Genomic DNA, 51,987 nt, shown 5'->3' with positions numbered 1-51,987 from the left:
TCAGATGATGAGCCTCTGGACTCAGTTATTGCACTGTCGCTGGAGCTGCACAGGCAAGCTGGGGAGCATCAGGAAGGGATGTCTGCTGCACTCCTCAGATTGCAAGGCACGATGGAGGAGTCTCCGTCTTCAGTCTGAGTTGATAGCGCCGACATTGCCAACGCATCGAGGTCAACACTGGCAGGGTGGCAGCCACCATGGAGACCTTGGTCCAGGATATCACTCCTGCCCTGCTGCACGGGCTGAACTCCATCACTGATACCATTGTTGGCCTCCAACAGTGTGTACGTGAGAGGGGTGCTGGGCAGCTCGTTCTCACTCCAGCCACCCCTGCTCCACATGGTGTCAGCCTGGGGCCCTCGGGCACCCAGAGGGAGGAGGATCAGCAGGTGCACACGCCGAGCCCACCCACCCAGGGGTCTCTGGGAGTGTCCGACCCAACGACCGCCTGTTCCTGTGACCTCCGTAGGTCCAGTTCCACAGGCCGAGGAGGGAGTCACTGCCACACAGCAGGACCCCGAAAGCAGGCCGAGGCCCTCCAAGTCTCAGCCCTCCAGAGGATTCCCGCCAAGGTCATCACAGACAGGGCTTCACAGTCAGCAGGCTGTCTCCACCTCCACTGTGGATGTCTGGGGAGCACCAAGACGTAGTGGCAGGATTAGGAAGGTTAAGGCGAATTAGTTACACAGCCTGGATACGGGTGTTAGTCACTTGTGCATAATGTTCACTATTGTCAATAAACTCCCAAGAATGTCTCCCTGCCTGTGGCTCGTTGTTCTGATGAGCAGTGTTCTTGTCACACAGATGTGAAACGTTTCTGCACAAGATAAAGGCAGGTGTCTCAGTCCAGGGCCTCTTCCCTGTGTCTATGCAGCCTTCAGACCACAGTGATGGTCCAGCCTCACACTCCCTGGAAACATTACTGATGTCTGCACCTCGGTGGTGCTGGTCATTGCTGCCAGAATGTAGTGGGCAGGGCCACAGAGTTCTCCCATTCTCTCAATGTGTTCTCAGTGCCTGTAAAGTGAGTCTGGCCCCATCTCTTCAGCATCTGTGACCACTGATGCTGTTCTCCAGCTCCTGAAGGGCTCAGGTCCTGAAGGTGAACAAAGCATCAGATACTTCTAAAGTTTCATGGCTGTGTCTCTATCATATGACCCTGATCATGGAACGCAAGCGAGCTGCCCTCGGCCAGACAGACATTCGCAGAGACCATGTGAAGATCTATGGAGTGTCCTCACTGCATCATCATCTCCCTATGTTTGAGTGATTAGTAGGGCCTCCACTGCATCTTCATGACAGGAGCATTCTCACAGATGCTATTTGTGCTGTCATAAGCCAGACTGGAGTCAAACGTTCACAACTGGGATGTGAGGGTCTACGGAGACACCTCACTGCATCTGGTCATCATCCACCACAAATCTAGCAGCTATGAGGGCCTCCTGAGTGCGCCATCCTCGTCTGGCCAGTACGAGGGCCTCATCCTCGTCATTGTCACCTCCAAGGACATCCTCACCCTCAAGTTCCTCATCAGAGGAGACGTGCATTTCCTGCAACTCCTCCTCAGCCAGCTCCTCTCCCTGTTGCAGCGCCAGGTTGTAAAGGGCGCAGCAGACGACGATCTGTGAGACCCTCTGTGGACTGTATTGCAGGGCTCCACCAGACCGGTCCAGACACCGGAACCTCATCTCCAGCATCCCGATGGTCTGCTCCACCAAGCTGTGAGTTGCTGCATGAGCCTCATTATAGCGTCGCTCTGCTGCAGTCTGAGGCTGCCACATGGGTGTCATCAGCCACAGTCTCTGTCCCCGAGCAGTCAGCTCTTAAACCATTGTTTACCCTGGAAGACTCCAGGGATTTGTGAAGGACTCAGGATGTAGGAGTCGGGCACATTCCCTGGAAAGAATGTGCATTCCTGCAGGATGTGTTTCTGGTGGTCACATACCAGCTGCACATTCAGTGAGTGGAAGCCCTTGTGGTTGGTGAAGTCCACCGAGTGTAGCGATGGAGACCTGGGCACCACATTGGCCCAGTCAATCACACCCTGCACCTGTGGGAATCCTGAGCTCCGTGAGAATCTAATGGCTCTTACATCCAGGCTGTCCCGGTCCCGGTCGAAATGCACAAAGTTGTTGCCATGGAGAAGATGCATCCTTCACTTCATGGATCCATTTGTGGGCGGTGCATTGTGAAATCCCACAGAGGTCACTTGTGGAGCCCTGAAAGGAGCCACTGGCATAGAAATTGTGCACCGCGATCACTTTCACAGCCATGGGCAGTGGATGCCCTCCATGTCCCCTTGGTGCCAAGTCCTGCAGTAAGTGGCAGATGTGAATCACCAGGTCCCTAGAAATGCGCAGTCATCAGCGACACTGGTTCTCAGTCATCTGCAGGAATGGCAGGAGGTGTCTATAGACCGTGGGTCTCGTTGTGCACTGACTAGACATGGCTCGCTGTCAGTCCTGGGCAGCGAGTGTGGGACCCCCAGCAGCCCCTTCTTCAAGAGGATGCTGCTTCTCCCTGTGCACAGCCCTAGCCTCAGTCGCTCTGTTCTCTGTCTTCTCCGGTCTCAGTAGGCCATGAGGCACACAGAGTGGCCACCAGGGTCCCTGATCCTGACATGGTTCTTCTGCAGCATGAATGAGAGAGAGAGACGTGGTTATCATGGCTGTACTTAGCACCTTTCCTGGCACTTAAAGCTTCCCGGAGAGTGCTGGTCATCCCTCGGATGTCCAGAGATGTGTGCGCTGCATGGCTGCCCTGTCAACCTGCGACACGGGAGACACTGGTGCAAACTGGGATGCTGAGATTGCAAGGGGCTGTGAGCACCTCCAGCAGTGACTGCTACATGGCCAGTGTTAGCGAGGAGATTGTGCAACGTGTGCAGTCCAACTGCTCCGCAGTCCAGTAAAGTGGCAGCGGACTTGCAGCCTGTGCCAGGGTGCTGGGTGGGTAAGGTCTGGAGGGCTTGGTGGCACATTGGTGCCTCCGCATTGCTTGTGTGGGCGGGCTGGCTAGGAGGCCGACCCCGACCATATCACTGTGGCAGTGCCTGACCTGTCCCGATTGCAGAGGAAAGGTCAGTTTATACAGGGGTCCCTCCCGTGTGGACAACAGTTGACCCTGGGCGAGCTCTGCAGGACGTTGCTGCTCACTCACCTCCAGTTTCCCCCAGAGTGAAGGCCGCCAAGTGTACGTGGCCTGTGCGCTGTTGTGAAACACGTTGACGTGCTTTCCCGCCAATGTGGGTGGGTGATCCGGCGGGGCGGGGGTGGGGTGTGAGAACCTGCCTTCCTGCTGTCGTGAAGCTGATGGCGCCATATTGACCACACACACCACCCATCATGCCCGCTGCCCGCCAGGAAACTCCACCCAAAGCAGCTGATTTTTGTGGGCAGAGGCATTGACTGGGGGTGGGTGTTGATCTTTAACTGGTTCCTGGGCCACTCTCTCTGTGTCACTGAATCACCTCCCACCCCCTCAGTCATCAGCGTCAGAGATACAACACCAGCTCACTGCCGTGTTAAACCCAGCATTTCCCCCCGGTGTCTGTAATGAGCAGCTCCCAGCACCGTCTCCATTTCTGTCTTTTACTTTGTAAAACCACAGCTCAGTCTATCCTGACAACCATTTCCTGACCTCCCCCATCGATCACTTCCAGCTCACTCTCCCTCCTCCACACTCCTCAACTCATCGTCCAAATCCCTCCTGCCCCGTATCCTATCCCACTCTAACTCCTGCTCACCCACCTTCACCCTCCGCCCCACATTCTCACTCACCCCCACGGCCTCTCAGTCCACCAACACCTCCTGTTTAAAATCCTCACCCTGCTCCTTAAATCCTTCCATTGCCTCCACCACACCCACCCCACCCTTTCACTCGCACCTCCTCCAGACCTACAACCCTGCAAGTTCTCTGCCTCCCCCCAGGTCTGGCCTCCTCCAAGTCCAGTCTTTCACTCCCTTTGTCTCAACGTTGGAATTTGTGCTTTTAACTATCTGAATCCTTAGCTCTGAAATTCCCTCCCTAAATCTCCCTGCCTCTCTCTCCCTTTCCTTCAAGACCCTCCTTAAAATCCATATCTTTGACCGATCATTGGGTCTCTCCTCCTAATATCTCCTTTGTTCTGAGTCCCTTTGATGAAGACGCTTCTGGTGAGCACCTTGGGAACATTTCCTTTGTTCAAGGGGCTTCTCCAGCTGTTGTTGTTGTGGTCTCTCCTTAACTCTTCAACCTGAGTAGGCATCACATCAGCGCCAATTGAGTTGACCATCCCTCCGTCAAATGGAAAGCCAGGAAAAGCTTTGGGAGGTTCCACAAGGCTCTGTGTCTTTGGGAGGGTCTGGGTGGGTGGTGAGGCGCTGCAGGGGAGGCTGGTGATGTGGAGGGTACAAAGCACGAGGCAGGGATATCAGATAAGGTTTACTCACCGACAGAGAGATAGAGAAGGATCAGGCAGAGAGCAGAGTCCATTGCAGCTCCTCACCTCACCCTGCGGGTCTGGGAGAGGCTTCGATGTTCACGGAACGATGAGATGGGACTTTGTTATACACATCTGAATAGTTAGTTCTGCTTTACAAATTCCTGTTTCTGTAATCTCACAACCCACTCCGGTTAGAAATCCCCTCCCCTCATCTGAGGCTGAGGCTGATTATTGTGCCCAGGACCAGCCTGGTAACGAAAGTGGATCCCGGGACACTGGTAAGTGGGGGCAAGATGGGGGGGTTCAGAGAGAGGGGGATCGCTGGGTATCAGGGGGCGTGGAGGGGCGCTGTGGGGGCACAATGGTGGTAACATTCATCAGTACACTCTCTTCCTGAGGTCAGGTCCCTAGAGAAGGCACTCGGTGTCTGTGAACGAGGGTCACCCACCCGTTCTTCAGCCAGAAGTGCTGAGTGGATGATCCATCTCAGCTTCCTCCGCAGGTCCCAGCTTCACAGAAACAAGTCTTCAGCCAATTTGATTCACTCCACATGATCTCAAGAAACAGCTGAAGGCACCGGATATTTCAGAGGCTATGACAATAGTACTGAAGACTTGTTTTCCAGACCTAGCCATGCCCCTAGCCAAGTTGTCCGAGTACAGCTTTAACACGGGCATCTACCCGACAAACTAACATACACACCACACAAGTGCCAGGCAATGGCCATCTCCAACAAGACAGAATCCAACCAAATCCACCACATTAAAAGTTGACCTTCTGCACCATTGGAGCATCGTAACAGTGACTTCAAAAAGATCATGGCTGGCCTGATTATCACCTTCATTATGCTTTCATTCCTCATATCGTGTGGATCTCCTCAGGATTAAGCTTGATGTAGTCCCTGGGGTGACAGGAGAGTCAGTGTGGGAGACCCTGGGGAGACAGGAGTGTCAGTGTGGGAGACCCTGGGGAGACAGGAGTGTCAGTGTGGGAGACCCTGGGGGAGACAGGAGTGTCAGTGTGGGAGACCGTGGGGAAGACAGGAGTGTCAGTGTGGGAGACCCTGGCGGAGACAGGTGTGTCAGTTTGGGAGACCCTGGGGGAGACAGGAGTGTCAGTGTGGGAGACCCTGGGGGAGACAGGAGTGTCAGTGTGGGAGACCCTGGGGGAGACAGGAGTGTCAATTTGGGAGACCCTGGGGAGAGGCCTGTGGGACAAGGCGAATTTGCATCCAATCAGTGGTGGTCGGTATCACTTCAGTAGTTTTCGGGTGTACCGGGAAGAGACAATGTAAAATCAAAAGGCAGCTGCAAACCTCCAACTGGCTCCACAGTGAAAATAACCTCATTTTCAATCTGTAAGGTGAAAAGGCTTTGCCTGGAGTTTGGTTTAGTCTATGGATTGCTGCTGCCGGAATGAAAATAGCTGTAATCTCTAGCCCTGCTGATATATTTTACCCTGTGTAAATTAATGTAATGTTCTATTAGTTTAATGTAAAACCTCGAGAACTGAAGGTGTCTTTCCTGAATATCCTGAACATCTCAAACATCTCCTCCCATCTCACGTCCTCTCATCTCCCCTCCTCTCCCCTCACCTCTCCTCACTCTGCTCTCCTCTCCCCTCTCCTCTCCACCCTCTGCCCTCCTCTCCCCTCACCTCACCTCCCTCTCCCCTCCTCTCCCCTCACCTCTCCTCACTCTGCTCTCCTCACCTCTCCTCTCCACCCTCTCCCCTCCTCTCCCCTCACCTCACCTCCCTCTGCTCTCCTCTCTCCTCTCCTCCCTCTGCCCTCCTCTCATCCCTCTCTTCTGCTCCCTCTACTCTCCTCTCCTCCCTCTGCTCTCCTCTCCTCTCCTCCCTCTGCCCTCCTCTCTCCTCAACTCTCCTCCTCCTGCCCTCTCCTCTCCATCCTCTGATCTACTCTATGTTCTCTTCTACACTCCTCTTATCTCCTCTCCTCTTTTCTACTTTCCTCTCTTCTCCTTTCGCCTCATCCTGTCTTGACTCGCCTCCTTGCCTCCTATCTTGTCTCATACCCTCTCCTCTTATCTCATCTCCTCCCCTCTCCTCCCCTCTCCTCTCCTTTCCTTTCCTCCACTCTCCCCTCATCCCCTCTCCTCTCCTCTCTTCCGCTTCCCTCACCACTCCAGCTCGAATCTGTCTCTGTTTATCAGTAAATTACCCCCTCCCACCCTCATCCGTTACAAACAGGGTCACAACACTGGATAATTGATGGTGTTTCCCAACAGTTTCATTCTAACCAAGGTTTCCTGATGTTCCCCATCGATCGCTCCAGATTCACTGTCCATCCTCCACCCACAATGGCCTTGCTCCCTCCCTATCTCTGTAACCTCCTCCAGCCCTATCACCCTCTGAGATCTCTGCACTCCTCCAATACCTGTCACTTGGACATCCCCGAGTTTAATCGCTCCACCATTGGCGGCCGTGCCTTCCCTTTGGAATTCCCAGCTAATCCGCTCCACTTCTCTCCCCTTCATCCTCAAAGCAATTCCTTACACCTCCTGATATTTCCTTCGGCACCGTGATCCTTTGGTGAAGTTGGTGGGGCACGAAGACAGGGACAGGACAATAAGATAGGTTTTACTGACCGGCGGAGAGGCACAGAACAAACAGAGAGAGAGCAGAGTCCATTGGGGAGCCACACCTCACTCTGTGAGCCTGGAGGAGGCGCCACTGATCACAGGCTGATGAGACGATGTGTATAACACACAACCCACGAGCAGTTAGTTCTGTTTTTCTCAACTTCCTTCCATTTCTGTCTCTGGGGAAAAACTATCTCCCAAATCATTTCCAACTTCCCTTTCAAAGTCCCAGCTGTCAAGCTTTTCACCCTCTGCTGGCCGTGACATTTCTATAGACTCACACTTGAAACCTCAGGACACGAGCTTCTCAAGAATTCTGACACTCTATCGCAACAGCTCTTATCAAAGTCACCAATGACATCCTGTGTGAGGGTGACTGAGGTAAACTTTACCTCCTCGTCCTCCTCGGCCTGTCTGCAGCCTTTGACACGGTCGACCACACCATCCTCCTCAAACACCTCTCCACAGCCTGGACGGGGTGGGACTGGTCTCCCCTGGTTCCACTCTCACCTCTCCAATCGTAGCCAGAGAATCACTTGCAATATCTCCCGTTCCTGTCCTCACATTGTGACTTCAGATGTTCCCCAAGGATTTATCCTTGGCCCCCTCCTATTCCTCATCTTCATTCTGCACCTAGGCAACATCATCTGAAAGCCCAGCGTTAGTCTTCATGTGACCACTGATGACAGCCTGATCAACCTCGCCACCACCTCTCTCAACCCCTCCACTGTCTGTAAATTATCATGCTCATCCGATAAACAGGAATTTCATCCAGTTCAATATTGGGAAGAGTGAAACCACTGTTTTTGTTTCTGGTTACAATCTCCACTCCCTAGCTACCAATCCCATCCCTCTCCCTGGAAACAGTCACATTGACCCAGAGATGAGCTTCCAATGACAAGTGACTAAGACCACCTATTTTCACCTCCATAACACCACCCAATTTCACCCCGTATCAGCTCATCGGCTGCTGCCACCCTTACTGATGCCTCTTTACCTTGAGGCTTGACTATTCCAAGTCAATCCTGGCTGGTCTCCCACATTGCACTGTCTGTAAATTTGAGGCTATATCCAATCTCTGCTGTCCTTACTCACAGCACTGGTGAACCTTGGGTCTAACCAAAATAAATGTAAAAAGCTAAAGACCAGGATTGATGCAAAACAGGGTTTTGACTCACGATCGCCCATTTTATTACTCTTGAAAACTTTGGTAACAAAATCCCTATGTGTCACTAAGAGATTGCTTAAAGAAAGACCTTACAAATCTCTGCTCCATCCTGGATTCACCCCAGAGAGGCTGTAAAAGGGGCAGATGCCATTAAAGGTATATGTTGGGTAGGTGCCAGAGAAGTTAGGATGGTAAGGTTGTATTAGTTACAGAGTTGAAATGTTTGGTAAATGTAGCGATTTCTTTCTGGCCATTTCCCTCACATCAGTTGATTGCCCTGTGATTGGTTATCCTTAGAGAATCAGAATTAGGCCTCCGATTTCAACATTGCGACAGTCACCCTGCAACTACATGTGGGTGCAAAGAAAGACAGATATTAGCTTCATTTATGTAGCACCTTTCACAATGTCTCAAGTTGCTTTAGCACCGATGAAGCATTTAAGTTGTGATAGTCACTGGCATAAGGTAAGCAGAGCAGGCTCGAGGGGCCGAATGGCCCACTCCTGCTCCTAATACATACATTTATACGTCATTCGGACGGATGAAATGAGCTGTGCTAGAGGGCTTCTGTTATCCATAATCATGTTGTGAACGGAGGGTGGAATCATGGCTGGAGTTCTGTTGATTTAGTTGCAAATGGAGGTTTACTGAGTAGGCTGTGTGGGGTGAGATTGCCAGGACAGGAGTGTGTAATGGTCTCAGAGTGAATCAGTAACCTGTTTCACTGCACATGATTCTCAAGAGGCTTTCCCATTGATTTAATTTTGTCCATTTGTCTACTTACCCAGTAGCCCACATTATCTTGGTGCTGTCATGAGTTTTTGAGCTGTTGAAATATGTGATAAAGTTGTGTTGCATAGTAAATATTGAAAATTTATTGCAGAGAGAAGCAGCAAAGAGCAGTGTCTTCAGACTTGCTGATTAAGAAAACACAGGGACAGTTGTGAACCAGTTAGTATTTGCCCTGAGGCCCCTTAAAAATTGTGCTGCACAGAGACACCAGAGGGCTCCTATTCTTCTCACTGACCCATGTTGTTCAATCATCCCACATATGCTGCTCAGGGGTCGTTTGATTTTTCTACCGTGTGAGATACCTGTTAAAATAGAATCCAATTACATCCCTTCTATGATTCAATTATATTGAATAAAATCTATTTTATTCATCTCTGGGATGTGAGCTTCACTGGCTGCGCCAGCATTTATTGCCCATCCCTAGTTGCCCTTGAGAAGGTGCTGATGTGCTGTCTTCTTGAGCTGCCGCAGTACACTGTGTAGATGCACCCACCGTGCTGCTCAGGAGGGATTTCCTGGATTTTGACCCTGTTGTTTTCAATTCTGCACTAAAGCAAGTCTTCACCAGCGTCTGCTTCAAAAGGAGGTTATAATTAGTTCAGAAAAGTGTGGTCTGCTAAGGATGTGGCTCCGTTGTATGATAATGAGTGATCCGGCAAAATTGCAGGGCCCAGCACATCAGGTATGTATGGCTCTCAGTCACAGATTCCGACTGGTTATTTCAGTTTGATCCACTCGTCTCTCGTTTGGTCTGTTCCCAGAACCTTCGATCGGGTGAATCTGAAATTGATGACACAGGTTTATAGCAGCAAAACTCCCATGTGAAAAGACTGAGGCAACAACCAGGAATTCCAATAGACCAGAAGAATGGACACTCAATGCTTGCAACTTTCACTCGTGAGATGTTAGCATTACTGGCTCGGCCAATCTTTATTGCCCATCTCTAATTGCCCTTGAGAAGGTGGTGGTGAAGCTCCTTCTTGAACCACTGCAGTCCGTGTGGTGTAGGTACACCCACAGTGCTGTTAGGGAGGGAATACCAGGATTTTAACCCAGAGAGAGTGAAAGAATGGTGATATATTTCCAAGGCAGGACGGTGAGTGACTTGGAAGGGAACAGGCAATTGGTGGTGTTCCCATACATCTGCTGCTCTTGTCCTTTTGAGTGGTTGAGGTTTCCTGTTTCGAACTTCAGTTAAAGGGACCTTGGTGAGTTGCTGCAGTGCATCTTGTAGATGGTACACACTGATGTCTCTGTGTGTCAGTGATGGAGGCATTCAATGTTTCTGGATATGGTGCCAATCAAGCGGGGCTGCTTTGTACTGGATGCTGTGGAGCTTCTTGAATATTGTTGGAGCTGAGCTCATCCAGGCAAGTGGAGAGTATTCCATTACACTCCTGACTTGTAGATGGTGTGCTGCCTTCGAGGAGTCAGAAGGTGAGTTACTTGCAACAGAATTCCTAACCTGCTCTTATAGACACAGTGTTTATATGACTGGGTCACTTTAAGTCTCATCAATAGTAACACCCAGGAAGTTGATAGTGGGGGACTCAGCAATGGAAACATCTTTAAATGTCAAAGGGGTGCTGCTTAGACTCTATCTTATTTCAGATGGTCATTGCCTGGCACTGGTGTGGCACGATCGTTACTTGCCACTCACCAGCCCAAGCCTGAATGGTCTCCATGTCTTGCACCAGGCAGGTGTCATCAGCATCTGTACCTCAGGTCTCACGAATGGTGCTGACCATTGTACAGTCACCAGTGACCATCCCCACCTCTGACTTCAGGATGGAAGGAAGGTCATTGAAGAAGCAGCTGAAGATGATTGGTCCTCGGACACATCCCTGTGGAATGCCCGCATCGAGGACCTGGGATTGGGAACCACAACCACCTTCCTTTGTGCTCAATGTGACTCTATCCAGTGGAGAGATTCCCCAGTGCTCCTTGATGTCACACTCGGTCAAATGTTACCCTGATCTCAAGAGCAGTCACTGTCACCTCACCTCTGGAATTCAGCTCTGTTATCCAGGTTTGGAGCAAGGCTGGAATGAGGACAGGAGCTCAGTTATACAGAGACTCTGACTGTCCACTGGGGTGGGCTCCAGATTCATTGAGAGGCCATGTCTCATTATCTTTAAAACAAACATTATGTTTATCTACATCACAGGAAATATTGATGATATCACAGAACTCAAATTACCGTAACTTCTCTGCTCTTCATCAGATAAATTCCGATCAGCCAGACAATCGCCAGCATTCCCAGAGCGAGAGCGCACCGGATGATCAGGATTACACCCTGACCCAGTTCGTCTTCATCTTCCCCAGTGCGCGCTGATGTTGCTGCAGTCACTGAGGGTGTTAACGGGGCTGGTGAGGGTGTGGGTCCCTGTCCTGTGAAATACAGGAATGGAAAGCAATGAGTTGGAAACAGGAACACAGACACAAACCAGGAACAGTGTGATGGGAAACAGGGGAAATAGTCCCAGTGTCAGAAACCCTGGGAGACAGGAGATTCAGTGTGGGAGACCCTCGGGGACACAGGAGTGTCAGTGTGGGAGACCCTGGGGGACACAGGAGTGTCACTGTGGGAGACCCTGGGGAGGGTGGGTAAATGCTGGAATTGGAGGAGAGCAGGGAATTTGGAGACTTGTGGGGTTGGAGGAGATCACCCAGACAGGGTTAATGGGATGCGAGGAATTTTTAAAAAAAGACCTTTGAAAATGAGGCAAATCTGAAAACAAATTCAGAAGTATATAAAAGGATTTTATCAAGGGGTTGGAGAGAGAACTGCAAAGATCCAAATGAGTGTTTACCTCGTACAATGAGGAGTGTCCCAGTGTTGCTTTGCCATCCACTGGTGTAATTCCCTTTTCCCTCCACGAGACAGAAATAAAGGTTCTGGTCACTTTGTTTTATGTGGCTTATCCGGATGGTTCCGGTGTTTTTCCAAATTGGATCTCCCAGGAAATCAATCCGGCCTCGGTAATGAGGGTGAATGTAACTCCGTGAGAGGTTGAATATAAATTCTCCAAAACGATCATTTCTTCTCCAGTGAATGTTAATCTTTCTGGGTTTGTATGTTTCTGGGTAAGTGAATGAACAGGGGATATCGATCGATTTCCCGACCACACCCTCCAGGCACTCAGTCTGGTTCACACTGAAATCATTTCCAATTATCATCACTGGGTTAGACAGAAACAGAAAGTGGTTATTTCAGAAGCCCCAATAAATCTCACCCAATAGAAAACCATTCCAGGAATGCACTCAGGAACAGGGAAACTCCGAATCCTAAAGTGCAGCCGGTAACTCTGTAAATATGTTATTCTAGATTTAAACAACACAAACCCTGAGATTAGATTCCAGTCTGTAACTCTGTAAATCTGTTATTCTCTATATAAACCACACGAACCCTGAGATTAGATTCCAGTCTGTAACTCTGTAAATCTGTTATTCTATATACAATGCACACGAACCCTGAGATTAGATTGCAGTCTGTAACTCTGTAAATCTGTTATTCTATATATAAACCACACGAACCCTGAGATTAGACTGCAGTCTGTAACACTGTAAATCTGTTATTCTGTGTATAAACCACACGAACCCTGAGATTAGATTCCAGTCTGTAACTATGTAAATCTGTTATTCTAAATATAAACCAAACGAACACTGAGATTAGATTCCATTCTGTAACTCTGTTAATCTGTTATTCTATATATAAACCACATGAATCCTGAGATTAGATTCCAATCTGTAACTCTGAAAATCTGTTATTCTATATATAAACCACACGAACACTGAGATTAGATTCCAGTGTGTACTCTGTAAATCTGTTATTCTGTATATAAACCACATGAACACTGAGATTAGATTCCAGTTTGTAACTCTGTAAATCTGTTATTCTATATATAAACCACACGAACCCTGAGATTAGATTCCATTCTGTAACTCAGTAAATCTGTTATTCTATGTATAAACCACACGAACCCTGAGATTAGATTCCCGTCTGTAACTCTGTAAATCTATTATTCTGTATATAAACCAGACAAACCCTGAGATTAGACCCCACTCTCTAACTCACTCCCGGGTATCTTCTAATCTATGTATTAACCCCCTCAAGTCCTCGATCAGAATCCAGTTTTTAATGTCTCTCTAACAGTTCTCGGTTTTGATTGGCGGTGACTGTGGGGCCTTGATGATTGACTCTTTTCCTCTCCTAATGTTTCTTTGAGTGGAATTTTCCCAAATTGGCACCAAGCAAACCGAGATTTTACCCGTCGGGTTCGATGGTGGGATTTCACCCTGCATCGTCCCAAACCCGCCTCATTATTTACATGCGCCCGGGAAACACGCCGATTCCATGGTGGGCAGGCTCTCATTCGCCCTCCTGTCATCGATCCACCATCGCATCACGCTGGCTGCCATGTTTGAAATCCAGTCACAAGCACATCGCTCATTGCTTCCAGCTCACCACCCAATGCCCAGGAGACATGGCCAGCAATGGAAATAAGACTGGAGACCCCACCCCCTGCATCAATGACAGCTCCCTCGAGCAATTGTGCATGTGGAGGGGCTGACCAGGATGTCCTGTACCCCCCGCTCTGGCCACAGCATGGGCAGCAATGTGACCAGTCCAGCTTGGGAGGCGGTGGTCAGCGCAAATCCCCTTCAGAAGAGAACAGCCACCCAGTGCCACAAGAGGATGAATGATCTCCTCTGTTCCACTAGGGTAAGTCACTCTACTCATCACTCACAATTCACACACTCACAAACCCATCACACACCCACAGGGCCCTCACTCACTGCCAGTTTAAGGGACATCACCATTCACTCTCTCACGCTCACCATCATTATCCTCACCCTGTCCATGGGACCATTCACCACCCACACAGGCCGGGCATACTTATCATCTGGCCTGGCAGGTGTCCTGTTTACACCTTCTCCATATGTATCCATGCAGGACAAGCTGGCACACAACAAGAGGGAGAGGTCACAGACCGGTGGCAGAATGCCCGAAATCAAGGTCCTCACGGACTTTGGAAACAGAGCCATCCAGCTGGCTGGCGAGGATCTGGAGCGTTCCTGTGCTGACAGTGAGGTCAGTGCTGCTCTACCATGTGAGGATCCAGCAGTGCAACATCCATCAGACAGCCGGGCCGTGAGTGATGTGTCCTCGTTCACAGGCCACTTCCATACTCTCATTATCTCTCCTCTCTTCCGCAGGCACATCTGCTAAACAGCCGACAGAGTCCCTGACCCAGGGATTCCAATCAAACCCCGAAGAAACCTCTGGAGTGGAATCTGGAGGTCCCCTCCCTGAAGTCCCATCACAGCCTCACCCAGACCCTCCACCAGCGCAGAGACACACACCTCGGAGGGACCTGGCTTTAGAGTAGCTCCTGGTGCGCCCAATCTGCTGAGCACATCTCACTTTCTGATCCACAGCAGACGGAGGCAGGGAATTCCCAGGTCCCCGGCACTCGCAGGACTGCTGGAGGCCAGAACGTTGCTGATTCCGAGTCAGATGATGAGCCTCTGGACTCAGTCATTGCACTGTCGCTGGAGCTGCACAGGCAAGCTGGGGAGCATCAGGAAGGGATGTCTGCTGCACTCCTCAGATTGCAAGGCACGATGGAGGAGTCTCCGTCTTCAGTCTGAGGTGATAGCGCCGGCATTGCCAATGCATCAAGGTCAACACTGGCAGGGTGGCAGCCACCATGGAGACCTTGGTCCAGGACATCACACCTGCCCTGCTGCGCGGGCTGAACTCCATCACTGATACCATTGTTGGCCTCCAACAGTGTGTACGTGAGAGGGGTGCTGGGCAGCTCGGTCTCACTCCAGCCACCCCTGCTCCACATGGAGTCAGCCTGGGGCCCTCGGGCACCCATAGGGAGGAGGATCAGCAGGTGCACACTCCGAGCCCACCCACCCAGGGGTCTCTGGGAGTGTCCGGCCCATCGACCACCTGTTCCTGTGACCTCCGTAGCTCCAGCTCCACAGGCCGAGGAGGGAGTCACTGCCACACAGCAGGACCCCGAAAGCAGGCCGAGGCCCTCCAAGTCTCAGCCCTCCAGAGGACTCCCGCCAGGGTCATCACAGACAGGGCTTCACAGTCAGCAGGCTGTCTCCACCTCCACTGTGGATGTCTGGGGAGCACCAAGACGTAGTGGCAGGATTAGGAAGCTTAAGGGGAATTAGTTACACAGCCTGGACACGGGTGTTGATCACATGTACATAATGTTCGCTATTGTCAATAAACTCCCAAGAATGTCTCCCTGCCTGTGGCTCCTTGTTCTGATGAGCAGTGTTCTTGTCACTCAGATGTGAAACCTTTCTACACAAGATAAAGGCAGGTGTCTCAGTCCAGGGCCTCTTCCCTGTGTCTGTGCAGCCTTCAGACCACAGTGATGGTCCAGCCTCACACTCCCTGGAAACATTACTGATGTCTGCACCTCGGTGGTGCTGGTCATTGCTGCCAGAATGTAGTGGGCAGGGCCACAGAGTTCTCCCATTCTCTCAATGTGTTCTCAGTGCCTGTAAAGTGAGGCTGGCCCCATCTCTTCAGCATCTGTGACCACTGATGCTGTTCTCCAGCTCCTGAAGGGCTCAGGTCCTGAAGGTGGACAAAGCATCAGATACTTGTAAAGTTTCATGGCTGTGTCTCTATGATATGACCCTGATCATGGAACGCAAGCGAGCTGCCCTTGGCTAGACAGGAGTCAGACATTCACAGAGGCCATGTGAAGATCTATGGAGTGTCCTCACTGCATCATCATCTCCCTGTGTTTGAGTGATTAGTAGGGCCTCCACTGCATCTCCATGACAGGAGCATTCTCACAGAGGCTATTTGTGCTGTTATAAGCCAGACTGGAATCAAACGTTCACAACTGGGATGTGAGGGTCTACGGAGACACCTCACTACTTCTGGTCATCATCCACCACAAATCTAGCAGCTATGAGGGCCTCCTGAGTGCGCCATCCTCATCTGGCCAATACGAGGGCCTCATCCTCGTCCAGGTCGCCTCCAAGGACATCCTCACCCTCAAGTTTCTCATCAGAGGAGACATGCATTTCCTCCAACTCCTCCTCAGCCAGCTCCTCTCCCTGTTGCAGCGCCAGGTTGTAAAGGGCGCAGCGGACAACGATGTGTGAGACTCTCTGTGGGCTGTATTGCAGGGCTCCACCAGACCGGTCCAGACACCGGAACCTCATCTCCAGCATCCCGATGGTCTGCTCCACCAAGTTGGGAGTTGCTGCATGAGCCTCATTATAGTGTCGCTCTGCTGCAGTCTGAGGCTGCTGCACGGGTGTCATCAGCCACAGTCTCTGTGGGTAACCCTTGTCCCCGAGGAGCCAAGCCTGCAGTCTCTGTGAACCCTGGAAGACTCCAGGGATTTGTGAGCGACTCAGGATGTAGAAGTCGTTCATTCCCTGGAAACCATGCTCATTCCTGCAGGATGTGTTTCTGTTGGTCCCACACCAGCTACACATTCAACGAATGGATACTCTTGCGGTTGATGAAGTCCAACTGCTCCGCAGTCCAGTAAAGTGGCCGCGGACTTGCAGCCTGTGCCAGGGTGCTGGGTGGGTAAGGTCTGGAGGGCTTGGTGGCACATTGGTGCCTCCGCATTGCTTGTGTGGGCGGGCAGGCTAGGAGGCCGACCCCGACCATATCACTGTGGCTGTGCCTGACCTGTCCCGGTTTTAGAGGAAAGGTCAGTTTATACAGGTATCGCACCCGCGTGGCCACTTCCCTCGCTTACCCCGACCCCCACTCCAATTGACTGTGCGCGGGATCCAATGCCAGAGCAGCAGTTGTCACCCCCAAACCCCCTTCGACAACCGTCAACTCTGAGTCTGGGCAGCAGTTGCCCCTGGACACACCCCACCTGACAACAGTCTTCTCCGAGGCTGGGAGCGACTGTCACACACTCAGTACATCTGAGCAGTTAGTTCTGCTTTTCTCTTTCCTGTTTCTCTAATCTCACAACCTCCTCCAGTTATGAAATCCTCTCCTCTCATCAACTGCTGGTGACCGAGGCTGATTATTGCGTCCAGGACCAGACTGAAGATCGACATTGGATCCCAGGACACTGGTAAGTGGGGGCAGGATGGGGGGGGAGGGAGGGCGGGGTTCAGAGAGAGGGGGATCGCCGGGGGTCAGGGGGTGTGGAGGGGCGCTGTGGGGGAACAATGGTGGTAACTTTCAGCGGTGCACTCTCTTCCTGAGGTCAGGGCCCTAGAGCAGACACTCGGTGTCTGTGAACGAGGGTCACCCACCCGTTCTTCAGCCAGAAGTGCCGAGTGGATGATCCAACTCAGCCTCCTCCGCAGGTCCCAGCTTCACAGATACCAGTCTTCAGCCAATTTGATTCACTCCACGTGCTATCAAGAAACAGCTGAAGGCACCAGATAGAGCAGAGGCTATGACAATAGTACTGAAGACTTGTTTTCCAGAACTAGCCATGCCCCTAGCCAAGTTGTCCGATTACAGCTATATCACTACCCGAAAAACTAAAACTCACACCACAAAAGTGCCAGGCAATGTCCATCTCCAAGAAGAGAGATTCTAAGCATCTCCCTTTGATGTTCAATGGCATCACCATCACTGAATCCCCCACTATCAACATCCTGGGGGTTACCATTGGCCAGAAACTGAACTGGACCAGCCATATAAATATTGTGGCTACAAGAGCAGGTCAGAGGCTGGGAATCCTGCGTTGAGTAACTCACCTCCTGAACCCCTGAATCCTGTCCACTATGTGCAAAGCACAAATCAGGAGTGTTGTGAAATACTCCCCACTTGCCTGGATGAGTGCAGCTATCACAACACTCAAAAAACTCAACACAGTTCAAGACAAATAAGGATCAGCAGCACATCCACCACGTTAAAAGTTGACCTTCTGCACCATTGGAGCATCGTAACAGTGACTTCAATAAGATCATGGCTGGCCTGATTATCACTTTGATTATACTTTCATTCCTCATGTCGTGTGGCTTTCCTCAGGATTAAGCTTGTCGTAGTCCCTGGGGAGACAGGAGAGTCAGTGTAAGAGACCCTGAGGGAGACAGGAGTGTCAGTGTGGGGGACCCTGGGGGAGACAGGAGTGTCAGTGTGGGAGACCCTGGGGGAGACAGGAGTGTCAATGTGGGAGACCCTGAGGGAGACAGGAGTGTCAGTGTGGGAGACCCTGGGGGAGACAGGAGTGTCAGTGTGTGAGACTCTGGGGGAGACAGGAGTGTCAGTGTGTGAGACCCTGGTGGAGACAGGAGAGTAAGTGTGGGGAACCCTGGGGGAGACAGGAGTGTCAGTGTGGGAGACCCGGGGGGAGACAGGAGAGTCAGTGTGGGAGACCCTGTTAGAGACAGGAGTGTCAGTGTGGGAGACCCTGGGGGAGACAGGAGTGTCAGTGTGGGAGACCCTGGGGGAGACAGGAATGTCAGTGTGGGAGACCCTGGGGGAGACAGGAGTGTCAGTGTGGGAGACCCTGGGGGAGACTGGAGTGTCACTGTTGGAGACCCTGGGGGAGATAGGAGTGTCAGTGTGGGAGACCCTGGGGGAGACAGGAGTGTCAGTGTGGGAGACCCTGGGGGAGACAGGAGTGTCAGTGTGGGAGACCCTGGGGGAGACTGGAGCGTCACTGTTGGAGACCCTGGGGGAGATAGGAGTGTCAGTGTGGGAGACCCTGGGGGAGACAGGAGTGTCAGTGTGGGAGACCCTGGGGGAGATAGGAGTGTCAGTGTGGGAGACCCTGGGGGAGACAGGAGAAACCATTCTCACCTGTCTTTCCCTCTCCGTTCCCTTGCCCTCCCATCCGCCCTCCTCACTTCTTCCCTCCCGTTTTTACATCCCCTCCTCTCACCCTGTTTCCAGTCTCCCTGTGTTCCGGTGAGGCAGCCTCCAAATTCCCCTCACCCATCGCCGTCAGTGTTAAAACACCCGCTCGCTGTGGGGTTAAACTCGACAGGGTGCTTTCCATGTTGCCCGTGCAGATAACTCCTCCCCCCATCTCCCGATCGCGACTTCCTGATCAACCCCATCGGTCACTCTCGGCCCATTGGCTTCCTTAGGCTTCATCACACCCCACCCCCCATAATCTGCTGTCCTGTATCCTAACCCATTCCAAATCCTGCTCTCCCTTCACCAGCCCTGTGCCCATGAACCCACACTGACTCCCTGTTCAACAACACCTCCTGTTAAAAACAATCACCCTCTCCCTAACTCGATAATCTCCTAGAGCCCTCCGAGATCTCCTCCAATTCGAGCCTCTTCCATATTCTTCACTCCCCTTTGAGTCTACGTTAGGGAGTGTTCCTTCAGTTATCTCAGCCCAAAGTTCTGCCACTTCCTCCCCAGTACTCTCTCTCTCTCTCTCTTTCTCCCTCTTCCTTCAAGATCCTCCTTAACACATATCCCTTTGACCAGTCATTGGGTCTCCCCTCCTAATATCTCCTTTAGCACTGTGCTCCTTTTATGAAGATGATCCTGGTGAACACCTTGGAATGCCTCTTTTTGTTAAAGGGGCTTTTCCTGTTGTTGTTGTTGTTGTTGTTGTTGTTGTTGTTGTGGCTCCTCCTTCACTCTTCGATTTGGGTGTGCATTACATCAGTGCCAGATGGTTTAACCACCCTTCCATCAAATGGAAAGCCTGGAGCAGCTTTTGGGGAGGGTCCGCGAGGCTCCGTGTCTTTGGGAGGGGCTGGATGGGCGATGAGAAGCTGCAGGGAGGGTATAGAGTAGGGGGCAGGAAAATAAAATAAGGTTTACTCACCGACGGGGAGGCACAGAAGGATCAGACGGATGACAGAGTCCATTGCTTCCCCTCACCTCACTCTGAGGGTCTGGAGGAGTCTTCGCCGATCAGTGTTAAACAACAAGAAGTTCTCCTTTTCTCCTTCCTGTTTCTCGAATTGCACGCCTGTCTCCGGTTAGGAAATCATCCCTCCACATCAGCTCCCTCCCACTGCCCCGGACCTGAGCTCTTGGCATGCTCCTGGTATCCGCCCAATCAGCAGCCAAATTGTGAGCACAACCGAGGCACGTTAACATTAACAGATGGCGGAACTGTGGGGTGAATGAACGACATCATATGCCCCACCTCTTCATCTCTCTCTTCTCTTCTTCATGGCCATACTGGCCGAGAGTCTACGCTGATTGGCTTGACTCTAATCAGGGGAAGAGAGGTGATATTGGAAGAAACAAAGCCAAAGGTTGAGGAATGTTAACCATAAATCCCGTGAGGAGGATAGCAATGAACCTGAAGGGGACATAGACTGGTGGGCGAGTGGCAGATGAAAGTGGCAGAGATGTGTGAAGTGGTGCATTTTGTTAGGAAGCACAAGACAAAATTACAGATAACATTTTAAAGGGGGCGCAGGGGCTGAGGTACATGTGCTCAAATCATTGCAGGTGGCTGGGCCAATGAGAAAGTGGTTCATAAAATATTTGGCATTATGTTCTTTATAAATGGAGGCAAATAGAGTTCAAAAGCAAGCTATCGTGAAGCTTTAAAAAACACTGTTTCAGCCTCAACTGGACTACTGTGTCCAGTTCTGGGCGCTGCACTTTAGGAAGTGACATGATACAGCAGGTGGTATATGCCAGGCTGACCAAATCCACAAGGGAAATTTGGCCACGCTATCACAACGATTTCGCAATTGGTATTTATTATGGAAGGCTTGTGCACTGAAGCCAGAAGTGATGAGTCCACTACTTCTGAGACTTTTAAAGATTAAATTAAAGCATTCATTAACTAAAGAAGAACAAACTTGAGTACACACAAGATTACAGTGACACAGTTCCCAAAATTTCTACTTAACCAGACTCCCAACTACACACCCCCTTTAAGGCAACAGTTGAAATAGATTCCAACTTTATAAAGTCATCCAAGCAATTTTACCACAAGCACCCACCGGACAATAGACTTCCTAAGGCTTTTAACACAACTTTGGTTACCGGAACAGCAAACTTTGGCAGGGTAGCTAAAGGCTTTTCCCCAGGTCTATTTCACACAGCCGCCTTTCAACATCTCGCACAGCCATGCATCACACAGCCTTCCATCCTTCTTTAAATATAGTTTATTCCTTTTTGATTGGTAAACCCCATTGTTTCCACTTTCCTTTAGAAGTTACTTTTCCTAGAACATAAAAATCTTTCATGTTATCATTATGGTCAGCACTTTTGGGAAAAATCAATGTAATATCCATTGGCCATTAATTTATCTTGTCAGTTGTAAACATTTCCCATGTCCTTTTGAAAATCAAACACTCTCCACTTATCTAAAAATACAAATTTCATTCACACCTTCTCTGTTGAGACTTCACCCTAGTTCATTAATCTCTATTGCAAACACCTATGTTACACCTCACATCTTTGATAATGTAAACCTTGCAGCCTAATTGTCTCTAGTTTAATTAAATCAGCCATGCACAGAGAACCATACACACACGCACACACAAACACACATACACACTGTAAGGAATATATCTTTTTATTTCTGTAGGATTGTGGATTAAAATTCCAATGGCTGCAGGATGAAAGACATGTCCACTGGAACAGGATAAGAAATATATTCAATGTTGCAGTCCTGGAACAGAGTGTGCCATGAAAGACAGAATGGTGCCAGAAAGGAGTCCTGGACCAAGGGAGCTGCCTGACAACAGTGTTTTAATTGGCTCCTGACCAGGTGACCAGGTTTGTGTGATTGCAGCAGAATGGCTCCCAACCTGAAAGGAACAAGATCTAAAACCTCTGTCACCTGTGTGTGGAAGGTTCTGGTATTTCCACAATAATAGATGGCTGTTTTGTTTTTTTCTCATATCTCTATAACCTGCTCTCTCTTTCTGAAAACCCCTGTCAAGAGGCAAAGGGGAAAACCACTGTTTGAGCAGTTGCCTTTCAATGTTTCTATCAATGAACTGCAGACTGAAAGTGCTGGAAGACCACCTCGTGTCATCAACAAGAACTTAAAGGAATTTGGAAGATATCGATTAAAATCAACCCATCGAAATCTGTACTCCAGAATTGGTGCTTTTGAACTGTTTTATCCCACCCTTAAAATCCATGATTTGTATCTCTTATGTGTCATGTGTGTATATAGGGATTTAACAAGGGGTAGAGATTAAGTTATAGTGTTAGAAGTTAGCAGGACATATTTCTTTCTTTTGCCACTGGTTAACAACAGTTTGTTCAATAAACAATTATTTACCTATTAAGTTTGCAAACCTGGTCTTCGTATCCTGTTAACCTAAATTAAACAGTTAGGTAGAATTGGGGCAATTTGATAGTTAGATCAAACTTTTTCACATGTGTCATGGCTCAGGGAACAGTGGGGCTTAATATTACAATGCACTATCCCCAGTGAGTCACACACACGTACACAAGCCTGCTTTAAAATATCCCACAATAATATTAGGAAAAACATGTTAGTGCCATGACAGAAGAATGTAACTTCATGAGAATGGTTCCAGGGAAGAGGGACTTTGGTTATGTGGATAGATTGGAGAAGTTGGAACTGTTTCCCTTGGTGAAGAGAAGATTAAGAGGAGATTTGATAGAGGCATTCAAAATCATGAGGGGCGTGCACAGGATAAATAGGGAGAAACTGTTCTCTCAGAGGAACATGAGTCTTTGGAGCTCTCTTCCCTGGAGAACGGTGGAGGCAGAGTCATTGAACTTTTTTTAAGGCTGAGATCGATAGATTCTTCACTAAAACGAGAGTGAAAGGTTATCGGGGGTAGGCGGAATGTGGAATTGAGGCCACAATCACATCAGCCCTGATTTTATTGAATGGTGGAACAGGCTTGAGGGGCCGAATGGCCTCCTCCTGTTCCCAATTCATATGTTCATAATGTCAGCCGGGTCAAGTTGCCACTGATTAAGATGAATGGGATAAGAATCATTGGTGACATGAGGAAAACCTTTTTACACAGCGAGCAGTTAGGACCTGTAATGCACTGTCTGAGACTAAGGTGGAGGCAGGTTTAATCATGGCTTTCCAAAGAGAATTGGATAATTATCTGAAGAGAGAAAGTTTGCATGGATACAGGGAAAAGGCAAGGGGAGTAGGACCAGGGGACATGCTCTTGCAGAGGGCTGGCATGTACACGAGGGGTGGAATGGCTTCCTTCTCCCCTGCAATAGCACCCTCCTGTGGTCATTGACATATGTTTGTATCAAAATCAAAACTGCTAAGGACAGGAGGGGGATTAATTAAATTTGATTTCTCTTCTCACCACCCACCTGTAAAGAGGAAGATATTTTTGATTCCTGATTGCTCCTTTTATAAGTGGTGGTGTAGTTTCCCCAACATTTCAGTTTGGAGTGATCCAATACCCTATTAATAATCCAACTGCAAGCTTCAGATAAGGTCAAATAAGAGGCTTGGTTTATTTTACACACACACAAAACACTGGAATGGAGGTTCACAACGTCTGCCCCTTTTTGCACTCATAAAATAGAAGATGGATAAAGGAAAGCAAGGGGCATGGGGCAAAGCCACAATAAAAATAAGAGTTATGGTTTCTCTAGAGTCCAAGTCAGATTAACATACACATGGCTCTATCTCTGTTCAATAGGCTGCCAATTGGAGTGCCTTCAACACCCGGAATCTTTCAAAGGCCGAAGGACCAAATTTTGCAAGGAATTCTGGGAGCAGCGTGCAATTTTTTTTTTGGGTGACGTACTGATTTCAGTTACAAACAGGCTGACCCATGATGACAGATGGAATAAGACACTCCAGTGTTTGGTCCGGAGTTCAGGAATTCTGCGACGAGTAACTCACATCCTGACTCCCCAAAGCCTGTCCACCATCTGCAGGGCACAGGTCAAGAGTGTGATGGGAATACTCCCTACTTGCCTGGATGAGTGCGGCTCCCACAACACTCAAGAAGCTCAACACCATCCAGGGCAAAGCAGCCCATTTGATTGGCACCCCACCCACAAACATTCACTCCCTCCACCACTGACGCACAGTAGCAGCAGTGTGTGTACCATCTACAAGATGCACCGTAGCAACACACCAAGGCTTTTCTGACTGCAATTTCCAAACCCACGACTGGAAGGACATGGGTAGCAGATAGATGGGAACACCGCCACCAGGAAGTTCCTCTTCGAGCCACTCACCATCCTGACTTGGAAAGATATCAGCCGTTCCTTCACTGTGACTGGGTCAAAATCCTGGAACTCCCTCCCTAACAGCACTGCGGGTGTACCTACACCACAGGGACTGCAGCGGCTCAAGAAGGCAGCTCACCACCACCTTCTCAAGGGGGCAATTAGGGATGGGCAATAAATGCTGACCCAGCCAGCGACGCCCACACCCTGTGAATGAATAAAAAAACTAAGACACGCAAATGTGAAAGGTTTCAAAACCCTGTCAAGTATTGGGGGGTCACAGGGTAGATGGAGGTGTTTACATCCTATCTAGGGTAAGGTTCAAGCAACAGGAAATGCATCGCATCCTCAGGATATCTCTGAGCTAGGATCTGTTTCTGGGGATTACAACAGTAATTTGGCAGCGCTAGAGTTCCACCATATCATCCAGCCTCAAATGGGGCAGCAGAGCACACAGTACAAAATCGTCAGGCGTGCTCTTGTTAAACGAATGCTAGATTGGAATTGGAAGAACAATTGGAAGAAACGTCAATTGTCATTGAACCACGAATTGGACAATACATTGTTTATTTTACTGTAACACACCTTACATGGCCACTGGCAGATTGCTGGCTGCACCATTCTTTAGAAGACAGCCTAGAAGGAGGTTTTCATTGCTGTATCCACATTTAGCACAGTCAGTGGAAGAGAAATAATCCAGGCAGAAAGGGAATCATGGTAGCGGTAGAGTGAGAGGAAGGAGTGTGAAGTTGAACCAGAAGGTTAAGAGTGAAAGGTCACCATCACAGGCGGTTGAAGTGGCTACCAGTAAGAATTGTGAAAGCATGTGCTCCTGGCGCTATTTGGTCCAGATGTTTGGTAATAGATAGGTTAGGCCTGTACTTATTGATCGCGTTTTTATGTTCAGATATTCAGGTAGAAGAAAGGAGTTGGGAAGAATCAAATGAACCCGTTGAACTGGGTAGTTAGGATATGAGTAGAGTGGCAATAATTATTCCAAAGCCAGTTGTGCCTGAAGCCAGTTGAAATGCGAGTCAGAGCCAGACAAGTATGTCTGATAAAGTGGAAAATGCAATCGAAGGCCAAGGGCCAACAAAGTTTGTTAAGTTGGATTTGTAAATAAATGAGAAACAAGAAATGCATACAAAGAGTAAAACGAAGTAACTTTGACCAGTGGATACGGGTATTAAAGATAGCGCTGACATATGCAGCTCTGAGACAGGTCATTCTATTGGAAGAATTGAAAGATTCAGTTCCTTTGGTAGCGAGAGCTCATGTGGAGGAACAGAGGGTTCAAACACTAAGACAAGCAGCAGAGATAGCTGACCATTGTGAGTTACTCCGTAGATCTAAACCACTTTTTGTCGCTCTTTTACCTCAGGGAAGGATGGAAAATGGGAAGGTGAAAGGAAGGAGAAGAGGGAAATTCGCAGGAAGTTTTTTCTCAGAATAAAAAGGAAGGGGCTGAGGGTAGAAGTGACATTCGAATATTGAGGTGTTTTCACTGTAATAAAGTTGGACACACGGAGTCAGTGTGCTGGAAATTACAGGGAAAATCTATTGGAGAATAGTTCCTTCAAGGGGAAGAGAGTCACTTTAAATTGAACTACACAGTGCCCATCCAGGAATTTCCTGAATGAAGACCATAGCAAGCAGCTATCGAGGGTGACCTAGGGTGGATGGCGAAATAGAGAGTTAACTGTGTGCAATGTCAGCAACTGCAAAAGTTGCCAGTGACAGCTCCATGACACCCATGGGAGTGGCCAGGTAGACCCTCCGCATGGTTACACATTGACTACATTGGACCTCTCCTGGGAACAATGTTTCTGCTCATTGTCGATGCCATTCAAAATGGATGGACATATATGAGGTGAGGTCACCAATGTCGGCTGCTACAATTGAGAAACTACGTCAGAGTTTTGCCATTCACAGACCGATAACGGCACGGCATTTACGAGTGCTGAGTTTCAACATTTTATCAGCCTCAATGGTATCACTCATGTGAGAACTGCACCGTATCATCCTTCCTCAAACGGACTGGCCGAAAGGGCGGTTCAAACATTCAAGACAGGCATGAAAAGGTTAACTGGAGATTCCTTGGCAGCCAAGCTAGCACACTTTCTTTCTCATTTTGGACCACTGCTCACACAACAACAGGCGTCACACATGTGGAGTTATTGTTGAAACGCTGTCTCAGGACGAGATTGAGCTTAATAATGCCAAATTTGGAGGGGAAGGTGGAAAGGAGTCTGGGGAGCCAGAAAACTAGACATGACTGGCATAGTCGCAAGAGGAAATTTACCGCGGGAGAGCCAGGATACGTGAGAAATTTCAGGGAAGGGCCAAAGTGGTTACCAGGTGAAATAAGTGCGGTGACTGGACCTCCTATCTTACCATGTGGAGGTGGAAGTCTGGATCATTCGTAAACATGTGGACCATTTAAGGAAGAAAGAGACAAATCACCAAGATTTGGTTCCACCAGTGACAATGACCAGGTCTGTGTTTCCTGTCGAGGATACTCAACCAAGGACTGACTTGTCTGATGTTCCTGTAAGAGTTGAGGATACAGAACTGCAAGTGCCCACCGAAGCACCTGATGTTCAGGCAACTCTGGAAAAGGAGGTTCCTGAGAAAGAATCTGAAGTTGTGGAGCTGCAACATTCCACATGGACCAGGAAACCACCTGAAAGACTGAACTTGTAAATTCCTTACCCAGTGTAAATATTGTATTGTTTTGAAAAAATATGTACTTGTAAATAGCCAAGCTAGAGGGGGAGGAGTGTAGTAATTATGGTTTTATTTAGTGTGTAATGTACCTTTAAGGATAAGACGGGTTCAGGAAAATCACATAACCTGTAGTAACCAATAGCAGAGTAGCGCGGGCTACCTCAGCAGTCAGTGTAGAGATAGAGTTGGAGTTGAAAGCACACATGTAGTTGCTGCTGAGTATGTTGTAAATAAACTTAATGTTTTCACCCAAGAAGTGCCTGCAGATCAACTCTATCACTAATAGTGCAACTTGGCCTTCCTACAACAGCCACCTTCAAAAAAAGAATTGGTTCGGGCACAGTCAAGGTATATTCCATTGAAAGGGAAAGGTAGGGCAAACCAACCCAGAGCTCCCTGGATGAGAAAGGGGGATAGAAATTAAGATAAATAAGAAAAAGGCGTGCTAATGGTGTCAGATAGAAGATACAATTGAGAACCAGGAGGAACACAGAAGGTTCAGAGAGGAAGTGAAAAAGCATATTAGAGAAGTAAAGAGGGATTATGAGAAAAGACTGGCAGCCAACATAAAGAGGAATCCCAAAGTCTTTTGTAGGCATATAAATAGTAAAAGGGTGGTTAAAGGAGTAGGGCCGATTAGGGACCTAAAAGGGAATTTACACATGGACGAAGGGACCATTGGCTGAGGGATTAAATGAATACTTTGCATCTGTCTTTACCAAGGAGGTAGATGCTACCCAGGCCATGGTGACAGATCAGGAAACTCTGTCACTAGAAGGGTTCAAAATTGATAAGAAGGAAGTGTTGAATAGACTATCGGTGTTTAGAGTTGACAAGACACTGGGACCGGATGAGATGCATCCAAGGTTATTGAAGGAAGTGAGAGTGGAAATTGCAAGGGCACTGGCCATAATCTTTCAGTCTCCCCTAGACTCAGGGGAAGTGTCAGAGGACTGGAGAATTGCAAACATTACACCTTTGTTCAAAAAAGGTTGTAAGGATAAGCCAAGTAATTAGAGACCGGTCAGTTTAACTTCAGTGGTGGGCAAGATTCTAGAAAGAATTATTTGGGATAGAACTAGTGGTCACTTGGAAAAATATGGGTTGATAAGGAAGAGCCAGCATGGATTTCTAAAGGGGAAATGGTGTTTAACTAACTTGATGGAGTTTTTTGAAGAGGTAACAGAAAAGGTCGATGAGGGTAATACTGTTGATATGGTGTAAATGAACTTTCAAAAGGCATTTGATACAGTGCCACACAACAGACTTGTGAGAAAAGCTATTGCTCATGGAATAAAATGGACAGTAACAACATGGATACAAAATTGGCTGAAAAATAGGAAGCAGAGAGTAATGGTCAATGGATATTTTTTGGGTTGGAGGAAGGTTTGTAGTTGAGTTCCCCAGGGGTCGGTATTGGGACTCTTGTTTTTCCTGATATATATCAATGATCTAGATCTTGGTATTCAGGGGGCATTTTCAAAGTTTTCAGATGATATGAAGCTTGGGAGTGTTGTGAACTGTGAGGAGGACAGTATAGAACTTCAAGAGGACCTAGACAAGTTGGTGGAGTGGGCAGAGAGGTGGCAGATGAAGTTCAATGAGGAGAAATGTGAGGTGATTCATTTTGGTAGGAAGAACATGGACAGACAATATAAAATAAGGGGTGGAGTTTTGAAGGGAGTGCAGGAGCAGAAAGACCTGGGTGTATATGTGCATAGATCATTGAAGCTGGCAGGACAGGTAGAGAGAGCAGTTAATAGTATCCTGGGCCTTATTAATAGGGGCATAGAGTTCAAGAGCAGGGAGGTTATGCTGAATTTATATAAGACAATCGTTAGACCTCAGCAGGAGCATTGTGCACAGTTCTGGGCACCACCTCATAGGAAGGATGTGAACAGATTGGAGACAGTGCAGAAGAGGTTTACAAGAATGGCTCCAGGGATGAGAATCTTCAGCTATGAGGATAGATAGGAGAGGTTGGAACTGTTCTCCTTGGAGAGAAGGAGGCTAAGAGGAGATTTGATAGAGATGTTCAAAATTATGAAGGGGCTGGACAGAGTAGATAGGGAGAAGCTGTTCCCACTCATAAAAGGATCAAGAACGAGAGGGCACAGATTTAAAGGGCGGACTTTTGCCATCGGTGAGCAGGGAGCAAGGTCCGCTCACTGATGTGAAAATGACATGGGATGACATGGGGGGGAAACCCCTGACATTATCCCGCCCTCATTTAAATCTTCAGGAAGGTGGGGGCACAGCGAAATCAGCTGTCCGCCCGCCGACCTGTCAATGGCCAATTGAGGCCGTTTACAGGATCATTAAAACAATTAAAGGACCTGCTGTCCAACCTTAAGGCTGGTGGGCAGGCCAAGAGCCCTGGCTGTAAGGAGAAAAAACATGAAACCTCATCCAACAGCGGGACGAGGTTTCATGTAGGGATTTTAAAATGTTTATTAAAGTTTCAGTGAAATTTATTAACATGTCCCAACTTGTGTGACATTGTCACATGAGGGGAACATGTTAAGGATATTTTTATTTTTCTATTTTTAAAGTTTATGCAGCGAACTCCCTGAGGCAGCACTTAGCCCCAGGGAGGTGTGCGCTCTATCGTGCGCATGCATGAAAAAGCGCACTCTCGCTTTTGGGGAATCACCCCCATGCGCACAGGAGGTGGGTCTGAATTGGCCCACCCACTTAAAATGGCGGCGGGGCCAGCTTATTCGGCGGGGATTGGCTCCCCACCCGCCAGAGATTGAGTTGGGCCCACCCGGTAGGCAGAAAATTCTGCCCAAAGTGATTGGCAAACGAAACAAGTGTGACCTGAGAAAAAGCTTTTTCACACAGCGAGTGGTTCGGGTCTGGAATGCACTGCCCGGGAGCATGGTGGAGGTAGGTTCAATCGAGGCATTCGAGAGGGCACTGGGTGAATATTCGAATAGAAAAAACGTGCAGGGGAAAAGGCAGGAGATTGGCACTCGGTCATAATGTGCTTTTGCAGAGAGGGTGCAGATATGATGGACTGAATGTCCTCCTTCTGTGCTGTTAAAAATCTGTGATAACCAGGTGTGAATTATAAACTGAAATCTAATCGAGGTGTTCGTGTGGTTTATATATAGAATAACAGTTCTACAGAGTTACAGACTGGAATCTAATCTCAGGTTTTGTGTGGTTTATATATAGAATAACAGATTTACAGAGTTACAGACTGGAATCTAATCTCAGGGTTTGTGTAGTTTATATATAGAATAACAGAATTACACAGTTACAACTGGAATCTAATCTCAGGGTTCCTGTGGTTTATATATAGAATAACAGATTTACAGAGTTACAGACTAGAATGTAATCTCAGGGTTCGTGTGCTTTATATATAAAATAACAGATTTACATAGTTACAGACTGGAATCTAATCTCAGGGTTTCTGCTGTTTGTATATAGAATAACAGATTTACAGAGTGACAGACTGGAATCTAATCTCGGGGTTCGTGTGGTTTATATACAGAATAACAAATTTACAGAGTTACAGACGGGAATCTAATCTCAGGGTTCATGTGGTTTATATATAGAATAATAGATTTTCAGAGTTACAGACTGGAATCTAATCTCAGGGTTCGTGTGGTTTATCTATAGAATAACAGATTTACAGAGTTACAGACTGGAATCTAATCTCAGTGTTCGTGCGGTTCATCTATAGAATAACAAATTTAGAGGGTTACAGACTGGAATCTAATCTCAGTGTTCGTGTTGCTTATATATAGAATAACAGATTTAAAGAGTTCGAGTCTAGAATCTAATCTCAGTGTTCGTGTGGTTTATATATAGAATAACAGATTTATAAAGTTACAGACTGGAATGTAATCTCAAGGTTCGTGTGGTTTATATATAAAATAACAGATTTACAGAGTTACAGACTGGAATCTAATCTCAGGGTTCGTGTGGTTTATATATAGAATAATAGAGTTACAGAGTTACAGTCTGGAATCTAATCTCAGGGTTCGTGTGGTTTATACACTGAAAAACAGATTTACAGAGTTACAGACTGGAATCTAATCTGAGTGTTCGTGTGGTTTATACAGAGAATAACAAATTTAGAGAGTTACAAACGGGAATCTAATCTCAGGGTTCGTGTGGTTTATATACAGAATAACAAATTTAATGAGTTACAGACTGGAATCTAATCTCAGGGTTCGTGTGGTTTATATATAGAATAACAGATTTACTGAGTTACAGACTGGAATCTAATCTCAGTGTTCGTGTGGTTAATATAGAGAATAACAGATTTACAGAGTTACAGACTGGAATGTAATCTCAGGGTTCGTGTGGTTCATATATAGAATAATAGAGTTACAGAGTTAAAGACTGGAATCTAATCTCAGGGTTCGAATGGTTTATATACAGAATAACAGATTTACAGAGTTACAGACTGGAATCTAATCTCAGGGTTCGTGTGGTTTATATACAGAATAACAGATTTACTGAGTTACAGACTGGAATCTAATCTCAGGGTTCGTGTGGTTTATATATAGAATAACAGATTACAGAGTTACAGACTGGAATCTAATCTCAGGGTTCGTGTGGTTTATATATAGAATAACAGATTTACAGAGTTACAGACTGGAATCTAATCTCAGGGTTCGTGTGGTTTATATATAGAATAACAGATTTACAGAGTTACAGACTGGAATCTAATCTCAGGGTTCGTGTGGTTTATATATAGAATAATAGAGTTACAGAGTTACAGACTGGAATCTAATCTCAGGGTTCGTGTGGTTTATATACAGAATAACAGATTTACAGAGTTACAGACTGGAATCTAATCTCAGGGTTCGTGTGGTTTATATATAGAATAACAGATTTACAGAGTTACAGACTGGAATCTAATCTCAGGGTTCGTGTGCTTTATATATAAAATAACAGATTTACAGAGTTACAGACTGGACTCTAATCTCAGGGTTCGTGTGGTTTTTATACAGAATAACAAATTTACAGAGTTACAGACTGGAATCTAATTTCAGGGTTCATGTGGTTTATATACAGAATAAAAAATTTACAGAGTTACAGACTGGAATCTAATCTCAGGATTTGTGTGGCTTTTATATAGAATAACAGATTTACAGAGTTACAGACTGGAATCTAATCTCAGGGTTCGTATGGTTTATATATAGAATAACAGATTAAAAGAGTTACAGACGGAATCTAATCTCAGGGTTCGTGTGGTTTATATAAGATAACAGATTTACAGAGTTACAGACTGGAATGTAATCTCAGGGTTCGTGTGATTATATAAAAATAACAGATTACAGAAGTTACAGTACTGGAATCTAATCTCAGGGTTCGTGTGGTTTATTACAGAATAACAGATTTTACAGAGTTACAGACTGGAATCTAATCTCAGGGTTCGTGTGGTTTTATATAGAATAACAGATTTCAGAGTTACAGACTGTAATCTAATCTCAGGGTTCGTTTGGTTTTATATAGAATAACAGATTTACAGAGTTACAGACTGGAATCGAATCTCAGGGTTCGTGTGGTTTATATACAGAATAACAGATTTACAGAGTTACAGAGTGGAATCTAATCTCAGGGTTCGTGTGGTTTATATATAGAATAACAGATTTACAGAGTTACAGACTTGAATGTAATCTCAGAGTTCGTGTGGTTCATATATAAATTACCAGATTTAGAGAGTTACAGACTGGAATCTAATCTCAGGGTACGTGTGGTTTATATATAGAATAACAGATTAACAAAGTTACAGACTGGAATCTAATCTCAGGGTTCGTGTGGTTTATATACAGAATAACAGATTTACTGTTTTACAGACTGGAATCTAATCTCAGTGTTCATGTGGTTTATCTATAGAATAACAGATTTACAGAGTTACAGACTGGAATTTAATCTCAGTGTTCGTGTGGTTTATATATAGAATAACAGATTTACAGAGTTACAGACTGGAATGTAATCTCAGGGTTCGTGTGGTTCATATATAAAATACCAGATTTACAGAGTTACAGACTGGAATCTAATCTCAGTGTTCGTGTGGTTTATATACAGAATCATAAATTTACCGAGTATTAAACGGGAATCTAATCTCAGGGTTCGTGTGGTTTATATACAGAATAAAAAATTTAGAGAGTTAAAAACGGGAATCTAATCTCAGGGTTCGTGTGGTTTATATACAGAATAAGAGATTTACTGAGTTGCAGACTGGAATCTAATCTCAGGGTTCGTGTGGTTTATATATAGAATAACAGATTTACAAAGTTACAGACTGGAATGTAATCTCAGGGTTCGTGTGCTTTATATATAATATAACAGATTTACAGAGTTGCAGACTGGAATCTAATCTCAGGGCTCGTGTGGTTTGTATTAAATAACAGATTTACTGAGTTACAGACTGGAATCTAATCTCAGGGTTCTTGTGGTTTATATATAGAATAACAGATTTACAAAGTGACAGACTTGAATCTAATCTCAGTGTTCATGTGGTTTATATACAGAATAACAGATTTACAGAGTTACAGACTGGAATCTAATCTCAGTGTGCGTGTGGTTTATATATAGAATAACAGATTTACAGAGTTACAGACTGGAATCTAATCTCAGGGTTCGTGTGGTTTATATATAGAATAACAGATTTACAGAGTTACAGACTGGAATCTAATCTCAGTGTTCGTGTGGTTTATATATAGAATAACAGATTTACAGAGTTACAGACTGGAATCTAATCTCAGGGTTCGTGTGGTTTATATATAGAATAACAGATTTACAGAGTTACAGACTGGAATCTAATCTCAGGGTTCGTGTGGTTTATATATAGAATAACAGATTTACAGAGTTACAGACTGGAATCTAATCTCAGGGTTCGTGTGGTTTATTTTCTGAATAACAGATTTACAGAGTTACAGACTGGAATCTAATCTCAGGGTTCGTGTGGTTTATATACAGAATAACAGATTTACAGAGTTACAGACTGGAATCTAATCTCAGGGTTCGTGTGGTTTATATACAGAATAACAGATTTACTGAGTTACAGACTGGAATCTAATCTCAGGGTTCGTGTGGTTTATATATAGAATAACAGATTTACAGAGTTACAGACTGGAATCTAATCTCAGTGTTCGTGTGGTTTATATATAGAATAACAGATTTACAGAGTTACAGACTGGAATCTAATCTCAGGGTTCGTGTGGTTATATATAGAATAACAGATTTACAGAGTTACAGACTGGAATCTAATCTCAGGGTTCGTGTGGTTTATATACAGAATAACAAATTTACAGAGTTACAGACTGGAATCTAATCTCAGGGTTCGTGTGGTTTATATACAGAATAACAGATTTACAGAGTTACAGACTGGAATCTAATCTCAGGGTTCGTGTGGTTTATATATAGAATAACAGATTTACAGAGTTACAGACTGGAATCTAATCTCAGGGTTCGTGTGGTTTATATATAGAATAACAGATTTACAGAGTTACAGACTGGAATGTAATCTCAGGGTTCGTGTGGTTCATATATAAAATAACAGATTTTAAGAGTTACAGACTGGAATCTAATCTCAGGGTTCGTGTGGTTTATATATAGAATAACAGATTTACAGAGTTACAGACTGGAATCTAATCTCAGGGTTCGTGTGGTTTATATACAGAATAACAGATTTACAGAGTTACAGACTGGAATCTAATCTCAGGGTTCGTGTGGTTTATATATAGAATAACAGATTTACAGAGTTACAGACTGGAATCTAATCTCAGGGTTCGTGTGGTTTATATATAGAATAACAGATTTACAGAGTTACAGACTGGAATCTAATCTCAGGGTTCGTGTGGTTTATATATAGAATAACAGATTTACAGAGTTACAGACTGGAATCTAATCTCAGGGTTCGTGTGGTTTATATACAGAATAACAGATTTACAGAGTTACAGACTGGAATCTAATCTCAGGGTTCGTGTGGTTTATATATAGAATAACAGATTTACAGCGTTACAGACTGGAATCTAATCTCAGGGTTCGTGTGGTTTATATATAGAATAACAGATTTACAGAGTTACAGACTGGAATCTAATCTCAGGGTTCGTGTGGTTTATATATAGAATAACAGATTTACAGAGTTACAGACTGGAATCTAATCTCAGGGTTCGTGTGGTTTATATACAGAATAACATATTTACAGAGTTACAGACTGGAATCTAATCTCAGGGTTCGTGTGCTTTATATACAGAATAACAGATTTACTGAGTTACAGACTGGAATCTAATCTCAGGGTTCGTGTGGTTTATATACAGAATAATAGAGTTACAGATTTACAGACTGGAATCTAATCTCAGGGTTTGTGTGGTTTATATTTAGAATAACAGATTTGCAGACTTACAGACTGGAATATAATCTCAGGGTTCGTGTGCTTTATATTTAAAATAACAGATTTACAGAGTTACAGACTGGAATCTAATCTCAGGGTTCGTGTGGTTTTATATAGAATAACAGATTTACAGATTTACAGACTGGAATCTAATCTCAGGGTTCGTGTGGTTTATATACAGAATAACAAATTTAGAGAGTTACAAACGGGAATCTAATCTCAGGGTTCGTGTGGTTTATATACAGAATAACAGATTTACTGAGTTGCAGACTGGAATCTAATCTCAGGGTTCGTGTGGTTTATATATAGAATAACAGATTTACAGAGTTACAGACTGGAATCTAATCTCAGGGTTCGTGTGGTTTATATACAGAATAACAGATTTACAGAGTTACAGACTGGAATCTAATCTCAGGGTTCGTGTGGTTTATATATAGAATAACAGATTTACAGAGTTACAGACTGGAATCTAATCTCAGGGTTCGTGTGGTTTATATATAGAATAACAGATTTACAGAGTTACAGACTGGAATCTAATCTCAGGGTTCGTGTGGTTTATATACAGAATAACAAATTTACAGAGTTACAAACGGGAATCTAATCTCAGGGTTCATGTGGTTTATATACAGAATAACAGATTTACAGAGTTACAGACTGGAATCTAATCTCAGGGTTCGTGTGGTTTATATATAGAATAACAGATTTACAGAGTTACAGACTGGAATGTAATCTCAGGGTTCGTGTGCTTTATATATAGAATAACAGATTTACAGAGTTACAGACTGGAATCTAATCTCAGGGTTCGTGTGGTTTTTATACAGAATAACAAATTTACAGAGTTACAGACTGGAATCTAATCTCAGGGTTCGTGTGGTTTATATACAGAATAACAAATTTACAGAGTTACAGACTGGAATCTAATCTCAGGATTTGTGTGCCTTAAAAAGAATAACAGATTTACAGAGTTACAGACTGGAATCTAATCTCAGGGTTCGTGTGGTTTATATATAGAATAACAGATTAAAAGAGTTACAGACTGGAATCTAATCTCAGTGTTCGTGTGGTTTATCTATAGAATAACAGATTTACAGAGTTACAGACTGGTATCTAATCGCAGTGTTCGTGTGGTTTATATATAGAATAACAGATTTAAAGAGTTAGAGTCTAGAATCTAATTTCAGTGTTCGTGTGGTTTATTTATAGAATAACAGATTTACAGAGTTACAGACTGGAATGTAATCTCAGGGTTCGTGTGCTTAATGTATAAAATAACAGATTCACGGTGTTACAGACTGGAATCTAATCTCAGGGTTCGTGTGGTTTATATATAGAATAACAGATTTACAGAGTTACAGACTGGAATCTAATCTCAGGGTTCGTGTGGTTTATATACAGAATAACAGATTTACTGAGTTACAGACTGGAATCTAATCTCAGGGTTCGTGTGGTTTATATATAGAATAACAGATTTACAGAGTTACAGACTGGAATCTAATCTCAGGGTTCGTGTGGTTTATATATAGAATAACAGATTTACAGAGTTACAGACTGGAATGTAATCTCAGGGTTCGTGTGGTTTATATATAAAATAACAGATTTACAGAGTTACAGACTGGAATCTAATCTCAGGGTTCGTGTGGTTTATATACAGAATAACAGATTTACAGAGTTACAGACTGGAATCTAATCTCAGGGTTCGTGTGGTTTATATACAGAATAACAGATTTACAGAGTTACAGACTGGAATCTAATCTCAGGGTTCGTGTGGTTTATATACAGAATAACAGATTTACTGAGTTAGCAGACTGGAATCTAATCTCAGGGTTCGTGTGGTTTATATACAGAATAACAGATTTACAGAGTTACAGACTGGAATCTAATCTCAGGGTTCGTGTGGTTTATATACAGAATAACAAATTTACAGAGTTACAGACTGGAATGTAATCTCAGGGTTCGTGTGGTTTATATATAGAATAACAGATTTACAGAGTTACAGACTGGAATGTAATCTCAGGGTTCGTGTGCTTTATATATAAAATAACAGATTTACAGAGTTACAGACTGGAATCTAATCTCAGGGTTCGTGTGGTTTGTATATAGAATAACAGATTTACAGAGTTACAGACTGGAATCTAATCTCAGGGTTCGTGTGGTTTATATACAGAATAACAAATTTAGAGAGTTACAAACGGGAATCTAATCTCAGGGTTCGTGTGGTTTATATACAGAATAACAGATTTACTGAGTTGCAGACTGGAATCTAATCTCAGGGTTCGTGTGGTTTATATATAGAATAACAGATTAACAAAGTTACAGACTGGAATCTAATCTCAGGGTTCGTGTGGTTTATATACAGAATAACAGATTTACTGAGTTACAGACTGGAATCTAATCTCAGTGTTCATGTGGTTTATCTATAGAATAACAGATTTACAGAGTTACAGACTGGAATCTAATCTCAGGGTTCGTGTGGTTTATATATAGAATAACAGATTTACAGAGTTACAGACTGGAATGTAATCTCAGGGTTCGTGTGGTTCATATATAAAGTAACAGATTTACAGAGTTACAGACTGGAATCTAATCTCAGGGTTCGTGTGGTTTATATATAGAATAACAGATTTACAGAGTTACAGACTGGAATCTAATCTCAGGGTTCATGTGATTTTTATACAGAATAACAAATTTACAGAGTTACAGACTGGAATCTAATCTCAGGGTTCGTGTGGTTTATATACAGAATAAGAGATTTACAGAGTTACAGACTGGAATCTAATCTCAGGGTTTGTGTGGTTTAAAAAGAATAACAGATTTACAGAGTTACAGACTGGAATCTAATCTCAGGATTTGTGTGGTTTATATATAGAATAACAGATTTACAGAGTTACAGACTGGAATCTAATCTCAGGGTTCGTATGGCTTATATATAGAATAACAGATTTACAGAGTTACAGACTGGAATCTAATCTCAGGGTTCGTGTGGTTTATATACAGAATAACAGATTTACAGAGTTACAGACTGGAATCTAATCTCAGGGTTCGTGTGGTTTATATATAGAATAACAGATTTACAGAGTTACAGACTGGAATCTAATCTCAGGGTTCGTGTGGTTTATATATAGAATAACAGATTTACAGAGTTACAGACTGGAATCTAATCTCAGGGTTCGTGTGGTTTATATATAGAATAACAGATTTACAGAGTTACAGACTGGAATCTAATCTCAGGGTTCGTGTGGTTTATATACAGAATAACAGATTTACAGAGTTACAGACTGGAATCTAATCTCAGGGTTCGTGTGGTTTATATATAGAATAACAGATTTACAGAGTTACAGTCTGGAATCTAATCTCAGGGTTCGTGTGGTTCATATAAAAAATACCAGGTTTACAGAGTTACAGACTGGAATCTAATTTCAGGGTTCGTGTGGTTTATATATAGAATAACAGATTAACAAAGTTACAGACTGGAATCTAATCTCAGGGTTCGTGTGGATTATATATAGAATAACAGACTAAAAAGTTACAGACTGGAATCTAATCTCAGGGTTCGTGTGGTTTATATATAGAATAACAGATTTACAGAGTTACAGAATGAAATTTAACCTCAGGGTTCGTGTGGTTTATTTTCAGAATAACAGATTTACAGAGTTACAGACTGGAATCTAATCTCAGGGTTCGTGTGGTTTATATATAGAATAACAGATTTACAGAGTTACAGACTGGAATGTAATCTCAGGGTTCGTGTGGTTTATATATAGAATAACAGATTTACAGAGTTACAGACTGGAATCTAATCTCAGGGTTCGTGTGGTTTATATACAGAATAAAAGATTTACAGAGTTACAAACGGGAATCTAATCTCAGGGTTCGTGTGGTTTATATACAGAATAACAGATTTACTGAGTTACAGACTGGAATCTAATCTCAGGGTTCGTGTGGTTTATATATAGAATAACAGATTAACAAAGTTACAGACTGGAATCTAATCTCAGGGTTCGTGTGGTTTATATACAGAATAACAGATTTACTGAGTTACAGACTGGAATCTAATCTCAGTGTTCATGTGGTTTATCTATAGAATAACAGATTTACAGAGTTACAGACTGGAATCTAATCTCAGTGTTCGTGTGGTTTATATATAGAATAACAGATTTACAGAGTTACAGACTGGAATGTAATCTCAGGGTTCGTGTGGTTCATATATAAAATACCAGATTTACAGAGTTACAGACTGGAATCTAATCTCAGGGTTCGTGTGGTTTATATACAGAATCAAAAATTTACCGAGTTATAAACGGGAATCTAATCTCAGGGTTCGTGTGGTTTATATACAGAATAACAAATTTAGAGAGTTACAAACGGGAATCTAATCTCAGGGTTCGTGTGGTTTATATACAGAATAACAGATTTACAGAGTTACAGACTGGAATCTAATCTCAGGGTTCGTGTGGTTTATATATAGAATAACAGATTTACAGAGTTACAGACTGGAATCTAATCTCAGGGTTCGTGTGGTTTATATATAGAATAACAGATTTACAGAGTTACAGACTGGAATCTAATCTCAGGGTTCGTGTGGTTTATATACAGAATAACAGATTTACAGAGTTACAGACTGGAATCTAATCTCAGGGTTCGTGTGGTTTATATACAGAATAACAGATTTACAGAGTTACAGACTGGAATCTAATCTCAGGGTTCGTGTGGTTTATATATAGAATAACAGATTTACAGAGTTACAGACTGGAATCTAATCTCAGGGTTCGTGTGGTTTATATACAGAATAACAGATTTACAGAGTTACAGACTGGAATCTAATCTCAGGGTTCGTGTGGTTTATATACAGAATAACAGATTTACAGAGTTACAGACTGGAATCTAATCTCAGGATTCGTGTGCTTTATATAGAATAACAGATTTACAGAGTTACAGACTGGAATCTAATCTCAGGGTTCGTGTGGTTTATATATAGAATAACAGATTTACAGAGTTACAGACTGGAATCTAATCTCAGGGTTCGTATGGCTTATATATAGAATAACAGATTAAAAGAGTTACAGACTGGAATCTAATCTCAGTGTTCGTGTGGTTTATCTATAGAATAACAGATTTACAGAGTTACAGACTGGAATCTAATCTCAGTGTTCGTGTGGTTTATATATAGAATAACAGATTTAAAGAGTTACAGACTGGAATCTAATCTCAGTGTTCGTGTGGTTTATGTATAGAATAATAGATTTGCAGAGTTACAGACTGGAATGAAATCTCAGGATTCGTGTGCTTTATATATAAAATAACAGATTTACAGAGATACAGACTGGAATCTAATCTCAGGGTTCGTGTGGTTTATATATAGAATAATAGAGTTACAGCGTTACAAACGGGAATCTAATCTCAGGGTTCGTGTGGTTTATATACAGAATAACAGATTTACTGAGTTGCAGACTGGAATCTAATCTCAGGGTTCGTGTGGTTTATATATAGAATAACAGATTAACAAAGTTACAGACTGGAATCTAATCTCAGGGTTCGTGTGGTTTATATACAGAATAACAGATTTACTGAGTTACAGACTGGAATCTAATCTCAGTGTTCATGTGGTTTATCTATAGAATAACAGATTTACAGAGTTACAGACTGGAATCTAATCTCAGTGTTCGTGTGGTTTATATATAGAATAACAGATTTACAGAGTTACAGACTGGAATGTAATCTCAGGGTTCGTGTGGTTCATATATAAAATACCAGATTTACAGAGTTACAGACTGGAATCTAATCTCAGGGTTCGTGTGGTTTATATACAGAATCAAAAATTTACCGAGTTACAGACTGGAATCTAATCTCAGGGTTCGTGTGGTTTATATACAGAATAACAGATTTACAGAGTTACAGACTGGAATCTAATCTCAGGGTTCGTGTGGTTTATATACAGAATAACAGATTTACAGAGTTACAGACTGGAATCTAATCTCAGGGTTCGTGTGGTTTATATATAGAATAACAGATTTACAGAGTTACAGACTGGAATCTAATCTCAGGGTTCGTGTGGTTTATATATAGAATAACAGATTTACAGAGTTACAGACTGGAATCTAATCTCAGGGTTCGTGTGGTTTATATATAGAATAACAGATTTACAGAGTTACAGACTGGAATCTAATCTCAGGGTTCGTGTGGTTTATATATAGAATAACAGATTTACAGAGTTACAGACTGGAATCTAATCTCAGGGTTCGTGTGGTTTATATATAGAATAACAGATTTACAGAGTTACAGACTGGAATCTAATCTCAGGGTTCGTGTGGTTTATATACAGAATAACAGATTTACTGAGTTACAGACTGGAATCTAATCTCAGGGTTCGTGTGGTTTATATATAGAATAACAGATTTACAGAGTTACAGACTGGAATCTAATCTCAGGGTTCGTGTGGTTTATATACAGAATAACAGATTTACAGAGTTACAGACTGGAATCTAATCTCAGGGTTCGTGTGGTTTATATATAGAATAACAGATTTACAGAGTTACAGACTGGAATCTAATCTCAGGGTTCGTGTGGTTTATATATAGAATAACAGATTTACAGAGTTACAGACTGGAATCTAATCTCAGGGTTCGTGTGGTTTATATATAGAATAACAGATTTACAGAGTTACAGACTGGAATCTAATCTCAGGGTTCGTGTGGTTTATATATAGAATAACAGATTTACAGAGTTACAGACTGGAATCTAATCTCAGGGTTCGTGTGGTTTATATATAGAATAACAGATTTACAGAGTTACAGACTGAAATCTAATCTCAGGGTTCGTGTGGTTTATATACAGAATAACAGATTTACAGAGTTACAGACTGGAATCTAATCTCAGTGTTCATGTGGTTTATCTATAGAATAACAGATTTACAGAGTTACAGACTGGAATCTAATCTCAGTGTTCGTGTGGTTTATATATAGAATAGCAGATTTACAGAGTTACAGACTGGAATCTAATCTCAGGGTTCGTGTGGTTTATATATAGAATAACAGATTTACAGAGTTACAGACTGGAATCTAATCTCAGGGTTCGTGTGGTTTATATACAGAATCAAAAATTTACCGAGTTATAAACGGGAATCTAATCTCAGGGTTCGTGTGGTTTATATACAGAATAACAGATTTACAGAGTTACAGACTGGAATGTAATCTCAGGGTTCGTGTGGTTTATAGAAAGAATAACAGATTAACAAAGTTACAGACTGGAATCTAATCTCAGGGTTCGTGTGGTTTATATACAGAATAACAGATTTACTGAGTTACAGACTGGAATCTAATCTCAGGGTTCGTGTGGTTTATATATAGAATAACAGATTTACAAAGTTACAGACTGGAATCTAATCTCAGGGTTCGTGTGGTTTATATACAGAATAACAGATTTACAGAGTTACAGACTGGAATCTAATCTCAGGGTTCGTGTGGTTTATATACAGAATAACAGATTTACAGAGTTACAGACTGGAATCTAATCTCAGGGTTCGTGTGGTTTATATATAGAATAACAGATTTACAGAGTTACAGACTGGAATCTAATCTCAGGGTTCGTGTGGTTTATATACAGAATAACAGATTTACAGAGTTACAGACTGGAATCTAATCTCAGGGTTCGTGTGGTTTATATACAGAATAACAGATTTACAGAGTTACAGACTGGAATCTAATCTCAGTGTTCGTGTGGTTTATATATAGAATAACAGATTTACAGAGTTACAGACTGGAATCTAATCTCAGGGTTCGTGTGGTTTATATATAGAATAACAGATTTACAGAGTTACAGACTGGAATCTAATCTCAGGGTTCGTGTGGTTTATATATAGAATAACAGATTTACAGAGTTACAGACTGGAATCTAATCTCAGGGTTCGTGTGGTTTATATATAGAATAACAGATTTACAGAGTTACAGACTGGAATCTAATCTCAGGGTTCGTGTGGTTTTTATACAGAATAACAAATTTACAGAGTTACAGACTGGAATCTAATCTCAGGGTTCATGTGGTTTATATACAGAATAACAGATTTACAGAGTTACAGACTGGAATCTAATCTCAGGGTTCGTGTGGTTTATATATAGAATAACAGATTTACAGAGTTACAGACTGGAATGTAATCTCAGGGTTCGTGTGCTTTATATATAAAATAACAGATTTACAGAGTTACAGACTGGAATCTAATCTCAGGGTTCGTGTGGTTTATATACAGAATAACAGATTTACAGAGTTATTGACTGGAATCTAATCTCAGGGTTCGTGTGGTTTATATACAGAATAAAAAATTTACAGAGTTACAGACTGGAATCTAATCTCAGGGTTCGTGTGGATTTATATAGAATAACAGATTTACAGAGTTACAGACTGGAATCTAATCTCAGGGTTCGTATGGTTTATATATAGAATAACAGATTAAAAGAGTTACAGACTGGAATCTAATCTCAGTTTTCGTGTGGTTTATCTATAGAATAACAGATTTACAGAGTTACAGACTGGTATCTAATCGCAGTGTTCGTGTGGTTTATATATAGAATAACAGATTTAAAGAGTTAGAGTCTAGAATCTAATTTCAGTGTTCGTGTGGTTTATTTATAGAATAACAGATTTACAGAGTTACAGACTGGAATGTAATCTCAGGGTTCGTGTGCTTTATGTATAAAATAACAGATTCACGGTGTTACAGACTGGAATCTAATCTCAGGGTTCGTGTGGTTTATATATAGAATAATAGAATTACAGAGTTACAAACGGGAATCTAATCTCAGGGTTCGTGTGGTTTATATACAGAATAACAGATTTACAGAGTTACAGACTGGAATCTAATCTCAGGGTTCGTGTGGTTTATATATAGAATAACAGATTTACAGAGTTACAGACTGGAATGTAATCTCAGGGTTCGTGTGGTTTATATATAGAATAACAGATTTACAGAGTTACAGACTGGAATCTAATCTCAGGGTTCGTGTGGTTTATATATAGAATAACAGATTTACAGAGTTACAGACTGGAATCTAATCTCAGGGTTCGTGTGGTTTATATACAGAATAACAGATTTACAGAGTTACAGACTGGAATCTAATCTCAGTGTTCGTGTGGTTTATATATAGAATAACAGATTTACAGAGTTACAGACTGGAATCTAATCTCAGGGTTCGTGTGGTTTATATATAGAATAACAGATTTACAGAGTTACAGACTGGAATCTAATCTCAGGGTTCTCGTGGTTTATATACAGAATAACAAATTTACAGAGTTACCAACGGGAATCTAATCTCAGGGTTCGTGTGGTTTATATACAGAATAAGAGATTTACAGAGTTACAGACTGGAATCTAATCTCAGGGTTCGTGTGGTTTATATACAGAATAACAGATTTACAGAGTTGCAGACTGGAATCTAATCTCAGGGTTCGTGTGGTTTATATATAGAATAACAGATTTACAAAGTTACAGACTGGAATCTAATCTCAGGGTTCGTGTGGTTTATATATAGAATAACAGATTTACAGAGTTACAGACTGGAATGTAATCTCAGGGTTCGTGTGGTTTATATATAGAATAACAGATTTACAGAGTTACAGACTGGAATCTAATCTCAGGGTTCGTGTGGTTTATATACAGAATAACAGATTTACAGAGTTACAGACTGGAATCTAATCTCAGGGTTCGTGTGGTTTATATACAGAATAACAGATTTACAGAGTTACAGACTGGAATCTAATCTCAGGGTTCGTGTGGTTTATATATAGAATAACAGATTTACAGAGTTACAGACTGGAATCTAATCTCAGGGTTCGTGTAGTTTATATATAGAATAACAGTTTTACATAGTTACAGACTGGAATCTAATCTCAGGGTCCGTGTGGTTTATATATAGAATAACAGATTTACAGAGTTACAGACTGGAATCTAATCTCAGGGTTCGTGTGGTTTATATATAGAATAACAGATTTACAGAGTTACAGACTGGAATCTAATCTCAGTGTTCGTGTGGTTTATATATAGAATAACAGATTTACAGAGTTACAGACTGGAATCTAATCTCAGGGTTCGTGTGGTTTATATATAGAATAACAGATTACAGAGTTACAGACTGGAATCTAATCTCAGGGTTCGTGTGGTTTATATATAGAATAACAGATTTACAGAGTTACAGACTGGAATCTAATCTCAGGGTTCGTGTGGTTCATATACAGAATAACAGATTTACAGAGTTACAGACTGGAATCTAATCTCAGGGTTCGTGTGGTTTATATATAGAATAACAGATTTACAGAGTTACAGACTGGAATCTAATCTCAGGGTTCGTGTGGTTTATATACAGAATAAAAATTTACAGAGTTAAAGACTGGAATCTAATCTCAGGGTTCGTGTGGTTTATATACAGAATAACAAATTTACAGAGTTACAAACGGGAATCTAATCTCAGGGTTCGTGTGGTTTATATACAGAATAACAGATTTACTGAGTTACAGACTGGAATCTAATCTCAGGGTTCGTGTGGTTTATATATAGAATAACAGATTTACAGAGTTACAGACTGGAATGTAATCTCATGGTTCGTGTGCATTATATATAGAATAACAGATTTACAGAGTTACAGACTGGAATCTAATCTCAGGGTTCGTGTGGTTTATATATAGAATAACAGATTTACAGAGTTACAGACTGGAATCTAATCTCAGGGTTCGTGTGGTTTATATACAGAATAACAAATTTACAGAGTTACAAACTGGAATCTAATCTCAGGGTTCGTGTGGTTTATATACAGAATAACAGATTTACAGAGTTACAGACTGGAATCTAATCTCAGGGTTCGTGTGGTTTATATACAGAATAACAGATTTACAGAGTTACAGACTGGAATCTAATCTCAGGGTTCGTGTGGTTTATATATAGAATAACAGATTTAAAGAGTTACAGACTGGAATCTAATCTCAGGGTTCGTGTGGTTTATATATAGAATAACAGATTTACAGAGTTACAGACTGGAATCTAATCTCAGTGTTCGTGTGGTTTATATATAGAATAACAGATTTACAGAGTTACAGACTGGAATCTAATCTCAGGGTTCGTGTGGTTTATATATAGAATAACAGATTTACAGAGTTACAGACTGGAATCTAATCTCAGGGTTCGTGTGCTTTATATATAGAATAACAGATTTACAGAGTTACAGACTGGAATCTAATCTCAGGGTTCGTGTGGTTTATATATAGAATAACAGATTTACAGAGTTACAGACTGGAATCTAATCTCAGGGTTCGTGTGGTTTATATACAGAATAACAGATTTACTGAGTTACAGACTGGAATCTAATCTCAGTGTTCATGTGGTTTATCTATAGAATAACAGATTTACAGAGTTACAGACTGGAATCTAATCTCAGTGTTCGTGTGGTTTATATATAGAATAACAGATTTACAGAGTTACAGACTGGAATGTAATCTCAGGGTTCGTGTGGTTTATATATAAAATACCAGATTTACAGAGTTACAGACTGGAATCTAATCTCAGGGTTCGTGTGGTTTATATACAGAATCAAAAATTTACCGAGTATTAAAGGGGAATCTAATCTCAGGGTTCGTGTGGTTTATATACAGAATAACAAATTTAGAGAGTTACAAACGGGAATCTAATCTCAGGGTTCGTGTGGTTTATATACAGAATAACAGATTTACTGAGTTGCAGACTGGAATCTAATCTCAGGGTTCGTGTGGTTTATATACAGAATAACAGATTTACAGAGTTACAGACTGGAATCTAATCTCAGGGTTCGTGTGGTTTATATATAGAATAACAGATTTATAGAGTTACAGACTGGAATGTAATCTCATGGTTCATGTGGTTTATATATAAAATAACAGATTTACAGAGTTCCAGACTGTAATCTAATCTCAGGGTTCGTGTGGTTTATATACAGAATAACAGATTTACTGAGTTGCAGACTTGAATCTAATCTCAGGGTTCGTGTTTTTTATATATAGAATACCAGATTAAGAAAGTTACAGACTGGAATCTAATCTCAGGGTTCGTGTGGTTCATATACAGAATAACAGATTTACGGAGTTGCAGACTGGAATCTAATCTCAGGTTTCGTGTGGTTTATATATAGAATAAGAGAGTAAAAAGTTACAGACTGGAATCTAATCTCAGGGTTCGTGTGGTTTATATACAGAATAACAGATTTACTGAGTTGCAGACTTGAATCTAATCTCAGGGTTTGTGTTTTTTATATATAGAATAACAGGTTAAGAAAGTTACAGACTGGAATCTAATCTCAGGGTTCGTGTGGTTCATATACAGAATAACAGATTTACAGAGTTACAGACTGGAATCTAATCTCAGGGTTCGTGTGGTTTATATATAGAATAACAGATTTACAGAGTTACAGACTGGAATCTAATCTCAGGGTTCATGTGGTTTATATATAGAATAACAGATTTACAGAGTTACAGACTGGAATCTAATCTCAGGGTTCGTGTGGTTTATATATAGAATAACAGATTTACAGAGTTACAGACTGGAATCTAATCTCAGGGTTCGTGTGGTTTATATACAGAATAACAGATTTACAGAGTTACAGACTGGAATCTAATCTCAGGGTTCATGTGGTTTATATATAGAATAACAGATTTACAGAGTTACAGACTGGAATCTAATCTCAGGGTTCGTGTGGTTTATATATAGAATAACAGATTTACAGAGTTACAGACTGGAATCTAATCTCAGGGTTCGTGTGGTTTATATATAGAATAACAGATTTACAGAGTTACAGACTGGAATCTAATCTCAGGGTTCGTGTGGTTTTTATACAGAATAACAAATTTACAGATTTGCAGACTGGAATCTAATCTCAGGGTTCGTGTGCATTATATATAGAATAACAGATTTACAGAGTTACAGACTGGAATCTAATCTCAGGGTTCGTGTGCTTTATATATAGAATAACAGATTTACAGAGTTACAGACTGGAATCTAATCTCAGGGTTCGTGTGGTTTTTATACAGAATAACAAATTTACAGAGTTACAGACTGGAATCTAATCTCAGGGTTCGTGTGGTTTATATACAGAATAACAGATTTACAGAGTTACAGACTGGAATCTAATCTCAGGGTTCGTGTGGTTTATATACAGAATAACAGATTTACAGAGTTACAGACTGGAATCTAATCTCAGGGTTCGTGTGGTTTATATATAGAATAACAGATTTACAGAGTTACAGACTGGAATCTAATCTCAGTGTTCGTGTGGTTTATATATAGAATAACAGATTTACAGAGTTACAGACTGGAATGTAATCTCATGGTTCGTGTGCTTTATATATAAAATAACAGATTACAGAGTTACAGACTGGAATCTAATCTCAGGGTTCGTGTGGTTAGTATATAGAATAACAGATTTACAGAGTTACAGACTGGAATCTAATCTCAGGGTTCGTGTGGTTTATATACAGAATAACAAATTTAGAGAGTAACAAACGGGAATCTAATCTCAGGGTTCGTGTGGTTTATATACAGAATAAACGATTTACTGAGTTGCAGACTTGAATCTAATCTCAGGGTTCGTGTGGTTTATATATAGAATAACAGATTAACAAAGTTACAGACTAGAATCTAATCTCAGGGTTCGTGTGGTTCATATACAGAATAACAGATTTACTGAGTTGCAGACTGGAATCTAATCTCAGGGTTCGTGTGGTTTATATATAGAATAACAGAGGAAAAAGTTACAGACTGAAATCTAATCTCAGGGATCGTGTGGTTTATATATAGAATAACAGATTTACAGAGTTACAGACTGGAATCTAATCTCAGGGTTCGTGTGGTTTATATACAGAATAACAAACTTACAGAGTTACAGACTGGAATCTAATCTCAGGGTTCGTGTGGTTTATATACAGAATAACAGATTTACAGAGTTACAGACTGGAATCTAATCTCAGGGTTCGTGTGGTTTATATATAGAATAACAGATTTACAGAGTTACAGACTGGAATCTAATCTCAGGGTTCGTGTGGTTTATATATAGAATAACAGATTTACAGAGTTACAGACTGGAATCTAATCTCAGGGTTCGTGTGGTTTATATACAGAATAACAGATTTACAGAGTTACAGACTGGAATCTAATCTCAGTGTTCGTGTGGTTTATATACAGAATAACAGATTTACAGAGTTACAGACTGGAATCTAATCTCAGGGTTCGTGTGGTTTTATATAGAATAACAGATTTACAGAGTTACAGACTGGAATCTAATCTCAGGGTTCGTATGGTTTATATATAGAATAACAGATTAAAAGAGTTACAGACTGGAATCTAATCTCAGTGTTCGTGTGGTTTATCTATAGAATAACAGATTTACAGAGTTACAGACTGGTATCTAATCGCAGTGTTCGTGTGGTTTATATATAGAATAACAGATTTAAAGAGTTAGAGTCTAGAATCTAATTTCAGTGTTCGTGTGGTTTATTTATAGAATAACAGATTTACAGAGTTACAGACTGGAATGTAATCTCAGGGTTCGTGTGCTTTATGTATAAAATAACAGATTCACGGTGTTACAGACTGGAATCTAATCTCAGGGTTCGTGTGGTTTATATATAGAATAATAGAATTACAGAGTTACAGACTGGAATCTAATCTCAGGGTTCGTGTGGTTTATATACAGAATAACAGATTTACAGAGTTACAGACTGGAATCTAATCTCAGGGTTCGTGTGGTTTATATATAGAATAACAGATTTACAGAGTTACAGACTGGAATCTAATCTCAGGGTTCGTGTGGTTTATATATAGAATAACAGATTTACAGAGTTACAGACTGGAATCTAATCTCAGGGTTCGTGTGGTTTATATATAGAATAACAGATTTACAGAGTTACAGACTGGAATCTAATCTCAGGGTTCGTGTGGTTTATATACAGAATAACAGATTTACAGAGTTACAGACTGGAATCTAATCTCAGTGTTCGTGTGGTTTATATATAGAATAACAGATTTACAGAGTTACAGACTGGAATGTAATCTCAGGGTTCGTGTGGTTTATATATAGAATAACAGATTTACAGAGTTACAGACTGGAATCTAATCTCAGGGTTCGTGTGGTTTATATACAGAATAACAAATTTACAGAGTTACAGACGGGAATCTAATCTCAGGGTTCGTGTGGTTTATATACAGAATAACAAATTTAGAGAGTTACAAACGGGAATCTAATCTCAGGGTTCGTGTGGTTTATATACAGAATAACAGATTTACTGAGTTGCAGACTGGAATCTAATCTCAGGGTTCGTGTGGTTTATATATAGAATAACAGATTAAAAAAGTTACAGACTGGAATCTAATCTCAGGGTTCGTGTGGTTTATATATAGAATAACAGATTTACAGAGTTACAGACTGGAATCTAATCTCAGGGTTCGTGTGGTTTATATATAGAATAACAGATTTACAGTGTTACAGACTGGAATCTAATCTCATGGTTCGTGTGGTTTATATACAGAATCAAAAATTTACCGAGTTATAAACGGGAATCTAATCTCAGGGTTCGTGTGGTTTATATACAGAATAACAGATTTACTGAGTTGCAGACTGGAATCTAATCTCAGGGTTCGTGTGGTTTATATATAGAATAACAGATTTACAAAGTTACAGACTGGAATCTAATCTCAGGGTTCGTGTGGTTTATATATAGAATAACAGATTAACAAAGTTACAGACTGGAATCTAATCTCAGTGTTCGTGTGGTTTATCTATAGAATAACAGACTTACAGAGTTACAGACTGGTATCTAATCGCAGTGTTCGTGTGGTGTATATATAGAATAACAGATTTAAAAAGTTAGAGACTAGAAGCTAATTTCAGTGTTCGTGTGGTTTATTTATAGAATAACAGATTTACAGAGTTACAGACTGGAATGTAATCTCAGGGTTCGAGTGCTTTATGTTTAAAATAACAGATTCACGGTGTTACAGACTGGAATCTAATCTCAGGGTTCGTGTGGTTTATATATAGAATAACAGATTAACAAAGTTACAGACTGGAATCTAATCTCAGGGTTCGTGTGGTTTATATACAGAATAACAGATTTACTGAGTTACAGACTGGAATCTAATCTCAGTGTTCATGTGGTTTATCTATAGAATAACAGATTTACAGAGTTACAGACTGGAATCTAATCTCAGTGTTCGTGTGGTTTATATACAGAATCAAAAGTTTACCGAGTATTAAGCGGGAATCTAATCTCAGGGTTCGTGTGGTTTATATACAGAATAACAAATTTAGAGAGTTACAAACGGGAATCTAATCTCAGGGTTCGTGTGGTTCATATACAGAATAACAGATTTACTGAGTTGCAGACTGGAATCTAATCTCAGGGTTCGTGTGGTTTATATGTAGAATAACAGACTAAAAAGTTACAGACTGGAATCTAATCTCAGGGTTCGTGTGGTTTGTATATAGAATAACAGATTTACAGAGTTACAGACTGGAATCTAATCTCAGGGTTCGTGTGGTTTATATACAGAATAACAGATTTACAGTGTTACAGACTGGAATCTAATCTCAGGGTTCGTGTGGTTTATATACAGAATAAAAAATTTACAGAGTAACAAACGGGAATCTAATCTCAGGGTTCGTGTGGTTTATATACAGAATAACAGATTTACTGAGTTGCAGACTGGAATCTAATCTCAGGGTTCGTGTGGTTTATATATAGAATAACAGATTTACAGAGTTACAGACTGGAAGCTAATCTCAGGGTTCGTGTGGT

At 42.7% G+C, this 51,987-nt stretch overlaps 1 protein-coding gene across 3 annotated transcripts; it reads right to left on the bottom strand.

Moving 5' to 3' along the window:
• Window positions 1-8,193: 8,193 nt before the first annotated feature.
• On the bottom strand, window positions 8,194-19,873 carry LOC121272347 (paired immunoglobulin-like type 2 receptor alpha). Of its 3 annotated transcripts, XM_041178985.1 has the most exons (5): window positions 19,759-19,873; window positions 17,720-18,013; window positions 11,800-12,168; window positions 11,187-11,377; window positions 8,562-9,766 (listed from the first exon to the last, which is right to left on the bottom strand). In XM_041178985.1, exons 3-5 carry the CDS (start codon window positions 12,164-12,166, stop codon window positions 9,686-9,688), a joined length of 639 nt encoding a protein of 212 aa, XP_041034919.1. In that variant the 5' UTR covers window positions 12,167-12,168; window positions 17,720-18,013; window positions 19,759-19,873; the 3' UTR covers window positions 8,562-9,685. The 3 variants fall into 3 exon arrangements, with proteins under 3 accessions (XP_041034917.1, XP_041034919.1, XP_041034916.1); XM_041178983.1 differs by lacking the exons at window positions 8,562-9,766; window positions 17,720-18,013 and adding an exon at window positions 8,194-8,541 and having other exon boundaries at window positions 19,759-19,841; XM_041178982.1 differs by lacking the exon at window positions 17,720-18,013 and having other exon boundaries at window positions 19,759-19,841.
• Window positions 19,874-51,987: the final 32,114 nt, after the last annotated feature.

This window comes from Carcharodon carcharias, chromosome 33, assembly GCF_017639515.1.
Source record: "Carcharodon carcharias isolate sCarCar2 chromosome 33, sCarCar2.pri, whole genome shotgun sequence".
NCBI classification, from domain to species: domain Eukaryota; kingdom Metazoa; phylum Chordata; class Chondrichthyes; order Lamniformes; family Lamnidae; genus Carcharodon; species Carcharodon carcharias.
The sequence above is the reverse complement of the archived record's forward strand: the minus strand, read 5'-3'. Positions and strand labels throughout refer to the sequence as shown.

Excerpts from the sequence above, each read along its gene's own strand:
- LOC121272347 (XM_041178982.1), bottom strand. The coding sequence starts at position 19,801 with ATGGACTCTGTCATCCGTCTGATCCTTCTGTGCCTCCCCGTCG. Across the intron at positions 12,169-19,758 it reads CCTTCTGTGCCTCCCCGTCG|TGATGATAATTGGAAATGAT; the intron begins GTGAGTAAACCT and ends TGTCTAACCCAG. Across the intron at positions 9,767-11,186 it reads TGAAGAGCAGAGAAGTTACG|ATTCACCCGATCGAAGGTTC; the intron begins GTAATTTGAGTT and ends CATCAATTTCAG.